General features: G+C 39.5%; 2 protein-coding genes across 2 annotated transcripts; one reads left to right on the top strand and one right to left on the bottom strand.

Annotated features, from left to right (window-relative positions):
* Positions 1–13,458: 13,458 nt before the first annotated feature.
* mdka (midkine a) lies at positions 13,459–31,147 on the top strand. The gene is made up of 6 exons (XM_071916754.2): positions 13,459–13,611; positions 13,726–13,808; positions 28,395–28,474; positions 28,671–28,838; positions 29,212–29,373; positions 30,677–31,147. The coding sequence occupies exons 3-6, from the start codon at positions 28,396–28,398 to the stop codon at positions 30,703–30,705; spliced, it is 438 nt and encodes a 145-aa protein (XP_071772855.1). The 5' UTR covers positions 13,459–13,611; positions 13,726–13,808; position 28,395; the 3' UTR covers positions 30,706–31,147.
* Positions 31,148–53,576: 22,429 nt separating this feature from the next.
* Positions 53,577–71,405, bottom strand: chrm4a (cholinergic receptor, muscarinic 4a). Its single transcript, XM_071916749.2, has 6 exons — positions 70,920–71,405; positions 63,630–63,784; positions 61,109–61,310; positions 59,207–59,296; positions 58,109–58,378; positions 53,577–53,822 (listed from the first exon to the last, which is right to left on the bottom strand). Exons 1-6 carry the CDS (start codon positions 71,388–71,390, stop codon positions 53,577–53,579), a joined length of 1,434 nt encoding a protein of 477 aa, XP_071772850.1. The 5' UTR covers positions 71,391–71,405.
* Between the last annotated feature and the right edge of the window lie 684 nt (positions 71,406–72,089).

Below are 72,089 nucleotides of genomic sequence, written 5' to 3'. Positions count from 1 at the left end.
AGCGTCCATCTCCAACACACTCGCCATTTCATCAAATTTTCCTCTTTTTGCAGTTGACCTACTGAACATGGAATAGACTGTTTTCAGCAGCGTTTCCACCCCTTTCAGCGGCACCTTTCCCCAGGTGTCATTGATCCCCAAATCTTCTCTGTGGGCGACACAATGTTGTCCTCTTAGGTGAGGGATTTGTCATTTCAGTATTGCGGCCACTCCGTTGTGTTTCCCCAGCATCACGGATGCTCCATCTGAGGTTAGCATAACCATCTTCTGCAGATCAAGTAAGTAAACTGGCAAGTAAAACTGGCTTATTGCCTTCACAATATCTTCAGCACTGCACGCCGATAGTTGAGTAATACCTCCAAACTCTGTCTTATAGGCAGTGGAGTTAACCTCCCTAAACTTAATGTACAGAATGAGCATCTTATGTACGGTTATGTCTGTGCTTTCGTCCACAATGAGGGTATGATAGGTGGCCCTTCTTATTTGAAAATAACAATAATAATAATAATAATAATACATTTATTTTATAGAGCGCTTTTCAGGGTACTCAAAGACTTTACATAAGTTAAAATGATCATAGAAAGCAACACAATAAAAACATGTAACACACAACATTAATCACACATTAAAAGCAGTTCTGAAAAGGTGAGTTTTGATTAGTGATTTGAACATGAACAGATCGGTGCAGTCTCGGATGCGATTGGGGAGAGAGTTCCAGAGGGAGGGGGCAGCTATGGAGAAGGCTCTGTCGCCCCAAGTCCGGTGCTTGGTCCTGAGTGGTGGAGACAGGAGGTTGGCATCAGGGGAGCGGAGGCTGCGGGAAGGAGTGTGGTGGTGGAGCAGGTCGGTGAGGTAGGAGGGGGCCTGGTTATGGAGGGCTTTGTGAGTGAGAAGGACTTTGAATTGGATCCGTTGTGGGACAGGGAGCCAGTGGAGGTTCTGGAGGACAGGGGTGATGTGGTCACGGGAACGGGAGTGGGTGAGCAGGCGAGCAGCAGAGTTCTGGATGTACTGGAGTTTATTTAGGACTTTGGATGATGTGCCATAAAGAATGCTGTTGCAGTAGTCAATTCTGGATGTGATGAAAGCATGGATCAGAGTTTCGGCCGCAGAGAAGGAGAGTGATGGGCAGAGACGAGCTATGTTTTTTAGGTGGAAAAAGGCAGTTCTGGTGATTTGTTTGACGTGGTGTTCGAAGGAGAGGTTTCTGTCGAAAAAGACTCTGAGGTTGCGGATGTGTGGGGAGGGAGACAGAGTGGAGTTATCAATGGTGAGGCAGAAGTTGTGAGTGGCTTTGGTGAGGGATTTGGGACCAATGATTAACATGTCAGATTTATCACAGTTTAGTTTGAGGAAGTTGGCTTGCATCCATGATTTCATTTCAGTGAGGCAGTTAGTCAGAGTGGAGTGAGTAGCAGTGGTGATGGATTTAGTGGAGATGTAGAGCTGGACGTCATCAGCGTAGCAGTGGAAGTGGAGACCATGACGACGTATGATGTTACCAAGGGGGAGCAGGTAGAGGATGAAGAGGAGAGGACCAAACACCGAAGCCTGGGGGACGCCTTGGGACAGAGGAGCGGTGGAGGAGGTGCAGTTGTTGATGTTGATGAACTGTTGTCTGTTTGTGAGATATGACCTTAGCCAGGAGAGGGCAGTACCGGTGATGTTGAGGGAGGATTCAAGGCGGGAGAGAAGAATGGTGGTTGATGGTGTCAAAAGCTGCAGTGAGGTCGAGGAGGATGAGAATGCTGAGGTGACCAGAGTCTGAGGAGAGGAGGAGGTCGTTGGTGACTTTGAGGAGGGCTGTTTCAGTGCTGTGCTGTGGTGGAAACCGGATTGAAATGGTTCGAACAGGTCGTTGGAGATGAGGTGGGCTTTGAGTTGGGAGGCGACAACACGTTCCAGTATTTTTGACAGAAAGGGGAGATTGGAGATGGGCCGGAAATTGCTCATGATATCAGGGTTGAGTCCAGGTTTTTTGAGGATGGGGGTGACAGCAGCCAGTTTGAGTGTTTGGGGGACTGAACCAGAGCTGAAGGAGTGAATGATGTTAATGATTTCTGTTTTCTGATTTCTGAGTGAGGAGATAGCTGGGAGACAGTCCTTAACAAGGTTGGATGGGATGGGATCCAGAGCACAAGTGGAGCTTCTCATTCCTGCCGTGAAGTTGGACAGCTCCATTGGGGACACAGGGGAGAACTGAGACAGGGGCTGAGTGATAAAGGGGGGGGAGACAGGTGGGGAGGTGGAAAGGGTGGGGGAGGTGGTCAGGTTGCTGTAGATGGTGTCAATTTTTGTTTGGAAAAATGAAAGGAAAGAGTTGCACTTGTTAACTGTGAAGGATTTGGAGGTGTTGTCACTGGGTTTGAGAAGTTTGTTTATAGTGGAAAAGAGAGCCTTGGGGTTGGTGGAGCCGGAGTGTAGGAGGTGTGAGTAGTAGGTGGACCGGGCTGTGTTGAGAGCGTCTTTGTATTGTTGAAGGTAGTCTGTGTAGGCTTGGAGATGCACTGTTTAGCCAGTTTTCTTGTAGAGTCTTTCAAGCTGGCGAGTTCAGGAGTATACCAGGGAGCTGAGTGTGTGAATGAGACTGTTTTGGTTTTAATGGGAGCCAGCTGATCAAGACAGCCCCGTCATTATAATAGTTGACGAGATCAGAGGGATTATCAGACAGCGGGGGAGGGGAGGCAGACATTTTACTGGCAAGAGAGGCTGAGAGAGCTGAGGGGGAGATAGATTTGAGATTTCCACTGCATTTATTGACTCGATGAATTCAAATTAGTTTTTGCTACGCCAGCAGGTAGGCTGATATATTTGGCAAGGTGATTATGAATATCTTGCACTGAAAGCATAGAGGCATTCATCTTAATGGCTAGCAGTACATTGTCTAACAGAATCTTTATTTGCTCAGGGTCTGCTTTTTTCTTCTCTAGTTCGGCATGGTTAGCTCGAGTTTCTTTGTCTTTGAATAAATACTGGATTCCATTCTTTCATAGCTGCAAAGTGTTCACAGCATCTGCATGTATTTTCTGTTGTAGATGCTGTTTAAGGTAATCTCATTTCCATTCTTCCCACATTTTTTCTGTTTTTCTGTCATGCCCCCCTTTGTGTTAGCATCCATGCATATTTTGCACACTCTGCACACAACACCCGTTTCTGGCTTGTAGCTGTAAATGTCTCTCAGCTTTGTTACCGTAAGATGTCCGTCTGCACCTGATGTTTCCACCATTCCGGTGAGCCATTGTTCTTTAAATGACAAGCAACCTTTGATGGAACAGCGATGGAACAGTCTTAGCTTGTGTTTTTTCTTTTCGTTTTGCCATGTTTGATAGCGTTCCAGATGCAAGCAAGTGCCAAAAAACCACAGGTCTCCTGTGACACTCATTGGGCACAGCAATCAGGTGATCACCTAGAACAAGGTATCTGCACTCACCGTTGCTGACCAATAACGATGCGCAGCAGCGCGATCGCGCAGCTTAGAGGGAACATTGGTGTGGGTGTATACGTTTGCCTTCAACTCCAGCAACCTGGGTTTAATTCCCAACTCATACCAAGAAGGTTTCCACTGTGATGTTTATGTGTATTTGTGTTTCTTATTTAACCATGACCAAACCTGTAACCTAACCTTAACCAAAGTTGTTTTAGTTTCCTAAACCATTAGCTAACCTTTTCATGTGATGAACAAGAGAAAATGGTGTGTCCAATTTATGCTATTGTAACACAATTCAATTTGCAGTGGAGGAACATGCTCCTGGTCCTAGAAAATGGCCTCATATTCCTTGGCCGGTATACAACCATGCAGATCAATCATCAGACCTAACTCCCTGTAGATGGTACCATACCATTACAGATCCACCACCATATTTACCAGTTGGCAACAGACATTGTGGGTTTAAGGTGTCCTTTGGCTTTCTCTACACACAAAGCTGTCTGCATTTTATTATGTTGTCTACCTCCTGTGCAGTTCAATGGTGTTTCATAAATTTTCATACACAGGCTCCACCAGTGGGTGATTTGTTGAAATTTAACAAGAGGCATGGTGGACAGGAACATTTTGGTTTACCCTCTGATTGTCCCTGAAGTTGTTTTAGTTGCCTAAACTTAACCATTGGCAGGTGAAAATGGTGTGTCCAATTTGTGCTGTTGTCACAGAATTCAATTTGTTTCATTATCACAGAATCCAATCCATGTTATTGTCACAGAATACAATTTGTGACTGCCGTCTACAATATCTGTACCATATCAGACAAAAAGCAGCACGTTCTAAAGCAGAACGTGATGGAAGAGCAGACAACATGGATGCAGAAAAGACAGTCACATGCTATAGGGGTGTCAAAGCCTGTACTGCAGTGTTATATAGCAGTGCCCGGTTGCTTAAAGCATCTTAATTTGAAGGACTTGCAGTTTTTGCATACTGATGTTAGTAGAAGTCAGGATTGCTTAAATATGGATTACTAAATTAGAAATATGTAAACAGTAACAGTAAAGTGCAATTCACCTGAAAATAATGCAATATGTATTAAAATGAAAATAAGAAAAATTAAAATGAAAAAAAAAAATCTAAATGAAATACACAAAGCCACATACCTATAATAGTAGAGAAGATATAAAAAACATAAACATATAAACATATAAACAGGCTCTCTTACACAATGATCTCTATGCCTGTTGCACATACATGCTCCAGCAGACTCTACTCATATTAAACAGGTTTGCGTGTGAAGATAAACAAAAATGTGTGACTGAATTGCAACTTTACATTAAGAAGTAATTATAGAAATTGCTCAATGATGGTAAGTAACAATACTATGTGTGCAGTAAATACAACAAAAATGAATTGAGCAGAGGACTGCATACCTTCCCAATGGAGTAAAATGGACAGGAGTAGAGTGTATGCCCTGGTGGGTGTGGCTACCACAACCTTTTCTCTCCAACATGAAATAGTCACTTTTTGAAAAAAAAATGCACGACTTCTACATAAAAGAGAATAGATACAGAATACTCATCTTGATGATAAAAGTAATAAAGCATGGTAAAAATGTAAAAACGAAAAAACAGGAAGTGTTGTCAATTCTGCATTTCAAAATAAAAGACCTCTGCATACTCACTACTATATTTCACAGTAAAGGTCCCTGTTCATAATCTAGTGCAACAACATCACTCTGCTATGTAAGTATAAAACGAAAACAGGAAGGCGTTGTCAATTCTGCTTTTCAAAATAAAAGACCTCTGCATACCTGCTACTATATTTCACAGTAAAGGTCCCTGTTCATAATCTAGTGCAACAACTTCACTCTGCTACGTAAGTATGTATAAAACGAAAACAGGAAGTGTTGTCAATTCTGCTTTTCAAAATAAAAGACCTCTGCATACCTGCTACTATATTTCACAGTAAAGGTCCCTGTTCATAATCTAGTGCAACAACATCACTCTGCTATGTAACTATGTATAAACAAAACATGTAATAAAATGGAGCGAGGCTTGCAAAGCTAGTTCAGGCAGACAACTCTCTGGATCAGCTGATGTGTCAGCTGAGCTTGCGTATTGCCATCACCAGCTGGGCGGTCTATTTAAGCTGTCAAACTCACTTGCTCATTCTCTGCTGCTGCTGCTGCCTGTGCATCTCACATCTGTTTCTTAATGGTTCCCTATGGGGTTTACATTTTTTCTCTCTCTGTTCTTGCTTTTGGCTGGCTTTAAATTACGCTTAGCAGGGTGCGATATAAAATAAAGCCTTGACGGCAAAATAAAATCTATATTTACATTCACATAAAACATTCAATATAAAAATAAATGTAGATATAAAAATATCAGTATGTATACAGTATGAAATAGTGGAACCATTAAAGTCGGTTGTGTGAAAACTGGAGAAACAAGTGTGTGAATTTACAGCAATGTGCATGATGTGCAAATGTAAATCATATTCACATTATCTAGTCTACAGATGGCAATATATATGTTTACAAAGTGTCGTGACTGAAAAATAACTTGAAATGAAAGAACTGTCACAGTCATTGAATTATGTGTATCCTCTGTCATCTGTCTTCCTCTGGTCTTATAAGAGACTATTTGTTGTATCTGTAATATCTACCTGCCACTGTCACTCTTACAACAGTTTAAATTTTAATGGGGGCTTCTTCCCTTGTGTATGTTTATGTATGAAACCCACAAATGGGGACGTGGGTAATTTGCATGCATGCGTATGTACACATGTACAGGTACACCCCTCTTAGGAGGTATACGTATACGTATGTAATTCCCAGTACTGTACATGGATTACATATTGCCTCTATCAAATGGTGCATTTGTCAAGTTGTCTTACTTGTAATCTTTTTCTTCTTTTTTTCACTACCAAACCTTGCGAGGCCACCGTGGCCACGCAAGCGTCCGTGACAGTGTGCGACCTCCATCTGTGAGGCTTGGTAATGCAGAAACTAAATACAATGGAGTAAGACTTGATTTGCTTGAAATAATGGATCAAATTTTCCACTCACAGAGTGTTCATATTGCGTCAGAAGACTTGGATTATGCTTCACGAGCTGTATGGAGTAATTTCATGGTTATTTTTTGTTATTTTTGGAACTGTTGGAGAAGGCTGCTACAGAGTCATGCTGGGAATGGGAAGCTCCGCAACTGTTATATGGACTAACATACTTCACCCGTGTCTCAACTGGCATGGGGGTGAATAGATAATGACTGAATTTTCATTTTTGGGTGAACTGTTCCTTTAAACGGTTCCTGGCATGTCTGAGTCGGGTTTGATATCCAGCTACATTTTGGGTGCAGAGGTAATGAGGGGAACCTACAACTTAAGCCCAGCTCCTTTGTCATTCAAACGGACAAGAATGGCTAAAGATATGCGACTATGGCTTTCAACGAAGACACCAAAAATCACAAAAACCTACTTCGCTAACTTAACTTACATCATTGGTTAACTTGTCTAAGAAATGCAACAATGTAACAAGACTTGTCTCTTTCCTCCTGCAGTACACCAAAGAGCCTATGGGAGTAAACTACTTGGCAACGATGCTCCCCAAAATCTCCAAGCAAGCGGGGACACAACACATCTACACTAAACAATACAAAAGTTATCAGACGTGGGACGAGGCCAGACAGATCATGTCTGTCAGTGGACATTGGTAGGAAAGCTCCCTTAGTAGCTACAGGCGACCAAAGCTCTATTTTCGTGACACACCCAAAAGCTTACCTACCCATTTTGTGGATGATATGTTGACCAATTTGACTTTGATTTAAATTCCTCAAGCAGGAAAAAACAAGATACATTTTTCATTCATTCCACACATGTGGCAGTGGTTGACTGATTGTCATCCAACATAGAACATAGTCACTATGCGCTTCCTCCTCATCCTCTATAGATATCAGGGACTGGCTGGTGGATCCCCCCTCCTGTGGCCAAACTGTCATTGTGATTCAACCCCAACTTCTGTTTGCTTCTTCGTCTAATATCATTGACCCGTTTCCTACATTGGGCAACAGTTCTCCTAGGACCAGAGCAACACAGTAACCAAATGTGTTATCTCCTTTCAATCGAATTTAATTTAAGGTGCCATGTATTCGCTCGTGGTGATTCTGCACCTCCCACACAAAGACATCAGTGTCCTCTTGGGAGAAGCTTTTGTGGCAGATCCGCTCCGGACTATTCTGTCCATCACAAAATGATCAGAGCACCGTGGCACAGAGCACAATGCTTTTAAAGGGAAGGAAAAGAGGTGATTTGATTACTCATGACTGACGCCAGCCCCTACCACACCTACAGATAATGTATTTCTCCTAATCCCACCCGATTCCAACTGCACTGCAGGTGCACCGCGCAACATTGGCTATGAAATGATCAGTCGCCATGCCCTGTGTGCCCATGCCGTGCACTATTGACTGTGCTTTGCGCCATGCACCATTGATTCACAAAAATAGAGCCCCAAATGTAGGAGACCGTGGGAAATGGAGCAGCTTCCTGGCTTCAATCACACCAGCGCCTCCTAATAAAGTGATGGCTGTAGGCCCAGATAGCAAGTCTAGTTCACATGATGTTGGTCAATAGTTCTGCTGCAGACCGTTAAGACATTAGACTAAATTAATTTTTGTGTTTGTGTCAGTTAGGGAGAGAAAGGCAGTTTTATTTGATGGGAGCAGCAGAGGGGTAGGATTGTTAATAAAATCTTTTATTGGTTGGAATCTTTTATGTATCCCTCCTGGTACACAATGAAGTCACCACTAAACATTTTCATTTTTCAGGAACTAAAAGTAATGAGATTTTGATATAAAAATACAATAAAATATATATATATATATTTTTTTTTTGTGTGTTTTTTTTTGCCATAAATTGTCAATTAGGTGTATGGTTGGAATGAGATAAAAATGCATTTTTAATTTCATTGTGACTTTAAACAATTTTTAGCCTACTTTTTTGAGTTTAAGAAATATTCTGTGCCTTTGGCTATCATCACCTTCCATCTTGGGGACTTAAGTCGTTGCTGTAAGTTAATGGTCGCTAAGCAAATATTTTGTTGCTATGGTCAGAATTTGCCAGGTTTAGGGATTATTTTGTTGCAATTTTTTTTTTTCATTTATAGATACATTGAAATGACCTCATGAGGATGATGAGGAACTCTTATATTATGTAGAAATAATGTAGTAACGCTGCTCGTCGGGCAGACAACGTACCTTAGCTGTGATATAATTTCCATATAACACGGCCTGTCATGGATTGTTGCTTAATCATGCATTTGACAGTTTTAGCACATGGACTTGAAAATGAACAGATAGGTTTTGCATGATCTCATATTGGTTTGTCTCCGTTTTTCAAGTCACTCGCTCAGTCACTGAGTCACTCACTCATGGACAGTTTGCACAGAGCCTGCGCTTCATCAGATGGCCTCTAGAGGGCACGCCGTCCGCCTGCACCATAGACTGTAAAAAAAGGACGTAGTGAGTGTGACGTCAGCCATAGGTTTCTGAAGGGCCGTTTTGAAGCCAGAAGTTGGGGTCTACGAGCGGAGCCATGATGATATTTTTTGGAGCCGGAGCAACCAGAGCGAAGCCGGGGGTTTCCCACAGCTGCCTGCTATTGGTCCGTAATCGGCGACCTGTCGATCACTGGACAGGCGACCTGTCAATCACTCTGAAAACAACCCCGTTTTATAACCGTTATATCCCGTTAATGATGCAATTATTTTGAAAATCGCCATACGGACACATATTAGAAGAAGTAAAATTGGCTACTGAGACCATAATCTCTTGTTGAAAAAATGTATTTGACTTTATATTTTCATATAAATATAATATATCAGTTATGGTGTGGGTTACATTTTCAAGGCATATTTTAGGTCCACTGATCCCAGGCGTGCAAGGTAAATGTCAATAAATTCAAAGCCATTCTGAGTGATCAACTTGAGTGGAGTGGCGTGGAGTATTCCAGGATGACCATGCCTCCATAGGGCACCAGTTGTCACTGAATTGATAAGCATGAAAACAATGTAAACCATATACAATGCCCATCCCAGTTTCCAGATCCCAACCTGACTGAGTACTTATGGGAAATTTGGGGGCAGCGCCTGAGAGCATTTTCTATCACCATCATCAAAACACCAAATGATGGAATTTCTTGTGTAGCTTGTGGTTGCCCAACTGCCAATTAAGATACCTTATGTTGGTGTTTCCTTTATTTTAGTAGGTGCCTGTATACTACATGTACTACAAGCAGGCATGCTTTCGCCAAGGCGGTATGTGACCAGCCAGTTTTTGATCATGCCCCATTATGTTTTTCATTATGCCTCTGCAACATTAAAATAAGTTAAAAATGTACCCCTTGAAAAATAAACCATGAGATTGTGAATTATTTTGTCTCCGCACTGAAAAATGAACCATGGCACTTATTTTGAGTGAGAAGTTGGGCTGTGGTCCCATTGACTTGCACGAAGTTGGGCGGGATTTGGGGTCCTTTTGGAGCCAGCATCTAGCGGACGTTAGAGGAATTGCAACTTTCAGCCACTTCCTTATTGGCTTCAAAATTCACCCATGGTTTTGGCCGCTTGGTCTAAACCTGCACTTCCTTGTGCCGCCGCCCCTCCCTCTACAGTCTCCACTACCACTACACTGATCATTGGCAGATCAATAATGAGGGAAATCTCCTTGCCCTGGTCTACTGGTACATCTAAAACTCTCTTTTTCCCGGGTGCTCGGGTCTTGGTGAAACACCCCAACCTTTTCCACATTGGCAAAAACGACATCAGGTGTCATCAGTCAGAGGTTTTAAAAATGGGCTTGCCCAATTTGATCTCACTTCTTCTGGACACTGGACACAGGATATTTGTCTCTGGCTTTTATTTTGTCTAGAATCAAATTGATGGAGTTCTGTGGCCCAAAGAGTCTGTAAGCACTCAGAAGAGTTCTGAATGACAGTAAAGTTGATATTTTTCGAACCCACAAAGTTGATATTTTCTTAACCCACAAAGTATTGTGCACACTCCCTCTCTCTCACATGTATATTGCAGAGAGACTTTTATTTTGAAGGGCTGCATGAACTGTGCATGCAGCAGTGTTGAAACGTCATCAGCAAGCTAGCATTAGCTTTAGCTCCCAGCTCCCGAAAGCTGTTTTGGGAAAGCAAAAGACTTTATTGTAAGTTTGATGGAAGGGTGAAAGTTTGCCGCCATTTGGAAACCACACACAAAAATGGCTTGGAATGTTGTTTTGTATAGAAGTAATGGCATGGACAAATTGATGCCATCTACTGTTGCTTTGTGGCCACTACAAGTGTAGTATATGTACTACAACTTTTGAAAGAATGATCCAATGCTACTCTGGTGGCTCATGGTGACCCAACACCCTACTAAACACATAATGTTGAGTTTTTTCATTTTGGCATTTACATCTAGGACTTTGTTCAGATATGAAGATACTCATGAAAGAGCAATCAGTGAGTTAGACAAAATGGGACACAGGTACAAAATGTTAGTCTGGTACATGACATTGAAAACAGACCCACTGCACTTTGTTGTTTTCAGTACCTTTTAATTTTCAATCCTTTCAATCTTGGTGACCCTGAAGAATTTCTATTTGGTCAATACAATGGTCATACTTAATATTTTTCCATGCAGACACTCAAATAAAGGCTTCATTATCTTTTTTTTTCTGCAGACCAAGTACCTTTGATTTTGGAGTCCATATAATTTCTTTGTTGTTCATTCACCAGCCAAGGAGTTTCTCCAAAGCTCTTTGCAACAAGTGGAAGTGGAAGAAGTCAAACCTCTGGTAGAAATACTGTCATATGATTCAAGCGTGTTCTTACCTTTTCATCTTTTCATGCTTTATCGTAATTTTCATGTCTGATCATTTGCCAGCCAGATATTTCGAGAGAAGAAACCTGTTGAGTAATGAAGTGAATTCTTAGATTAGGACCAACTTAAAGTTAGTACATTATGGATATAGACTGATACAGCATGTTAGTGAATATTGGGGGCGGAACAATTCACAGTTTGTAACCTTGGTATTGAGGTTATGGTTCATACAGTGGGGGGAGAGGCAATGCCCACTGGTTGCATTACTTCCTGAGAAAATCTCCATTAATTTTCCCATTGACAAATGCAAACTAATTTCTCATGAATAATTAAAGCGATAGCTCCGGGGTTATTCTGGTATCTTTGATCATGAGTATGACACATTGCCAACTTCTCTTATCCTCTCTTTGACAAAAGCTTCATCAAACCATATGCTCTCCTTTGCATTGTCAGAGATCTGTATCAACAACAACTTTGGGAAAATATATATATATATTGATGGTTCAAGGGTTATTTAGCATCTTTCATCTTTTTTGCAGCATATTGCCAAACTCTGACAAAAAGCTGAATCATGTCATGTCTCTATTTGATCTTCTAGAGAGAGAGTTTATGACCACAATAACACCACCAAAAATAGTTGGATATAAGGAACAAAATGTCGCCTCTCCTTCTCGCTTTCTTTGTTGTTTCAGAAAGAGTCAGAGAGTTTACCATGCCTTTTGGCCTGTTAAAATAGCATGAAAGCCTGTTACAATACAGTTCAACATCACATCTCACTGTTCTTCATGCTGTTTGCTCTCTCTCCTGATACAGATCCAAGTCTAAACAATGGATATGAGATGAAAGCAGGGATATGAATATGAATTGATTCAGCACTGTCAGACAAGATAAGAGTCCTTGGCAATATACCATATGCAAACATCAAAGAAACAACAAAACCTGAACGACCCCTTGGAAAGGATTCTTCCTGCAACAGTTGTGGTACAAGTGATGCTTTTATCATTTGCTGTTGTGGATCCATATGAACTGAAAGTAGGGTTATAAATATGATTTGATTCAGCATTTCATCAAAGCATTTCATCAAAGACAAGTACATAGCACTAGATAAAGTCAACAGATGAAAGAAAAGACTTGGCTGCAAAGGATTGCGACTCATATGTCTCATGGCGTCATATCTGAATATGGAAGTGCGTTTGATTTAATTTACTGAATGCTTCGAAGGCCCCAAGAGCGGATCGCTTGTGTGCTTGTGTTTTTAGATGCGAAGCAACTCACTCACTCACTAGAGTACCAAAATATCCTCCTCAAGTAGAAGTATGCAACATAATGTCCCATGTAAAATGAGGACAGAGAGTTCAATATGTGGTGATATACATTATAGACTGTGTAGAGCGTGTAAAGATTCTAGAAACTCAATATGTCGATCCTCATTATGCAATAATGTTACTACATTGATGTTTTTTTGCTAGTAGGTGGCTAGCTAGCTAGCAAGGCTAGCGAACTAGCTAGACAACAACCAGGCAATCACAAACCCATAAAACTGCAGCTGGATAGATGTTAAACTATTATCATGGATACATTTGAGCATTTCATGTTACAGTTAGCAAACTTAATGTTTCCTCTATATGCTTACAGGTTTGATCCAGATTTACCATTAAACAGTGTCTGATGCAACACTTGCGGACTGACTACAAAATGTGTAGTCTGTCATGGCTGTGATTAAAAATATAGCGAAGCATAATACTTACGTCAAAATATCCTTAAGTAAAAGTAAAATTACTGACTTAAAAACTATTAAAATAAAGTACTAAATAAAGTCATAAATGTACACAAAAAAATACATTTGTCTTCCACCCTTGGAATTATGATAGCCTTTTTCCCTAAGAACGTAATCTTCGTACAACATGACTAAGAGAGCCTTTTTATAAGAATACGATGTATTAAAGAAGTATGAAGTAGCCTAGCCTATTAAAAATGTTTTTAACTGCTACAGACCAGTTGACAGAGGATAAACTTGGCAGTGTCATTCCTTGCTGGGACAGGATTCATGGTGTGTGTGTGTGCGTGTGTGTGTGAAAAAGAGAATGGGGGGGTAGTTTATGTGTGTGTTTGTGTGAGGAAGAGTGAATGGGGGCTAATGCAACCAGAATGAACTGGTTTGGGAGACAAAGGCAGGGGGCTTAAGGAGGGGTGTGAGCGAGAGACATACAGCCAGAGAGAGAGAGAGAACTTCAGTCAAATTCCTTCAACCAAAAACTTGAATTCCCCAGAGAGTTTCTACTACTCCAACTTTGAAGAACTACAGCCTGGGAAACAAGTAAGTTCTCTAGACATTTCAGTTCATCCTTTACATGCAGTTGACTTCATTGTTACTACTTTCATTGTGCTATTCTCACTCTAACAGTCAATATTGGGGATTGTTGTGTTACAGCAAAAACAACTTAACTCTCAAGGGTGTCACATTTGCAACTTAATCTCCGTCCACAAATTTAGAGAAGCTCCACCAACAAACAAGTGAGTTCCTTTGGTTTGTTCTGTTTTAATGAGGTTTATTGAGACTTTCTGGAAACCTAACCTTTAGAAAAGCATTCAGTTTGTTACAGAGAAGAAGTTTTATTAAAAGTTTTCTAAGTTGTTACTTTATATAACCTGTGATTTTGGCTGGCATTTTCCACTGTCGGAATTAGATGATCACTTGCTTGTGGTTTGTGTGTTAGTAGATGCTGAGGACGTTTTTTTTTTTTTTTTTTTTTTTTTTTTCCAATTATTGTGATCTAATGGAAAGGTGTTCTCAAAGTTTTTTTTTCTTTTAGCACTTACGCTTTTTGCTAAAAAAAAACAACACACATTTTCCATTCATATCTAACTCTACTATTCCTACTTTCCTGCCTTTTTACCCTTTATTTTCATTTTTTTTGTTGTTTTGTTTTATGCTGATCATCTGCCTGCTGGGTTTTATTGTGCATTTCAGTCTTTATGTAAATGTCCCATTTTCTGTGCCAGATTCCAGCACTTTTCAGACACATCAACTCTAAAAGAGTGCAAGTAAAGCTCTTCCATACAGAGTCATTTATATGGTGTATGTGTTGTATTTTTTAGTGAGGGAGACATGGAAAATGGGGCAGTGTGTGTGTGTGTGTGTGTGTGTGTGTGTGTGTATACACGCGCATGCGCAGCAGTTAAGCTATTTTCAGATATCTTTCTGGGATATTTTTAGGTTTTGATGAAAAAATATTAGAATTGCATGTTTTTGCTTTCTGCTGATACAACTTGCTTTGTTGTGTTATTTTGGAAGTTTTAGGCTTTGATAGCACATTTCCAATATATGTGTGTGTGTGTATGTGTGTGTGTGTGTGAGAGAGAGAGCGAGAGAGAGAGAGAGAGAGAGAGAGAGAGACAGAGAGAGAGAGAGGGAGATGAGAGGTTGAGAGAAAATTGCATGTTATTAGTTTCCCTTTCTGCTGACAAATTGTGGGTAATGGCACAAACAGCCAGGTAGATAGACAGGCAGACAGACAGATGCAGTCCAATAAAATTTAATTGAATGAACCTTTATTGCCCCCAAATGAATTTTCCCTGCATAAAACAGCATACAGTATAAAAACACGAGACACCACATGGATATAAAACAAACAAACACAATGGCATGCAGTTTAAAGTGCAGCATTCCATATTCACTGTTATTCTACTTGAGTTGCATATAGTGTCTTGGTGTGTAAAAAGTGGGCCAGACACATACTACATACTAACATGTTAATCACTCCCTCAGAGAAACAGATATCAAAAGCAGAAAGGTTTAAGATTTCATGAAGCTAGTAAGACCCAGCCTCACAAGACAGATGATCTCATGGGTGGATGGCAACGTGAGACCCATATAATGCTGCAGCCTTGCATTATGCTATATTACCAAGCAAATCAGTGCACACATTCGTTGCTATGAAACAGAGTTGGACGGTAAATTCCAAATCAATTGCATTGGAACTGGAATTGGAACCCAGCCCTGAGGAAACAGAATTGGAATGACAGGAATTGAATTCCATGAAATTCCACTTCTAAGAGAAGTTGTCTTGACTTGCTAAACATTATAAATCAAACATTGTGAATCAAATAAAAGACAGTTAAACAAATCAAATACATTCAGTCATAATGTATTACATGTTATGCATCAAATACCACCTTGTGTAAGAAAACTCAGGAGGAGAGAGTGGCAGGTTGACAGGTTTATTCAATCTGCAGGTAGGGAGCCAAGGAACTCAAAATGTGGATGATAACAGAGTTTTATAGTGTTGAATATTCATGATTATGTTCATACAGATAGAATATAATAAAGCTATTGGTGAAAAAGTATAAGGTCATATGAAAAAGACACAACCAATGATAATTATAGTTCTAACACTTAAAGGTTAGAACTTAAAGCATTTGCACATTCCAGGCTCACAGTTCAATGAGAAACATACAAGATGTTACTTTTAGAGTTTCATCTTATAATGGTGAAGCAGATTCAGTATTCTTTTAGGCACTTGTGTAAATATGGGTCAAAGATTACATATTAAGTGAGCATATAGGAATGTTGCTTAGTATAGGTACTTTTCCATTTCTTCCTCAACAACCTGAAAGGTACAGTAAACCAAAAAATCAATATTCCAGCCCATACCAGGATACTAGGATTTTTTAGGACTTTTTTATTAACAGATTACAATCCTAGTATCCTGGTGTGTGCTGGAATATTGATTTTTTGGTTTACTGTGGTTTACCCTGCACCAGTTGGCACCCAGGAGAGAAGCACTGCTGTGCACGGGGTATCTTCAGTTTTTTTAACCTGAAAGGTACCTTTAACATTTTTAACATATCTCAGATATGTGGTAAGAAAAAAAAGTAAATATAGAATAAATTGTAAGAATAAAAAACTCAAATAACTAAAATAAACTTTGTGTGCCTGCTAAAGTCATTAGCCAGAAGTGACCAGCTTCTAGCTCTTGCCTAGCTCTTGCCTAGCTCGTGCCTAGTGTTAGCTATTTCATTAGCTTCTCGGTCAAAATTCTGCAGAATCTCCGCCCATCCATTTTCAAGGCACTTATTCAGAGTCAATGGTGGCAACGGGGCAGCAGAGCAGCCCAGATGTCTTCTTCCCCAGCAACTTCCTCCAGGTCCTCCTGAGGGATTCCCAGGCGCTCCCAGGCACGCTGGGAGATGTAATCCCTTGAGTGTGTTCTGGGTCCACCCCTGGAGCTGGTAGGGATTCAGTGTGTTGCTCAAGAACACTTAAGCAGGGTGGGGGTTTGAATCCTCTGGTTGAAGGACAGTCTCTCTGCTCACTCAGCCACCTTGCTGCTCCAACAGTTTGCTGTCGGCCAGATTCCAATCTGCCCGGGCTTTGAGCCAACTAACTAATGCGTTGATACCAAACCATACCACCACTAACTTTAGTTAGAAATCTGCAAATAGTATACCCGTTAACTCTGGTAGCTAGACATTTCATTGTCCTTAAAACAGTGTCAACAATAGACAGAGAGACTGTAGGCTGTCATCTTCTGCCAGAAATAGCTACAAGTGGCATCATTTCATGTGTGTGCAATGCGAACAAAGACAGCTTCCAGGTAACTGTTAACTGTCACTGTTGCTAACATGGCTTGTCGTAAATTCACAATGGACCAGAACAAACAGCACACAACTATTAAGCTACATTGTAATATGTTCAGCTGCAAGTGCTGCAATACACTGCAGCAAAAATAACATTACCAAGGAACCCTAACCCTAAACCTAAAGCAATGGTGGAATAATTGATTACAATTACACTACTTTATTACTTATTATTACTTTATTTCCAATACTTAGGCTATTGACTGGATAGAGCACCAATCTCTATCACCAAACTCTGACTACTTGGTGAAATCTGTTCATGTAATCCCCTGGCATTCAAATCTGTCTATGTATGGCTGTGATACTGAACTCTGTCTATGCATGGTTCTGATACAAATCTGTCTATGCAGTCCCGTTACATGCCAATCTCTCTTTCAGCACTTCCAACTCTATTACTAAATTTGTAGCTTTTTGTTGCCTTGCTTATCAACAAACATACATATGTTCCTTGCAGAAAATAATGTAAGAATTTTCAACTTTTCTAACTGCCTCAGCTGTTTATTTGTTTATTTATTTGTCTTCTTCTTCTCTGGTACCAAACTTACTCTGTATGGCTCTGGGGCTGGATTACTACATAAACAAAATAACATTTCAAACTATTTATGGCTCAGATCTTTCCATGGCTTTCTAAAGAGGAAGAAACTGGATAATGAATTGAGATTGGAATTATGAAGATCCTTCATGTATCTTGTTCCTCTAATTTTTTTTTTACAAATAGTATTGGGTTGAAATTAGTTTCTTTGAATGTGTCCGGACAAAAAGAGAGAGACACAGAGAGATAGATGAGGAGAAAGAAGAGAGAAAATGTATCCAACAATCAGAGAAAAAAGTTTGCAGTGAGGGTCCGTTTTGTGTGTGTGTGTGTGTGTGTGTGTGTGTTGAGGACAATCCTCTAAAGTGAGGGCTTTTGTCAGTCCTCACTTCTTCGTGTGGCTAGTTTAGAATTAGGATTTGGGTTTAGGATTAAAATTAGAATTAGTTTTAGGTTAAATTCAGGGTTAATGTTAGTAAATGTAGTGGCGAGGATCAATGTTTGGGTAAGTGGTTAGGGAATGTCAATGGAAGGTCCTCAGTAATATAGAAATGCAAACGCATGTGTGCGTGTGTGTTAATCTTTTTGGGTGACAGTGATGTGTATTGAGATGCACTACTTCTCACTGTCTCTCTCTCTCTCTATCTGTATCTATTCTCTCCTCTGTCTCTCTCTCTTGTCTGTCTGCCTCTCCAGCATAGTTAGTAGGTCATATAGGGACAGATAGAAAGTCATTTCTGCTCGGCTGCTTTTCAAAATCCCTAATTATACAGTCAACAGCAACACACACATGCACACACACACACACCAGCTCTCAAGTCTTTATCCCCCCCCCTCCACTCCCCCCCCCCCCCCCCCCCCCCCCAATTCCTAATAATATGGTCAGAATCCAAACTTGGGCGGCTGGGGGGCAAAATTGGTCTTTTTCACTGCACACTTCCTTCATTTGCTTCTCAGATTAAAACATGAATACGTGGCAGAAATGCAGACTGTCAGCTTTTCATTATGAGACTGTGGGTGAGAGTGTGCGAGTGTGTGCGTGTTGCTTCAATGATAAACCATGACTATTGCTCCTGTCAGATAAGAACATTGTGTCTCCAAAATGCCAGCTCTACAGGACTTATTTTTAGATTCACGGCTAAGACTTTTTCAAACGATACAGTGTGTTTTGAATGGGTTCCAGGGGCGCCGGGGTCTTGAAACATTTTCAACACAAAGGACTGTAAGTTTTCAGTTCAAGGAAAAACATATCAAAATTAGTTGAGTTGTGATGATTTTATGCATGCATTGAGGTACATTTTAAGTACTTTTTTATTTTATGAAATTTTACGGAATTTCATACTTTGACTACATTTCAAAGAAGATAATCCCACATTTTATTCCAATACATTTGCATTGCCATTGGTTTACAAGAAGGGCTTCCAAAGGTAGAAGTAAGCAGCCATATCTCCGTGAATCAAGACAGTTACTGGTGCAAGTTCACAGTGTTAGCTCACTTGGGCATGACAGAAAAATGACAGTTCGTAACCAAAGGTGCTAGTGCACAGGTGGCACACATGTGGGTTCGGGGGAGTAAATTATCAGTAGGTGTGGTATGGCCTGGTGTCAGTCATGGCCAATCAAATCAGCTCAGCAGTGCACTCCCTGCCATGGCGCACTGACATTTTCATAATGCAGAGGAGAGTCCAGACTGGCTGCGCCATGAAAGCTTCTCCCAAGAGGAAACAATGTTCTTGTCCGGGAGATACAGAGTTGCAAAGCGTGAATAAACGACACCCCAAATATGCTTTTCTGTGTGTAATGATGCGATTTTTGTCGGTTTTATGTCGGACAATGATTCACACAATAACCACACGTGCAGTTACAACTATCTTTGTAGTACAGTAAAATGTGTTTCTATTATTTTGTCAGTTGCTTGTAGTTTGTTTTACTCAAGTGATTAAAATGGTTGCATTCAGTTAGTCATCAGCTACATTTACATGTGCACAATAATGCCATAATAGTCCTATTAAGCCATTTACATGACTGCATAAACTGACAACGCCCCATAATAATATTTACATACGCAAAGTACTTATTTTGATTATTCAGACAGAATTGTAAAAATCAGAGGGTTTTTTTGCCCCGCCACTATCAAATTTTACCAAAACAATTACAGCCATGATTCTGCACCAGATCATGTTGTTCGTCACAGCCATAGGCCTACCTTCATTGCAATTCCAAAATGGCATACCTGCCACCTGTACAGACTCTGTCTTACTCGTATTATTGACTCTACTGTGTCTACTGGTGTCTACTAGTATTGTGTCTACTGATTGACCAATTTATATCAAAGTGAAAAAGGAAAGCAAAACCTACATAAAAGTAGTTAAAGGATAACGCACGCAGATATATTATGGTCATATTTGTGCTATGTACCGGTAAAAATATACATTTTTTTATTACATATATTTAAACAACAAGGAGGCCAGAAGGCCCAAAAGGTGTATCTCTAAGTCCTGTCTAAATACTCTGCCATTCCTCCTAACACAAGATGCTACCTTCATTGTGCATTACTCTATCTAGCTGACCTCAGAGGTGTACCTGACTTTACTACCTGAATGATCTTGGGGAGTATGCTCTCCCCACTATAGACAGGCTATCAGGCTGTAAAATTGAGCTCCAACTCTACACTCTCTGGTTCAACATCTTGAACTTGAAGAGATCTAAGAGGGCTATAAACTACAGTCCAGTTTGTTTTTGATGTGAACCCTCAGGTACTTCTAAGACTGAACCCTCTCCACCTCCTCACCCTGGATGCTGACAAAAGTCTGTTGGAAATCCAAGCTCCTTTATCTTACTAATGGTCAGCTGCAGATGGTTCTCCTTGTACAACCTAATGAACTCTCACTCTCCTTCTCATTGCCCTCACTCATGCATCTCACAATAGAAGAGTCATCAGAGAACCTCTGGAGGTGGCATGACAAACAAACGGTGGCCTGTCAACTAGATAGTCCATAATCCAGGACACCGTGACATTGTCCACCTGCATTGCTGTAAGCTTCTCCCGGTACAGGATGGACTAGAATGTGTTGAAAACCCTAGAGAAATGAAAGAATATGATTCTTAGAGAGTCTGGCCTCTCCAGGTGGGAATAAGCCCTGTGGACCATTGAGTCCAGGGAGTCTACCACCAAAAGTCAGAGGTGCTTCAGGACCAGCCTCCCAAAGATCTTCATTAAGTAAGATGTCAGTGCCACCAGTCTGTCCTCATTGAGGACACTGTGGCATCCTTTCAGGAGGTTTTCCACAGTGGAGCCACCCTCTCCAGCCTCAGGGATAGGTTGAGAGGAGGTGCTGGAAAATTCTGCTAGCTCACTGGCACATACCCTGGTGCTGATGCCATCAGGTCCAGCTGCCTTAATGTGCTGCCCAATCTCACTCACTAACTGGGCTAGCTAAACATTTAGTCAGTTGAACATTTTTTGCTATCTGGACTGCCCACAGCTCTCATGAGCAGCCAGGGAATCCAATTAAGCTTGCCCTTGCCCAAAATCACTTGCTTCAGGCAAGATTTTAGTTAACTAAATGTTTAGCTAACTCGACCAAAGGATTTTCCTCCTCAGCTATGGGTTCAGTCTCAGCAGTGCAAGACTTCGTGCAGTTGCCATACATGCAATGAAAACCTCAGTGTACTTACTCTCTAATGCTGTGGTCTGGTGCAATGGGTGCCACGTGGACTGATCCTGCTAGATCATTAGCATAACTAATGTAAGATTTACCCATTTGACTGGAAAGGATGCAACAATTCCTACTGTTACCAGCACATTCACCACATTGGATTTGAATAGAACCCAATGTAGAAGAACAGGAACAAACTGGTGTTCTAGTCCCTCCACCAAGACTCAGTAACAAAGATGTTAAAAGCAAAGGGCATAGCTGTTAGTGCTGGGCGAAAAGGAATGGACAAACAATTTTGAACTAATCATTCTCGAGCTTGAAGCATACCGAGTCTGCAATAGTACGTACTGGTTCAAGTGAAAAATTGTGGAAACTGCTTACTTGCAAAAAGATGAATTACTTGTTAAGCCAAAAAGTCACATATACAACAGATCTCTGTGGATATTTTGTATGACTATAGAGCTGGTGTGTGTATAGAGCTGGAGCTTGTTTATTTTAGCTAAACCCAGAATTTTAAAATGATGACATGTTGTCATATCAGTCCAGTCTTCTCTCTCAGAGTCTCATATTTAAGGAAATGCCGCCCTTGGCCGTCACAGTAGGGGATGGAAAAATGGCCTTTGTTCCTTTCCTCTCTCAGTCACTCATTCCAACTGGAAAATAACTTCTCATACTAAGGTTATGGCTGACCCTTAAGTAATATTTTCTTTGTTTGCTTTCATGCTCATAAGAAAGTAAGGAAATGGTTTCAGGACAGTTTTTGCTCTGTGTGTGTGTGTGTTGTGTGTTGGCAGATGGACCTCTAGGCACTGACAGAGATAATCAGAGCAGAGAGAAGAAATGTCAGTTGGGGGAGTTTATAGTTTTTCTGTCTGTGGACCAGGGTTTTTCTCTCTGGTAGACAGCAGTGTTTCGAAGTCACATATTTCACATTCTTACAGTAACTACCCCATAGATAATTGTAAAATCTCACACTGCATTTGGACTAGTGTTTTTAACTCTTTAAGTATGTAGCCTTTTCATTTTAATTTCTCCTGGCATCATCTCATCACAGCTGTAAACATCCACAATATTCTTTTGGCAAATTTACTTGTGACTTGTTGGCTTTCCAATGCAATGTGTTGTTACAGACACAAAATACATATAAAACTAATGTTTAGCCGTCAGTCTTTGTAAGCTCTGTGAATCAATTCGAGACCAAAAAGAGTCCTCAATCTAGGGACCAAGCATATAAACAAAGCCAGTAGTGAGATGAGAGTCTTTGAACAGGTTGTCATTGGTCAACTTCCCCATTAAGTGATGAGAACATAGACACCAAAATCATCCACGTTGCTCCATGCTAACACTTTAGCATACACTATGTTGAGTGATAGCAGGCTCCATGCGAACACTCACCTACTGTCCTACTATTTCTCAACATAGCATAAGTGTTACCATGGTACACCGGAACCAACAATCTATCAAGGACCAATGGATGGTTTTGGTGTCTATATGTTCTCATCACTTAGGAAGTTGACCAATGAGACAATCTCTCAGAAATGTCACTGTATTCCTTTAACACCCAAACCAGGGTTGTAGTATTGCAACTTGGGCTCAAGCACATCCTCGGTCCCCAGACTGAGGACTCTTTTTGGTCTTGAATTGATTCACAAAGCTTTTAATACAAAGACTGACAACAAGTGATGGCTAACTTGGTGTATTCCTTTAATGGGAGCTACTGGATGAGCTTGAAATGTTTTTATTTCTTGTCTCCAGTGAGGATGAAACTTTACCACTTGAAAAGAAACATAAATTGAAATATTGTTTGCAGTATTGATATTTTGATCATTAAAACATAAGTCGAAGCAACATGTCATTAATTAGGCACACCGTGGCTTTCAGAGGCATTTGTCATGTTTCTGCTCAAAACACAATATAGCTGCTGAAAAGTGAATTTTGTACTTTTTTAGGAGATAAAATACATCACAAATTCACAATGATAAATTAAAAAAATGTTTATTATTAATTGTGAAATTTGGTGGATACCTCGGGGGAAAGATGAACAAGCATTAGTGTTCATAAAGATATCCTGACAAGGAGGTGAAGTCCGAGAGAGAGAGAGAGAGAGAGAGAGAGAGAGCGGGAGAGAGAGAGAGAATGAATAGAAAGAGAGTGAGAGTGCATTTCTGCGCAGTCCAGTTGAAAAAATGAAGCCGATTCAAAGTTGAGCTCAAGGAAAAAAAAGGAAAAAAAAACATGGCACCTTCCCTATATAGGCCAACACACTCTTGGCTTTTGTTATCTGGCTCAAACACAAACGCGTGTGCACTCACACACACACACACACACACACACACACGCACACACACACACACACACACACACACACACACACTCCCTGCATTGTGGTCACAGTGTGTTTCTCGGTCACTGGCTTTGCTAAGAATGAGATGGTGTATTATGGGTAAAGGGCTTGTCACAGACTGTCCTCCCTCTTTTCATCTGTCTTTCACCCGTTTTCTGTCCATCTGTCGATCTCTTAGTCGCTGTCTCTCTGCTGCTCTCTTTGTTTTTCTTTCTTCTCCTGTCTTTCTGTGTCTGTCGGACCTCTCTGCTTTTCTGTCTCGTGCGTCAGCTGCATTATCTTCACATTTGTCCATACATCTGGTTTTATAATGTGCACACACACACATACATGTTTGTGTGTAAATCACTAAAAGATTGTGATGACATAATTAAATGAGCAGATAAAGAAGGTGCAATAGTGATTTTGAGCAAAGATTATTATGCTGTGGTGTTTGAATTGAAAGACACACAGTGCTGTGATAGATTGAATTCTGACCCCACTTTGGAATTCAAAACTGAAATAGACAGAATCATTAAAGTGGGGACTAGATATCCATTGGATAACTAAAGAGTCCCTAAGAGACCAGTGTTTCATACACTGCCTACAATTAATAAATCAGTAAATGATCCAAAGGGGCAGCCAGTCATCTCAAGAATTGGGTCTTTATCTCAACCAATTTATGGATTTCAATATTTGCCCTTCAGTGGACTTTTTAAATTGTGTTAGTTTGAAAACACATCTGAAGTAACATTTATGGTGAGCCTTGATATTTTAAGTCTTTATACCAACATTCCACACAATGGCCCAATCCCAATGTCCTCCCTATGCCCTAAGCACTGAACCCTGACAGACTTTGATTGACGTCACCTGCTGCTCAGTGTAAATGCATGAGTGCAAGAGGGTGCAAGGGCACGAAATGGTACATGAGGAATGGGACAGCACTTTGTGGCATCACGTGTTGCCTTGACGACGTCAGACTTTGCTATCTCCCATCAGTTGATCAGTTTGTAATGTACTCTCTGTGTTTTTGTGTAAACAGCATTATTAAAGAGTAACTGAAGCCAAAATCCAAATCTGTGGTGAAGCCTGACATCTAATGGTGAAAATTAGGGTACTGCACTGGCAATCTGCTATTGGCTGGTCTTTGGTGCCATGTGATGTCACCTTCTATAGAGTACAACAGGTGGTGACATCACCTGGCACCAAAGATCAGCCAATAGCAGATGGCCAGTTCAGTACCCTACTTTTCACCAGTCTTTAAGCTAAAATGAAAAAAAAAAAGATGATGAATAATATTAAATAGTCCTAGTTTTGCAACATTGCAAAGTTTATATACGATGCTAATGGATATAGAAAATAGTCTTCATTCTCCTAGTGGTTAGCCTGCACTACTACTAAAAAAAAGCGAAAAAATAACAGTGGGATGCACTTGGTAAGCAAAATGTACTTTTAATAAAGCTTAATGAGCACAAATAAAAACGCATAAGAAAGTGAAAGAGCACAAGCATAGGCTGTATTACATGATGCCACTAATATTAGTGGTGTCTAATATAACTTTCTTAAATCTTTAGGAAAACTTTTAACATGAGCTTTCTTTTTTCTCAAATGTTCTGATTTGGGTTGGATTCACTGATGATAGCTTTTTCTTTTGGACAGGCTCTGAAGATGTTTTTCTTGAGTTTATTGATGAACTAAACACACTACATCCAACTATTAAATTTAGTACCAAAAGGAATAATGCAGAGATAGATTTCTGTTCAAATAAAATTATCTCAAGGACAAGTGACCATGCACAAGCCTATTCTGAAAACTGCCATATAGGAATAGTATTTTGAATGCAAACAGATTTCATCCTGCATTGAAAAGGTGTTTACCCTACGCCCAATTTGTAAGAATGTATAAGACAGTATCAGACCCTACTGAATGTACAAAGCAGATGCAAATACAAATGGATCACTTATGACAGAGTAATCACATAAAAAGCAACACATAGAATAAACCCATTTTCACCGTGATGATCTCATGTTTCTACAGCCATTATGCTCTGCTACCATAATGAATTTGAGATAATTGTGGGGGCTTTAAATAATCATAGACGATTAGCACTACCCAAAGTGTGAAGATAAACCTTTTAATTATCCAAAGTTGGTATTTGTTTTATTGCTGAATTCACCGCATTGCTGTGTTCATTTGCATACATTTCTGGAAGATTCTTGGAGGCTTGCACATGAAAATAAGTTTTTAGCAACTCTCATAACTCAAAATGCACATCTCTTTCTAGTTCTAGTAGTTAGGAGAAATATTTAAAATTTAAACAACCCTTTGCAAAGCTTCAAAGTATATGTAAAACTCCAGGATGTAGTGGAGGGCAAACCCACCTAGAACAGTTTTGTTTATTTATTTTTTTATGGTCCTATTTTTAGGACCAAAACCTCTTGGTATACATCACAGTATGTAGTATCAAATTGATGAAAGTTATATATGAATAGGGTCTTTGTAGTAATACTGCAAGATTCTTTTTTTTTTTTTTGACAACATCTTTGGTGATAAGCAATCTTTCCTGTGGTGTTTTGCATTGACAGTGATATCTACACTATATAAATATATCAAACATGTTTTTATAAAATTGTGATTTACATTACATTATTAATGCATGTCTATTACAGTCAATAGTCAACAGTGGCTAATAAATGACAGCGAAACCTACCAGTCCAAAAGAGTTCTATTTATTCCAAGCAAAGCTGAAATGTAAAACACACTATAAAATAGACAATGTAAAAGCTTTCATGAACTAACTATAGGTTGAATGACTATTGTGTTATGTCAGTTGGATAGAGAGTAGCAAAACAGACATTTATTTATACAATATCAAGGATTATTACTTGAAGGGAAAAAGCATAAATGAGTATTTTTCTTTAAGTAGCTGATTTTTGTTTCTATTTGTGGTTCATTCATTCATTCATTCATTCACTCCAATCCACCTGACTTGCATGTCTTTGGACTGTGGGACTAAAGTCTTAATTGACTGAATCATTTAAGTAATGCGGAAGCTAAATACAATGGAGGAAGACTCGATTTGCATTAAATAATAGATAAAATTTTGTGTTTTTTCCACTGACAGGGCGATTGTACGGTTTGGGTGAACTATTCCTTTAAGTTCAGCCTCCATTTTGAAACAAACCGTTATTAACCTCTAACCTGAAACAAGCCTCTGGTCATTCTACAACTCTTGACTGGACATAAAGATATTGACCCCTGACCCTTAACCCTGGGCACTGCTGGGAATCTCTGGTTTGAACCGGTTTGAACTTGTGTGGAATGAGAAACCAAAAGCTGAGGAGGTGAAAATGGATCATTATTGTTTTATTGCGTTATTTTGTCATTTATTAACCTATAAGTAAAATCCTGGCTAGATATATCGTAGGAATCTTAAACTATTAGGTTTGTGGTTGCCATATTATGATATCATGACTATTATTAGGCATTGCTGATTCTTCAGTGTTCTATTCATTTTACATCATTTTAAACCCTACCATCCCAGGGACCAATCAGTCAGAGGTCAGGTTTAAACTTTATTGCCATAAATAATCTTTCATTCCCCTGGCACCGCCTCAGTTGATCCTTCTTGTAAGCAGGGAGTCATTTTCTCATGGGACACTACTGGGCTGCTTTTCAACTCCAGTCCCTGGATGGGTTATTAGAGCACCGGTCCATAGTTGCAGCATGGTTGCAGTATGAAGCACTGTCGCTCCACTATGGCTTTGTTTATGTTGTGCCTTACTGCATTGAAAAAAAAAATCACTCTAAAATGTTTCGTCTTAGTCTTTGATACTAAGACTGACTGACATGAATTTTACATTTCTTTATGTTTTTTCTTTGTAGTCATGGAGCAATTAGAAATACATAGAGATACATTATTCCAACTATTCCAACCCCCATCCCAGCCCACACAATGCATTGAATAAAACTGTATTTTGTGCTTTTTATTGTTTTTTGTTGTATGTTAAGTCATTGTTATTTTGTCTTCCATTGAGGACCACGATGCAAATATGCAACACTCTCTTTCTAATACAAATGAATTGGGTTTATTTATTTTATTTCTTTTTCTTTTGGTTATTATCATGTATTTTTCAATTTCCCAAATCAAATTAGTTCATAATATAGTCAATATTACATGTGAAGGTCATCAGAAATAAGACAAGTGTTCACTTTATTAAAATGGGAAATCCCAGGGCTCCAGGTGGAGTGGTATGTACTAGTTGACCCTCTCTTTGTTTTTTTTGTTTTTTTTTACCTTTTCTACTTGAAAGAATGTCGTCAAATCAACTAACCATTGCAAGGCCTTCGGGTGATTTGGTACATTAGCAATCCAATAGGATTCTCCTGCAAGCTAGTAGGGAGGCAAAGGGAAAGCTACAGTATATATCTCAGTTTATTATTGGCTGATCACTATCGGTGGCCACACCAGCACTGTCTTGACACTGGAAGTAGGCCGACGTTGTCACACCAACCCAGGCGCCGCATTTATAAAAATGTGCTTACTGCTGATTTAAGCTGTTGAATGACAGTTGTGTGTTTATTGTAGCGGACTATATCTAGGATATCTTATCCTGTTTTTAATGTGAAACACCTAAGGCTAGATGAAGAATCTTGCATTGCTGACACCTCACTTTACAAGTTTCTGTCCAGTTGTGTCGCGAGGTTCTGTGTACACCAATGGGTAGACGTTTCTATAATTGTGGCCCAAGGACAATGTAAATGTTACCTTTGCTAGTGTTTGGAAGTCCCCTGTCGGGTTGTTATGAGCTGTTATAATGGCAGTAAGAGGGCCAGATAATGATTTCATATGAAATAACCCCGGGGTTAGGGTCACCACTTAATGGTTTACCAGGTTTGATGGAAGCTATTTTAATAATGATTTTCCCTCTGTTGTGTGTTTACAGGATGAGGGCTGTGCTGCTGTTGCTCTTGGTGACTCTGATGGCTGTTAATATTGCAGCAGCTGGTGGGAAAAACAGGAAAGGTAAGTCCCTTTCTCTCTCTCTCTCTCTCTCTCTCTCTCTCTCTCTCTCTCTCTCTCTCTCTCTCACTCACTCACTCACTCACTCACTCACTCACTCTCAAAGAGCATGGAGCCTTGTTGGCCCTCAGTAGAGAAATAAAGGTAAACAATGTATCAGAAAATGAAATCAGTCAATAAATCTTTCCTCTCTCCTCAGAAAAAGCCAAACCCTCCAAGTCCGGGTCAGAGTGCACTGACTGGCGCTATGGCAACTGTGTCCCTAGCAACGGCGACTGTGGAGTGGGGTTTAGAGAGGGGTCATGTGACCAACAAACCAGGAAGATGAAATGTAAAGTGCCCTGCAACTGGAAGAAAGACTTTGGAGGTGACACACACACACACACACACACACACACACACACACACACACTCGCACAGGGTGACAGTGCTCTAATGGAATTTGATATTACAATTTGGATGGATGGATGGATGGCTGGATGTGTAGGTGGAATGAGGGATGTTCAAGTGTGTGTAATGAAATGGAAAGTGCTCTGCAACTGGATGTAGTAGATTCAATTTGCTAGTTTTGCTGTATGAAATGGTTATTCATTTGAAAGACAATTTTCCATATTGGCTGAATTCCCATTTACAGTTTTTTTTTATTTTTATTATCCACAGAATGAGAATATAAGTGGTATTATAATTCAGCATCTCTCTCTCTCTCTCTCTCTCTCTCTGTCTCTCTCTCTCTCCTCTAGCTGACTGTAAGTATCGTTTTGGCAGTTGGGGAGAGTGTGATCCAAGCTCTGGCTCGCGGGCCAGAACAGGGACACTAAAGAAGGCTCTGTATAATGCTGAGTGTCAACAGACCATTTCTGTCTCCAAGCCCTGCTCTGGAAAAACCAAGACTAAGACCAAAGGTTAGAATGGCAGTTTACTTTTTGATTTTGGCCAGGTTCATTTGGATTAGGGTTAGACCTATATATGGTGCAAAAGCAGTGGCCTCTGCCCCATGGTGCTCTGACAACTTTGTGATGGAGAGAACAGTCCGGAGAGGATCTGCCACAAAAGCTTCTCCTTAGAGGAAACCGATGTCCTTGTGCTGGAGGTGCAGAATCCAGGTGCAGAAATATGGTACCTTAAATTAGATTGGAGATAACACATTTGGTTACCGTGTTGCTCTGGTCCTAGGAGAACTGTTGCCCAGTGTCAGAAACGGTTCAGTCTTATTAGCCAAAGAGACAAACAGAAGTTGGCGGCCAACTGCAGGAACAATTTGGCTGTGGGAGGGGGGGCATCCACCAGCCAGTTCCTGACATCCACAGAGGATGCAGCCGCCTCCACAATCCCCACTCCATGTGTCATGGCGCATAGTGACAGTTCTGTGTTGGATGACAATCATTCAACCACTGCCACATGTGTATATAGTTAGAACGAATGAGGGATTTATATCAAAGTGAAACATAACAGCTACAAAAAGCGTGGGTAAGCTTTTGAATAGGATCTGAATAGGAATAGGATTTGAATAGGATAGATCAACAATCTTTTTCAGATATCTCTTATTTCTAGGAAGTTACACATTTAACCATTATTTATGCACAACTAATTCTCCAATGGGCCTCCATGATGACACCAGACCTGGTTTATGGGTCATTTGTAATGCAACTACAAGTCTCTATTGACCTTTTATTAAAAATCGGATATCATCCAGTCAGTGTCGTCCACCTCTGATATGATGGATAATAATGCAGTTTGCTTGCTTACACAGTGTGTATTCTTATTCTTTGTCTAATTCATATAATTATTATTCTTGGTTTCAATAGAAGGTTTAAGTGTCCAATGGTCTAAATGCGATTTCAGAGGGTTTTCCACTGTGCCAGAAATGAAATTCTGGGGGGTCAAAAAGATGTTTGTACATTTCTATGCATTTGTACAAATGACCATTTAATATTTAGGCATTCAGCTGATGCCTTGCCTCGCCTACCAGCCTTGCCTAGGATTTGTGAATCCTAGCATCCCAGAGAAATTAATTAGAAAGTAGTCAGATCCATTAAGTAAATCTCTACCAATGGCTCTGGGCTTAGCATAAATGTATTCGTTACCCTGGAACAAACTCAAGAAAGTCGGTGGATGTCAAAAGTAACATTGTATTTCTTGTTCAAATTAAGTGAATGAATGCTGTGAGTAATCTTTGTACCTACGTACGTTATTGTCTTTTTCTAGGAAAAAAGGGAAGAGGGAAGGAGAACTAGACGGGGCACGAGGTGAAGTGGCTCTCCAGGGAGACGCAAGATAGTCTTCAGAGTCAAAGAAGAAAGAGGAGTAACAATAATTGTCTGGAACCACTGTTTTGTGGAGACTTTACAGTACATAGCCTGATTTTCCATAGGCACACAAGATTTTTCCATAGGCACACTCCAGGCTTTGTACAAACACAGAATAAAAAGTCAAGAGGAGATCAAATCTGCATCACAAAATAATAAATATCAGTTTTTCTGTTCCTGTGTAAATGCAGCCTTAGGGTTAGCCTCACAAGCCACGCCAGACCTCAGTAGTAATTCACGACAGGAGAAATGTCTGGAAACTAAATAGTCAAACCAATCAGTGTGCAGTATGTACTGTATATCAGGTATCAGTATGGAAATCATTCCCTGTTATAAGTGTAAAAAAATAAATAAAGTTATGTTTACTTACTGAGGTTGCAAACAGCATGTAGCTCTTGCCTATCTTCTGGTGTAGACATTTGCCATGTCAGTTGACAATTCTTGACATCTTTGTCGTCTCCTTCTTGCCCGCCTTATTCCTGTCCTCCTATCAGACAGGAAGGCAGTACACGTGGGACCCCGGGAGAAGTGGGGTATACTGCCGTATTGAGTGCGTTCATAATCCAGCAGCAGAATACCTAGGACAAGAATTCATGTCTAATTTACATGTTACGCACCCCAATGAAACACCAACATCAACATATCTAGAGAATATCTACATGGCTGTCTCATGAGCTCTATGGGGAAAAAACCCATCCTAAAAAGTGAAACATCTTTCAATCGGTCGTGAATTGAGTATTCACGACCAATTGAAAGATGTTTCATAGCCAACGGCACTTTAATGGGACAATGGTAGATAAAGCCCATTTTTTGCAGTAGCCACTCAGCATTGAAGCCATTGCCAAGGTAGGCAGGTAACAATTGTCTTTGTCCCGAGCGCTCGTTTAGTGTTTACAAGCATGTCGGCTCACTTAGAACTGGATGGAGTGCAGTCCAACCACACTAACCGGTTTGAAATTTGGAATCAGTTCTGTTGGCAAATTGATTTGACTCATTCATTTTACAGATGAAATCACTAGTCAATCTGTTTTCCTGTTGGCTGGTTTTCACCAGTGATTCAGATTGGGCAGGTCGGGCCGCTGGGAGTGTTCTCTGTACAACCAAGCACAAACTCAGCCAGAACATCATCATCCGGAACCCTGTAACAAGTGCACCCAGTGTCTCCCGTTATGAGCAACTTTAAAGATCTGGTCTGGCTTGTAAGGCTTGCCTTAGAGTCCTGTACACCAACATACAGCATAGGACCATCTCTGTTTGTCTGTTGGGCTGGATTAATGCAGAAACAGTAAATCCGAGTACATCAGAAAGACAGATTAGTAGATAGCTATCTTTTCAAAGCTGGTGTAACATGGAGAAATGGATGTGGGTCATAAGGGGTTATGAGTTTGAGTTTGTGTGCCTGAAACGACTTCAAGAAAAAATCCACCCTAAAACACTGTTAAAAAACAACTATTGGGGTTGTACCTTGCATTTCTGGGCCCATTTTGTTTGGTGGTGCATTTTTCTTATTCCCTTGTATAGCTTGCAAAACATAGACAACATGATGTCACATAGAGATATTTCCAGCTCAGCTACAATGGAGTTTGATAGCAGAACATTTCTTAGCTATCTAAAACATCAATGGTAAACATCAGGTTTTGGTGGCAGTCCCTCAGAATCAAAAAGCAAGGGCTTCTTTCTAGAGCCGCCATTTTGCACCAAGAGACGTTCAACAATCATACAGGGAGAAATCCATCGAAGAGGAGAGAGACCAATTTCTCTACCGACGGTAGCTTCAATAGACCAGAATGCAATGCAGCTACAAGACATGTTGTGTTTTGAGTAAAGGTCTCGGTCGCCATCATAGACACATCCCAGTGTTCACAGTTCACACAACTAGTTGGCTGAAAGCAACAAGTTCACACCTCTTCTCCCTGGGTTATCAAAAGGCATTCTGGGAAATGTAAGAAATCACTAACTGAAGTAAAAAATAAATTACAACACTTTATCACAAAATAACTCCTGGAATGCATTGATCACAGATTGATGATATCTAACAGTGGAAGAGGATCTCGGGGTGGATTTTTCCTTCAAGACAGTAAGTGAAGCCAAGAACTGTTCACATGACCACTTACATTTACAAATAGACTAGATGTGCTGTAACTCCCTTTATTATCCAATGTGTTTAAAGACCTAGTTGGCAGACAGTTGGTCTTATTTTGTTTTATATATGATTTGTTGTCATAATTAGCCACAAAGAGAGACTTGAGACAATTCCCTAACCAGTAGCCATTAAAATACATTTTTGTGATGTTTTATTAATGCAAATTTGATATATCTTTAATGAAACCTGACAGCGTTGCATTTGCTGTACTTGATGTAGTTTCTACCCTACATAACTCTTGTACTATTTACTATTTTTAGTGTTGATATGAGTCTTATGTCATTTTTGCCTTGATAGGAGCCGGTATCTCATGACCGCAAAAATCACCTGATTTAATGAAAATACAACATTACCCTCTGAAGTGTCACTTTCTTTTTGAAAAGATGTCTTAATACAGGCCTCCTTTTTCGCCTCTCGTGTTTTTTTTTTAGATTTTAAAGGTACATCCACAGTTACAATGGAAGCATATAGTTGTGATGAAACAGCACAAAAGGGAAGAATCTGCCATATTAAGAAATAAATGAATAAATGTATTAGGCTAATAATAAAATAAATATATAAAACAATATGCTGAGAAATCTGTCAATATATAAATGATAAAAGTAAACATCATTCAATAAATAAAGTAAAACAATGCATAATCAAGAAAGAATAAATAATACATTTCCTTATTAATTTATTTGCTTATTCATTTGTTGCCAGCCAAGTAAAGCAAATCAAGCAATGCACCATAACAAGGAACAACCAATAGTGTGTTAAACACCACCCACATGCATTTGATTGACACAGCCTCATTATCATAGTGGGGAGCAATGCAGAAATAAATAAATGCGGAAATAAATGACTAGATTATTTTTCTTGTTAATGCTTCAGCATGCTGCTTGGATTCATATTCAACACCCTAGAGCAGTGGTTCTCAACGTGGGGTCCGGGGACCACCAGGGGTCCTTGAGGGGGTTCCAGGGGATCCCCAGCAAATTGATAAATTGTTAAACTTCAGCATTATTTCATTTATAAGAAATTAACACAATTAGAGAATGTAGAAGAATGACTGTTTTGATCATAGTTTCACTGTTATCTCTCTACCTACAATACAGATAGTCATGGAATTCTGGACAAACTTGTATCTAACAATAAAAATATTCTCAGATTTGGGTTTGAGAGACAAAATCTCATCAAATGGGGGTCCATGGCTCTAATTTAGCATTTATTTATTTTTGTCTTTATTAACAGATTTATTTATTTCTTGATTTATTTCTAATTATGGCCCCCTAATTGAGACACGGTAGATTCACTGTATTTGTTTTTTAAATTCTGGTGTCGGTATGGTCACGACTTAAAACATAAGAGTGAAATCCAGAAGTGTCTCCTAAACAGCAGTGAGCAAGCACTCCGTACAGAGAAAGCTGGACTCACCAACGATGGCTGTTCACCACCTCCACCCCACCACACACTAAGAAGAAGACATTTAGTTTACTGATGCCACCTTACAGGATTTCTGGCTATTGTCAGAAGTCATCAAAATTCAACCAGTTACAGTACATCTTGCTGCCATTTAGGGCCACCCACGGGCAAAGTTGCTTAGTGCAGCTTTAACCTCAATGATGAAAAAGGTGCAAGTCAGCAGTTTGAGGTACAAACTCCTATGAAGGCACAAAGACAGTGGGGCCACATAGAAGATCTGGTTTTCTGTGGTTTTAGCTGAAGGTGGGTGGGTCAATGAGTGAGGAATGAAGTGCCATATTATCGCTACGGTTTGATTTTTAGGGTCAACTCATATTAGGAAAATGTTTTATATTGTTAAAAAGGAAACCTAGCATTACTAGGTTTCTGCAGGACACTGAATTGCATACATTCATTCAAAACAGAATGCTATTCCTTTTAGCTAGTTTACTGTGCTACTTTTGCTGATAAAATAGCTTAGAATGATATTATTGTGTGACAAGTTTATTACAAAAGCACAAATGAGCTGTTTTTTCGTTGAAGCGGACACATTTCAGAATAGTTCTCTGAAAATCAGTGTGTATGAGAGAGGTGTATGTGTTTGTTAAGATACTACTGTAGTGATGCTTTTTCTAACAGTAATTGTTTGCTGTGGTCTCATTGTAATTAACTTTGATCTCATCTTAATGACTTAATCTTGGGGCTGTCATAGTCTCACACCCTCTCTCTCTCTCTCTCTCTCTCTCTCTCACACACACACACACACACACACACACACACACACACTTAGTCTGTGTCATTCTGTCTTTGATGTGTGTTGGAGGAAAGAGCCTTTATCAATAAATAAAAAGCTCCCTGCAGCAGTGATTCATATCTGGCATCTTCATTTCATCCGCTGATTCACATTTGGTTGAAGTTCAACAAATGTATTTTATCCTGATGTCTTTGATATGTGTAGAACTTTGTATTGTGTTCTTTTCTTTTAAATTTTGTATGATGAGTAAACAGCCAAGTCGCTTAGTTCATTCCAGTGATAAAAGATAAAAGTTTCTTTTTTATTGATGTTTTTTTTATCCTCTTTCTACATGTTTTGTTGAAGGTTATTTTCTCCTTACATTTTTAGAGTTCACATTCATTTTTGGTGATATTTTTGACATTAACTCTTTTTGTTGTGTTTTATTGTGAGAATTGTATTATTTGCATATTTTCCCCTGCTCTCCATAGTTTCATCATCATTTTAATTTTATACTACTAAATAGAGATAAATATGTTACAGAAAAAAATGTCCTAGTCCATTGTGTTTGAAGTCAGTTTAGGCATAGAATACTCAGCATGTCACAGTGCTGTAATAAATGATAATAATACATTATTAATATAGAACTTTTCTAAAATAGAGTTTTCAAAGTGGTTCACAGTAAATAAAAGAATACAAGGTAAAATAATAAAATGAAAAAACACAATAAATAAATCATCATAAACTTTGATACAATAAGACACAATAGGGGAATAAAAGGAGAATAAATAAGTTAGAGGGCCTAGCACTGCAGCAATCACTAAAAATTAACAGAAAAATCAGTCTATAAAAATGGCTTTTAAAGTGATGTTGAACTTAATACCTTGGGTTGTGTAGCTTCCTGGCCATGATATAACCCCAAAATCTCTGTTATCTGTTCGGTAGTCCGTGAGAGGAGATTGGAGAATTGTGTTTTTTTCTCCCTCCATTCACTGCCATTGTATGGAGAAACAGGTCTCAAAATCACACTTCCAGCACATAAACAAACACGAACAAAGCAGATTCTACCAATTTATAAAAAACTAATCCTGTCACTGAATTGTGGTTAAGTGAATTGCTGTCGTTATGTTTATTAAACCTTTCAGTTTGAACAAGTGTCACCGAAATCCAGTCGGAGGAAACTTATGCCGATGGAATGAAGAAAATAGTTTACCAATAATCGTAAAAAGTCTAAAAAAGTAAGACTCGTCTTTGTTCGTAACTTTCAGCGACCTTTGTATTTAAAGAGTAACTGAACCCCAAACCCAAATCTGTGGTGAAGCCTGCTATTGGCTGGTCTTTGTGCCGGGTGATGTCACCTTCTATAGAGTACAACAGGTGGTGACATCACCTGGCACAAAGACCAGCCAATAGCAGAAGGCCAGTGCAGTACCCTACTTTTCACCATTAGATGTCAGGCTTCACCACAGATTTGGGGAGGTTTTAGCTAGTTTTTAAATTTGCTTGTCTTGCCTGACGGGAGGGGAGAGAGAGCGGGGGCGGGGCGTTCGCATCTGGCATGTGCTTGAGGAGGAGCCAAGCCATGTGGCTATTTTGACTTCTTGTTGTTATTCAATCGCAACAACAGATACAATAATAGAGGTCAGCATTGAGCCAGAAAATACACATGGTACCTTTTAAAGGGGTGGAAAACATAAAAAAAATTGCAAAATATTCAAATCTCGCTGGAATTAACACTCCATGGGTGGTTAAATATTTTTGTTTGAAGGTGAAGTTACATTGTTGAGTTTGGCATCTGTAGTTGCAGGGAGGCACTATGTTGAGGAAATATGTGGGAGCAGGTGGGGGTAAGTCTGCCCTCACCAACATGTCCCTCAGGTTGGAGTCTTTTATAGACCACTCTGGGTGGGTTGTCAGTTAATTTTTATGTTATTATTTTTAGGGCACTTCAGCTTTATTGGATAGTTTCACAGTGAAGACAGACAGGAAAGATATGAGAGAGAGAGATACAGGGGGATTACATGTGACAAAGGTCATGGACCGATTCAGCCCATGGCGTCGCAGTTACATGGTTTGTGCCATAGCCACCTGAGCCACAAAGACACACTGAGGTGCTTTTATAATGCTGCGTCATTTCAATGATGTGCCAGTGTCTTTTAATGATCATTTCCAGCTCTTCGCCCAGAGGGTGTGTATTGAATTGAAAAGTGACTCAGCTGGGGTTTGACTGAGGTATTGTGTCTGAGATCTATTGCTGAAACATTCTGCAGCTTTGGTAATCCATTCTTCTTTGTATCCTCTCTGTCAAAGTCTGTTTTTTCTGTTTACATCAGACGACTGTATGTTAACATCCCTATCTGAACTGCAAATCCGGTGAATGTGTTTGAATTGAGAAATAGGAAGGCAAGAGGGTTAAGGGATGAAATGATTATCCATTGATAATATCTGCTTTTGTGGTATAGGCTTGTGCTCAGCCCGTGTTTATATTTTATATTGTCTATAAAAGTGCATTTTGTGTTGATCATAGTCCATGGTGAGTTTCAGATGACTACTGTTGATGTTCATGAAGTTGTGGAATTCAAATTCCACAAAAAAAGTTTGGATTCTGTACTTTTACAGGGAAAAAATAATCCAGGTATCTTTTCCAGGGACTGCGAGGTACGAAGGGATTCTTAAGAGGGTTTAATATTATCTCCTCCCACAGTATAGAAAGGTGAAGCTAGGTGCCACCTTGGAGCCATACTTGTGCCTGACACCAGCACATAGAAATCCAAACCAGAAAGGAGGTAATGAGATGTGAGCACTATTTCAATGAGTTTCACAATGCACTTAGGGCCTCAATTTCCAAAGTAACAAAACCATTTGTTCTGTTCCTTGAACTGTCTGAAGGATGATGATAAAATGTATGTAGTCCCTGGTATAGGATGCTAGAGACATGACAAGAGGTTGGAAGATAGGTTTTGGTGATATTTACTATATTGTCTCCATATTTTACTGGTATATCTGATTTTATCACAGTATTGTGAAAAAATGCCTTGTCATTGTAGATACCAAATTCTTGCTACATTGTTCACCATGAGAACAAAAATATATTTAAAAAAAATAATGAAATAATGATCAAATAATTTTAGTGCATCTAGTCAGCCAAAACGAGCTGTGGCAATTGCAAGTGGACCCATAGAAAACCAGCAGCACTCTGGCTCCTGAGGACCAGGATTAAGAACCATTGCTCTAATGCATCCCCCTTCTGCCTTGGTAAGATTGTTGGCCACCTTGAACTTTTTCTTTTTGCCCAGGAGAGACACACCTCTTTCCAACAATAAATTATCAGTAGATGAGTTTTATTTAGTTGCACACCTCTCAGTGGTGTGCGGGAAGTCTGCAGAGGGGTGGGCATTGGTGTCAGGGGAATTGCTACACTGACAAGCTTGATTGTAGATTTCCTATGGAAATCAACAATTGCATTGAAATCTTGACAATAACTAATGGGGACAAAGTACTGTCTCTTGCTGAGAGCTGAAAAACAGGTTTCAGAAATGGGTTTACTGAATAAATTGATCATGTTTAGCATTTTCTGTTGGTTCATATTTTAACCCCCCATGAGATGGAGTGCAGCCTCAGATCCTCAGGCAGGAACTGGACAACCTGAAGTCCATGCTAAAGGTCAAAGATGACCGGACCATCAGGGACCATCAGAATGACCTGCTTGAGGAGGTTAGGTTGGCAAAATCAGTGCAAACTTTTAAATCACCTCTTAAAGCACATGGACTTTTTTGAAAAGTGCAATGCATAGTTCCATATGCATTTATGCATGTATGTGCATACAAAGTTAAAGCTACGATCTGCAACTTTTCACCATGAGGCAGGAACTGTATTGTTTGTCCCGCCCTCCTCCCCCTCAGTTGGTCAAGTTCCGGCCCCAAAACTTGTCACTCATCTTTATGAGTTTGTCTACCTTGAAACAGCATCTAACCTGAGGCTGAGGTAACCAGCATCCGTAAAGCAGACGGTGAATGCAGCCAATCTTCAGTCAAAAATCAACACTGATGTTCACCATGTTTTTGAATGTTTAGCTTCAACGTTCTTTCTTTTCTTACAGCTTCCCTCTATTGTTATTGCTGACTTCCAAGGTCTGTGGCTGCTAGCCTCACCTTGATAGCCACAACCAGCTCACTGCTGACCACGCCTCACAACACGCCCACCAGAAATTGTAATACACCAAAGGAAGTAGGGTCCAGGTTTAAACCAAGCCCCCAGGAAGAGCTCTGGGCTGTGCGGCGATTTTGGCGTAGTGGCCAAGCTCGGTATTGCAAGTCACGTGACGCCATGGGGCCCAAAAAGACTTTTTCCCATAGACATACATGAGGAAAGACACAGCTGTAAAACTCCGGGAAAATTTTTCTGGGTAACACTCAAAGTCAAAAACGACTCTTTGAATTATCAAGTTTTAAATCATTGGGTCCATTTTTCTTTGGAAGCCACCAAGAGCCGTATAAAGCTGTATTTTCTGGAGCTCCGTGAACGCGCCTCTAGGCCACGGGAACGCTCCGTGCGCATTCACCGCTTCTACTTCCACTGTTGACAAGCTATACAGCTAGCTGATTGTTAGTGGAGGCTTTTAGCTGTATGTGATCAACCTAGATCACATTAAACTCAACCCACACGTCCGCCGACACTTAGGTTTAACAGGCAAGACTTAAGAACAATAACGGATGGTTTCTATTTTGTTTTTGTTTCTCTCTTGATTAAATAGGTCACTTGCAAGCTAGCTAGCTAACGTTATAACATTGCTGTAGTTAACCAGCTACATGTAGCATAAGCAGTTCTATGCACCTACTTACTATTATATATTTATTTACATCTCGAAATTCTCAGTTTACACACTATGCCTATGTACTTTTCTTTATCCTATTAAAGTTATGAATGTATTTGGCCTTTGATGGTTCTAATTTCTTTTACTGTCTGTAAATTTATAGTTAGATGTCCAATTTGAGTTAACCTGCTTGAGTTACTGATAATGTCTATTATGTAAATGGAATTGAGTCTTCTTCCAACCAGGTGTGTTTCTGGGCACTGCATAGGGAGATCAAGCTTATAGAAATTTTGCTATGACAGAGTCTAGACAGTATAACACTTGCAAACTCAAGTAAACCTTGGTGTGACACCAAACAAACCTAGAATATTCCCAATGATAATAATTTAAGATTTTTTTTTTTCACTAGCAAACCTTGCATCTAAGTTGCAGAATGCAAACCTATCTTCATGCACTGTTTATATAGGACTGTGTTTGATCAGAGTACTAATATTTCTCATGACTAAATGTTGTGAGGTGACCCATCTTTGATCCAGTGTAGTTCAGTCCCATGGATTAAATCAATACATGCAGCAGAATAATAATGGCTACAAGTAATACTATCTCTACACTGAGGCAACAGCATGTTGGTTAACTTGGACTATGTGGTCTAGATGTGTGGCTTTAGTCAATATTGTCATAAATTACTCACAAGGAAGAGACATTCAAAAAATGTATCAGTGTATATTTTGTAAGACTTGTATAAATAAAAACACTGTTAGTAACATAATATTGATATTTGTGACTAGAAAAACATAATGCTGGTAAAATGTAATAACCAAGGTAAGATGGAGAAAAGTAATTTGAGGGCAATGGACTACAGAGTGATGACAAATAAGACTTATTTAAGAGATGATCCAAGACAAACTGTTATATGTAAAGTAAACATTTATTTCAAAATACGTTCCATTCTACATGTTCCATTTTATGTGGGTGAAACATTCTCAGGAATATCAAGCATTACAAGACAAAAAAAAACAAAAACACAATCATCTTTGAACTGGAACACTAGTTTATAACAGGTGGATATTTAGAGAGCCCCGGTCCACAGAGGGCAGCTGTAATATGTCAGTACAAGGTAAGATTCAGTAAAAGCAAAGGGTTAAGAAATCTAGTAAAGAAAGAAACTAGTGAAAAGGCCAGAACACATTATAAATAAGTTAATTTCTTTGGGAGCATTTTCCAGAGAAGTGTCAGTGGTTCTTGAAGAGCAGGACTTTTTGTAACAGAAGAAACTGCAGTTAGTAACTGCGGCTCAGTGTCTTACAGAAAACAGTTAGCATACATCATGATGATGATTACAGCACAGGGTGAAAAGTACTTAATTTGTGAAGCACTGGCTCCAGTAGAGGTGAAAAAGTCGCTACCAAGTCATTACTATCTGTGACCGATGTGAACCATCTCTCGTCGAAAATGCTCTAAATTAAGTTCAAAGTGAATCTCTTCACCTGGTTAAGCAAGTAAACCCTTGACATGGACCTGGCTAGCGATGTGTGGCATGAACTTGACTCCCTGTGAGAAACACAAGACAACGTTCAACACAACAAGTGGAGCAACACGAGTGGAGCATAAATCACAAATGCAAAGTTTAGTCTATGATCTACCGTTAGAGAATATTTCTATCTTTACGTTAACTAAGTTAACTTGTTTGATGTTAACCCATGAATATGTTAGCTGACTCTAGCCTCTAGATTCTTAGCCGTCTCGTTATGCTAACCGTTATTACCAACGTTAGCTTAGCTCAACTTTATCCAGACTGAATCACTTCACATCGGATGTAAGATTTATACAAATAAAGCAAATGTTCTGTGATTGAATAAATGATAGAGTCATACCTGGACGATGGTTTCCCCGAAGAGCCGAGTCTGCAGCAGCAACAGTCAATCAGAACCTAGAATCTAGAAAGCTGCACATGAACGCGCTGTCGTCACGGTCGCTACGAGAACGCCACTAGACTCGTTCATGTGGGATAGGCGGGGCCAAGAAAAACACTACTGCGCAGGTGCTGTGGACACGGAAGTAGGATTCGTAAAAACTTTTTCGGCGTATGCGCTGGGTGAGCAACTTTCATTGGAATGAATGGGCCGCCATCTTTGAATGCCTCATCCATAGTTTAATACATCCATGGTTTAAACCTGAAGCCAAATAAGCCACATGGGCTCTCTGCTGCCCTCTACAGGCTGGCTTCAGTACTATTCTAAGCCCCGCGTACACCAGTGTAACTGAACAGAGCGCAAGCGGCCAAACATCTGTGTCAAAATACAAAAAGCCAATACATTTTTCCTACTATATCTTTCAGTCACAATGGCTACCCACCAATGGCTCCCTTCATGTCAATGTCTCTTCTTATGTTTTTCCCTCAGATGATTGTGCTATGTAGAGGATACTGGATGATATTTAAATGGGCGTATCTCAGTTATGGTCTCAGGCAATGACTGGTCATTCTCAGTGAACTGTGACTGTCCGAAAAACACTCTTTTTCCGTAGATGTCTTAATTCACAGATAAGTCAAGGGCATGTGATTAGCTACATCATTCATATGAGAGGTTTTGAAGGGAAATCATGTCTTGTGAATGTCTAGTGAATTGTACTAATGTATACTTAGAGGATTCTTTCAGTAAGTATCTGGTTTCACATGTGACATAGTTTCAAGTCAATCACATTGTGACATTCGTCTTTTTTTAGTCTATGTATACACAAAAAAATGTCCCGACATCATTGAAAAATCTATTTCAGGCAAATGGGGAATTTAGGCATGAACACACAAGGTCACAGACAGACACAGACTGATAATGTAGAATATATCCTATTTATTTATTTATTATTTTAATTTTAAAAATAGTCCTATTTTTGTGCTGTGCAAAATGCAGCCTTCATTGTCTTTATACAATATAATTGTATCTTATCAGTACTATGTGTAAGGATATCCTCTGAAGTGAGATTGATTCCCAGTTCCTCACCCTAACTGTAACACACCAAGCCTACAATAAACCTTTTTCCCCCTATAAACACTGCCCCCCCCCCCCCCCCCCCCCCCCCCCCCCCCACACACACACACACACACACACACACACACACACACAGACCCAGAATGTCTGATTTATACACACATAGATTCGCATACAGATTTGTTGGTCCAAGATCTTTATTGAAGTTCAGTTAATTGTGTACACGCTCTGTGTGTGTGTGTGTGTGTGTGTGTGTGTCATGCCTACTGCACACAAATATCCTCAGAATTACCAGTTTATATCTGATGTTCCTGGCAAAGTGATTATTCATTCCCATAATGAGACTCAGAGAGCCGGAATCTCGACACCACTGGAATGATCAGCCGATAACGATGATGATGAAGCCTTCACCATGGCAACACATCTGCTCTCTGGGTCTCATGCACCAACTGATGCTCATTTCCATGACAACATGATCTTCCAGCCATATGACTGCCCCAGACTGCTTATAATTTCATTACCCATTCCAATTCTGCAAATAGGTTTTTCACATAATGGTGCTCTCAAACTTTTCTTCGCATTGTCGGTCAAGATTTGGTTTTACATTTCTGAGCATCGGTTAGGAAAGTGTTGAAACACACCATCAGTTTTCAGTCTTCACTGAAAACTTTAATACTTTATGAATACTCGAATCCTGATTTCCTAATATTACCTCATGGCCTTAGAATAGTATAATTTTCTTTGAGGTTTTTGACCAGTTGATCAGTTTTTCACATTATGTTTCCTAAAGAACTGCTCCTCCCAATCTAGGTCAGCTCTCATGTTCTGAACTCTGTGTTCTGTTTCACTGAAACCTTCACAGGAATAAATGATGTGTGTAGTTTTCTATCTGCATTACCATGGTTACGGTGTGACGTTGGCATGACAACGCCAGTAGGAGGGGTTATTTCTGGTTGCCAACATTGTTGCTTGGTTACCAAGATAAAAGACGAAAAAAATAATGAAACAAACAAAAAACACCATTGGCATTCCAAAAAGAGAAAAAAACACAACCAACTTTCCTCATTTAAAATTCTTTTTGTATGTCTCTCCCTGACCTCAGTGTTTAAAATTTGAAATACTCTCTTGAATTATACATGTACATATAGAGTATATTCATTGTACATATTGAATCTGTAAATTCATGAGCACACTTAATAAAAAAGATGTGCCATTTTCAATGCATCGTGAGTGCAATTTGAGACAATAGCAATGCAGTTTTGTATCAACAGGTTGCTTCTGATGCATCTTTAATACATTTCATTTAAAAGTAACACTCGATGCTTGTTGTCACAGGCTTTGCTCATGGATGCTTTGAAAATGACACATCCATTCAAACAGTGTTTTAAATCACAAAGTACAAGAGAAAAGTACAAACAGCCAGAAATAGGAAATGCATTATAGAGACAAAACTGTACAGAGCTAGGGGGCTTCCCAAAAGCCTCCACTGGCAACCAAAATAAAGGAAACACCTGACTTATAAGGGTTCTCTTTTAAAGTGTTTTTTATTTTGGTAGCTTCTCGTACGCCTTTGGGAACCCAGGCATGGTTAAGTAGTAGACTAAATTCCAAGCAAACAACATTGAACCCCTTTATGTACAGATGATTGCCAAAATTTAAGGAAACATGACTAAGACACTATATGTGGGTGTTCCATTATTTTGGCATTTATGATACAGTTTTTCAGTAAGAGACCCCAAATATAAAACATTTGTTATATTATTAAAGGGATGCCTTGACATTTTTTATGTCACTGTGGTATCTCTCTTCATCAGTCGCTTGTCACAGTGTGGTGAAAAAGTTTTTGTTTGTCGTGGAAATTCAGTCAGCATTGTTAGCTGAACTTTTTTTTTTTTTTACCCCATACTGTGAAAGAACCTGGTGACGAAAAGTAAGTAAAGACAGAACGTCAAGAGATCACTTTAAAGTACATGCTCTATACATTGGCAAAAGGAAGGTAAATATATCTCAAATATTTTGAAAAAACAAGGAATATGTCTCCTCTCTTGAGAATGATTCAGTATGTGTTAAGATAGATCAAGCTCAAATATTCAGAACTACGTGGAGTGTTGTGTATTTACAGCAGTGGGTTTAAAATTGACATTTGTGTATACAGTGGTGTATTTTAAACTAGTGATATTTTTACTACAATTGTATTGTACATTATATTGACTTTAACTGGAAGATCAACATAATAAAAATCACCTGGACACTGATATACAGGTAACTACCAAATTAAATGAAACACCAAGCTCAGGTGTTTGATTCAGTTTGGTAGTTGTACAGGGTTCTTCCCAAACTGTGAAACAGAAAATCTGATTTTTAAACATTTGTGGTTTTCTTATCCTTTCTTAACAGGGAAAAATACATTCTGTGTGGTTTCTTCCTGTTAGGACAGCCAGCAGATAAAACCTGCAATACAAGGAGTTCAAAATCTGATTTTCCATTCCTGTGTGAATGTATTTGTCATTGTCAGTCAGTTAAAAGTTCCAGTCAGACAATCTACAGCAACGATAGGATCATTTGACCATCAATGGCACCATCTGGTCATGAGACTTTTAATATGTACAGTGGTATAGACAGAGCCATACATGGATCATTTGGCCTTGCACTTTACAGTGGAAACCATGTTTTCTTCTCAACTATGGCCAAAAAATTCACGATTCTCTATCAGCTGATATTAAGACTGTTGATAATTCTATGTATTTACCTTCAGTTCTCAAGAAGTGGTGCTAAAATGTTGTCCATAGTACGAGCTGGACAAACTCTGCCTGTACATGTAAATAAATACAGATCGTCACTTTCGTTTTCCTGGTGTCGGTTGTTTCCATGGTGTTCTGACAAGACTAAGATGGTGCTGTCAGTCTGAATGATTGTATAGACATATAAGAGAAGCCCTGACCTGATGTGGTGAAAGGAAATGTGTCCTAGGTGGGGCGTTGGTGGTGGAGCCTATGATAATGTTCGGAGGGATCGGTATGGAAGGGGCAAAGACAGATACAGAGAGATGGAAGAGATGGAGACATTCATTCATTAAAGCTACTCTAGGTAGCTTTGTTGGCGGCTCCAAATGCCATTGAGAGGTAACTGTTTGGAAAATTTGAACTTCAATACACAGAAATCATGTAAGGTGACGTCAGTGAACTGCCACAGCCCCAGCCGGTCTGTGATGCTTTATACCAAAGGATACCAAAGTGACGAGAGGATCTAACGTAAAAGATCTAACATCGGAGAGTCAAGCTGTCTCTGGACAGAGCGCTCATTCATTGCTGTTTAGGAGACAATTTTGGATGTCACTCTTAAAGAAAAAATCCACCCTAAGACAAAAAAATAACTATGAAAAATAACTATTGGCCATCCACCTTGCATTTCTGCGTCCATTTTGTTGTTTGGTGTTGTATTTTTTTTTATTCCCGTTGATAACTGGTCAAACGTAGACTAAAACATCAACAGTCATCGTCAGGTTTTGGTTTCAGTCCTTCAGAATCAAAGAGCGAGGGCTTCTTTCTAGAGTTGCATTTTGCACCGTTCAACAATCATACAGGGAGAAATCCATCATAGAAGAAGCAGAGAGACCAATTTCCTCACTGACAGTAGCCTCAATAGACCAGAATGCAATACAACCACAAGACATGTTGTGTTTTGAGTAAGAGGCGGATCATAGTCACGCCCTAATGTTCACAAACTAGCCGGCTAGGTAGCTTTATTTATATGACCATATGCCCACCTTTGATTGAAAGCACCAAGTTCATGCCCCTTTTCTGGGAGTTGTTCAAAGGCATTCTAGGAAATCTATGTGTAAATAATGTAATGTGAAGTAGAAATAGACAAGGCAGGTTGAGGTAAAGTGGGCACATCAAAAAAGTCAATTACAACACTTAATAAAATAACTCTTAGAATGCACTGAACATCACAGATTGATGAGATCTAACAATGTAAGAGTATCTGAGGGTGGAATTTTCCTTAGTTTCCTTCCTAAATTGTGTCCATACCCAAAACCAGAATTTCATTTAGAGCAAACTGGGCGTATCTACGGAATCTCAATCAGTAGGGATAGGACACATTTTGTCTGTTGCTGCCCCAATTTGTGATTAGGCTGATAAGACAGATGGATTTTTACATAAAAATCTTGCCTGCCGGAGCTTTAATGAATTCAATCAGTCTATGAACCAGTCAACTAGTCAGTCTACTTTTTCCCCAACTATACTAGTATTCCATTTAATCAGCAAGTCTGTCAACTTATCAACTAATGAGTCCGCAAATTAATCAACCATTAAGTCAGCCAGCTAACCAGCCAATGATCCAGTCTGTCAATCAATTCCTCTGGTCTGTCGGTAAAATAGAATTTGTCCTTATAGTGTCATATAGATGTTCCTGGCTAATAATAAAAAAGTACAGTCAATTAAGTCTGGCTTCATCTCTCGCTGCCTCTCCATTCCTCACTCTTTCATCTGCTTCTGTCTTTTCCCCCCAATTCATTCATCCACATTGTGTCTCTGTCATTCTCTCTCTCTCTCTCCCATTAGTCTTTGTTCTGCTCTCCTATCACACTGAACAGCCGGTCTCAAGACATTAGCTGTTGCTCTAATCTTATTACTGGACACACTGGGATAAGAATAAAATAATGAAGGATTAGATTTACAACGTGTATTCTGAGAAGCCAATGCACTGATAGAGGTAGCACAAAAATACTGTCTGAAAGTCTGTCTGTCTGTGATAATTGATAAAAGGGAGAATAGTCATAGTAGTGGTACAAAAATCAGTAAAAGAAGTAGTAGCAGTGGAAATACAAGAAAAATAAGGGTGAGGAAATAGTGTAAAAAAAAATAAAAAATTGAGAAGTGGATTGAGTGAGTGGATTGAGAAGTCAAAAAGAAGAGTAAAAAGCAGTCACCAAATATTTGTGAGAAGCAGAAAATAGAGAGAGAGATAAAGACACTAGCTAGTTTCCATCCAGCTGTCCATCCAAAAATAAAATATGAATTAGGTGTTTCCATCAGCTGGGTTGAAGTTAAGAAATAGGCTTCCTGAATGTCAGAAAATCACATCCACCAGAAAAGTTCTAAAATTCTAATAGTTCGAATGTTGTCATATTTCATGCTTTCATCCGCAGACAAAAACAAAGACATGGCAATATTCTAATATACCAACTAATGGTCATTCAACCACTATGGTGACTTATACATGTTAGGAAACAACACGTATGATATTCTAATGTGCCAACTAATGTTCATACAACCATGACAGAGACTTGTTCATGTTAGAAACAACATGTGTGATATTTCTGGAGGTCGTGATGGACAGATATTTTATAGACACTGAACAGTCCAAAACCACATTTACGCTTCAAGGAAACGGGGGAAAAAACTACTTTTTCTGCAATATTGAGGAAATTGTTATCCATTTTTTTCTGGTTCCATTCAGCTTTTCTAATTCAATACACCATAATTTGCCCAAAAAAAAATACCTGGATGGAAACCCAGTTAGAAAGAGGAAAACAGAGACTTTAACTGAAGATGAGAAGAGGAGGAAGAGAAAGAAGAATAAAGACAAAATGGGGAGATACTGTAAGGCAGAGAGTAGGGAAGGAGGAAGAGAAGCTTTTGAAGTTTTCCCGCTGAGTCTCCAGTGTCTCTCATTGAGAACGACAACTGACTATAAAGGGAAATGTTTCCACTTTCATTTTCAATAATGTCTCTTTGGAATTCACTTCATCCCCAGTTTATAAAACTCCTAAAAGAGATGAGAAATATTCAAATGATCAGTGTTTAGGAACAACACACAACTTGTGTTAATGTCAACACAACAATTCGTGTTCGCAATATTACGCATTCAAAACCCTCCTCTACAGATTCCACTATGAGAGCCTAGTCTAATCCGGCTTTGTGTGGCATGGCTTTCTTATTTTCTTAGAATAGTGTAGTACAGTCCAGATTAATAAAATTGTATAGTTTTGGTCTTGTTTAGTTTGTCCTGGTATAAAATGCTAGAGTCTGATTTCAGTCAGTTTGTATACAGTAGCCCAAATGAGTTCTTGCTTGCAACATCATGGCTGTAATCCATTTATCCCAATGAGGTCTGGCCTACTCTGCTGGTTTAGGATGCTTTATCCTGTAATGGCTTAATGCAAACCATGTTAGTCTGTTTGTTGGTTTACTGTAATGAACTACTGGGCTACTGTATACAGACTATATACAATGATGTATCCCATACAGCAGGGATAGGCAACCATCTGCCATGGAGGACCAAGACGATGCAAGTTTTCAAAGACTACACCAGGGAATTTCACTTAAAGCAATATTCCACTTAGTTTTAACATGGGGGTTATTTGGCACTTGAACACCATGAAAACCATAATATAAATGAATCACCAAGGTCGGATGAAGCTGGAGGAGTTTGTAGCGTTCAGATTTTTACTTCCCATTCATTTGAATGAGGCCATGAAAACTGACATTTAACGCGTTTGTGAACATATTCATGTTATACATGTTAGAACTAAGTGGAATATTGCTTTAGTTCCACCCTAATTCTGCATTCACGTCATGTCAGATTTACCGTAAATACGAACTGCAAACCATTCACGTCAGCCTCCTAATGGTAATTACAAGTAGGACATGTAACATTTTGCTGGGGGCTCCGATATCTCCCACTTGATGGCACAAATTGCAGCAGTGTGTCAAACAACAATCCTTTTGAATGTGGGCATTCCAACAAGTTAAATGTGAACGCTTCCAAGTTGTAGCAATGAGATGTCTTTCCGTTCTGCTTCTTCCGATATGACGTGAATGCAGCATAAACCAGAGAGAGGACTGTCTACAGGTCAGTACCGTCAGTAGGCTGGGTAAAATGGAATTGTTGTACCTGAACACTGTAATTCTATGTGGTGTGTGTGTGTGTGTGTATTAGGGTTCGACTGATATGGGTTTTTGAATACTGATACCAATTTTTTGATTGAAGCTGCCATTTGACAATTATTTGTGCTGATATTCAACATATAAATTTGACCATTTTCATGCAAAAAAAAGTGCCAAAAAATGCCAAGGTAGGGAAACTCTGGCATACATTACTGCCTTTAAATGAAGAATTAATTGACACAAAACATTATTGAAAAATGTTATTAAAAAAAATGTGCAAAGAAAATGCATTTCTTTGCAGGTTTTCCATACTGTTTTTCTGCAGCTGTGGTCAGGGAGGAACCTCCCCATATTTAATAAAAGGCCAATATCAACCCCATAGATCAGCAAACCGATATATATCGGTCTAACCCTAGTGTGTGTGTGTGTGTGTGTGTGTGTATACATATATACACACATATATATGGAGTATAGTGCATGGAATTGGGGTGGGGGAGAAGAAATCGTTTTTTTTGTCTGTTGTCCATAGTGTCTCTACAACTCCTTCAAAAAAAGATGATTTTGATGATGAAGTTGATTTACCTGCTGAAGTTGGTTTCAAGGCAGAATTACAATGCTGATTTGGCTTTTTGAAGAAGTCACCAAGTCAATAGTGTGATGTTGGACCAGCGCTTGTCAGCGCTAGTTCAACTCACGTTGGTATCTAAACCAATTCAGCAAAAATAATCCCAGTCCCAGCCTTGGTCCCATAGTTGGATCTTTTACATTGTTGTTGTCAAAGAAACTATCATTTTGTCATGGTGACCTTCACCTAGTAAGCTCATTTTCAACTTTGAACTAATATCCCAGGCTGTGGCTCTGTAATGGGCTTGATTTAGTTTGGTCCAGTTTCATTTTTATTTCAGTTTTGAGCAGTTTTCAGACCAGGACTTGTGCTTTGTTAAATATAGGTAACTGTCAAAAATGGGAAACACCACAGTATTAAGACACAAGATGTTGGCGTTGCCCTTGTTTTGGTAGTTACCTCTGGATTGTCACTATGGCAGTGTTGGTGATGATGCTGTTGAGTAGAGCAGAATATCCTTCAGTTTTTGGTTGATCAGTGTCCTTGACTGCCTTTGCTCTATTAAAGCAGACATTCTCTGTCCACAGAGAATATTTGTTCTTTTTCAGTTCTCAGAGACTTCCAGCTATTCAAAATTTTGTTTGGGGATCCTGTATGATTTTTTACTATATGTGTAACATTGTTAAATCAAATTTCCCTTTGCAACACAGATTACCCAATGCACTAAAGGAATATTCATGCCAAGATCAACAGACATGTTTGGTCAGTTCACACCTGGTTGTCCTTCATAAGCATTCCACCTTCATCTGGACTAGTCCACTGTATGTTATAGCATCATTCAATATCATTTTGTGAGGAATGGAAACATCACTTGTTCACTTGACCATAGCAAGTAGCTTTCAAGATTTTCTGACCTGGAGCAACAATGTCTACACGACGCTGAATTTGAATGGGGGCTAATGGAGAGAAGGGGCAATCAACAAGACCCATTCAAAATCCTTAAGTCCCATGCTTGGCAATATGCTCTCGACACCGAGGGAATTGTAAAATTTGATATGAGAAGAAAGGGCGCCCGGGTCCTCTGGGGTCCCCACTCCTCCTCAGTCCCAAAGTGGATGAAGGCGGTGTCATGGTTTTCTTTCAACAACTTTTTCCATCCTTTCTTCTCTTCAATCTGAGGGATTGGTGCTTGACTTGGGTTTGACGAGCTCCTGAGCCATGCTAAGCTGACACAGCCATATTGTAAGCCGACAGAAGCCCGGCCCAAGTCCTGCTGAGCCTAAATATCTCCCCTGGGCCATGGAGGATTTTTGTCCCACTTTGGCTGACTGGTAGACGTTTCATTTCTCATATGGGAGAGCTGGGTTTGAAATGGGCCGGTTACAAATCCATGAAGTTGGCCATATATCATGTCTGTGTCCTTGACAAACACTTGACCCCTGCACAAAACTTTGACCTGAATTTTTTTCCAGATTTTGTACAGATTTTGTATAACTGAGAGCTAACATTATTAGAAACTGTTTCAGTAATTTGGGACCAAGCCAAAACATTGATCGGTCATTGTAAAATATCAGAAATACATGGGTACCATTGAGCAAATCAAACAGTTAGTTAATAATTAATACCTGAAGAATTGATTTTTTGCAGATATGAGAGTTCTGCAGGACACTGATGATATGTTTGTCCAACATATATATTTATCCTGATATCCTTATTGTATACTGATTGTCCTGTTTGCAGCCTTTGCCTGTCTGTCTAATTGTCTGTCTCTGTCTTTATATCATCTAGGATAAGAGGGAGGGATGAGTGTTAAATCAGATATTCCATCAGTCCTTTTCCTAAACTCCCTCCTCCCCATTCTCTCTTCCCTCACCCTCTCTTTAATTCCCTCATTAATATTAAGATGTGACTTCTAGCCACTATTAACACTAGATTCTGCTAAATACGTCAGCTAGTGCTCAAACCAGATTGAGGACAAGACAGTGAAGGTTTGCTAATCAGATACTATGATTAGCTAACTAACAAGCTGACATTATCTAAACACAAAATTGATCAGATGTAGCATGGAAATTAGCCATGTCTATTCAATAGTGTTGAGATGGCCAAGTTCAACGTTTGAAGACACAATCAGTTCTTCACAGCCATTGTTGCCCAAGAGCTGAGGACCTCCAACATGGCCTCCTCTATGCCATATTCTATCTCTCCCTCTCTACCTTTTCCTTCTCTCTCATCTAAGTAGACATGTACAAGTCATCTCTCCTCCTCTCATCTATCCATTTACCTTTTTGTTTATTGACCCATCCATGCCTGTTTCCTCAGTCAAGCAGATCTCACAGTGTCACCCTCCATCAATCCATTTGAGGCAGACCAAATAATTGATTTGGCAAATTAATCAGGACCAATCAAGCTTGTATAGATAATCTGTAATCAATTAATATCAGCACCAGTTATGGCTGATTATTTGCCAAGATCACAAATGTCCTAGACTTATATGAAAATGGCAAAGCTGTCCGCCTAGATTTACAAAAAAACTGTCTAATGAATTATCTTTTTTTTTGTTCCCGCCCCTAAAAATTGACAGTGGCCTTCACAAAATCATAAATCGGTCAGCCTCTAAAAGCCATCCCTTCATTTCTCTGTCCCTTGTGCCACTTCTGTCCATTCTTTCCCCCTTACTTCTTTCATCATCTTGAGCATTCAAAATGCAAGCTTCCATCAATTCACCCCTCCATACCTCTGCCCCGCCCTTCCTCTCTTCCTCTCTCCATCCATCCATCCAGCCCACTTCCTCAGCCATGCATGCCTCGCCATTATCCTTCAATGTTCTACAGTTTTATTGCCGTTGTCATTCCTCACCACTCTAAATTTATCCCTCCATCAATCCATACCCCCATTCCTCCCTTGTTTTTACTCCATTCCTTCCTCCCTCTATTTTTACTGCCAAGCCATTATTCCCTCTCCATATCAATCCCTATCCCCACCAATGTACATTTCTTTATCCTTCCCTCCCTTCTGTCTCTCCAACCAGTGTGTCCTTCTAAATCTCTTCAAATCCCTCCAGCCATCCCTCTTGTCCAGCTCATCTCCCTCCTTCCTCTCTTCCACTCACCTTCCATCAATATAGTTCATATCCATCCCTCCCTACATCCCCCCTTCTTGCCCCATACTTCCATTGCTCTGCCCATTCCCCGTCCATCCCTCCCTCTGTCCTCTCTTCCCATCTCATCTTGTGCCTATGTTTTTGTACTGGCACAACAGCAGATTCTTGAATGTCTTTTTGAACGTGGCATTGCACAGGGCATAACATGCTGGATTGATAGTGGAGTTGACGTAGCACAGCCAGTAGCCAATAGCCCAGACAGTGTCAGGGACGCAGGACTGGCAGAAGGTTGAGATCAACACCATGACGTTGTAGGGCGTCCATGTGATGATAAACGCCAGCAGGATGGCAAAGATGGTTTTAGTCACCTACAGGGAGAGGAGAGAGAAGAGAGAGGAGAAGTGAGATGAGGAAAATAGCACGGTGCACAGAAAGGCAGTAGTGTCATACCATGCAATGACTACAAGTTTGTGGCGCTGTATGAGGGAAAGAAGTGCGCCTCAATAGTGGAATTCTTATATGAGGAGTGCTGAGACAAAAGATATTGGATCCGACACAACTACTCAAAAGAGTGAGGTAGGTAGGGCATCCAAAATTGGGGCACACACCACAAAATATGAATGCAGTTCAACATACACAGCAACATAAGCTAGTTCACATGGACATGTAAGCTGTGGGGCTGTAGTACTTGAGTCCAGTCTCAGTCTTGAGTCTGGTCTCAAGACCTTTCTAAAGGTCTCGTGCCCATTTTGACTCAGACTCGTCTTGGTCTCAGCTCCTATTGGATGTTGACTCAATTTTTCCTGCCTAAAATTTTTCCTATCTACAAATTTTCAAAGATCAATTTTTCTCCACCTGGCACAACTTTATTTTCACCCCAGCACTACAAATTTAAGGGATTACACCTGTATATAGTATGTAATGGTCCTCAAACTTCAATGCATTGATTAGTCAAAATTGATTAGTTGGATGTTGAAGGGTATTGCACAGAGCAGATCTCTGTTGGTCCTTTTATGAAACTCTTTAGGTATTATTTTTACATTTGGACAGACATGTACACTGTTTATTGCCTATTTTGATCTTGGTCTTGAATAGGACTTGATTTGCTCTGGTCTCTTGACTTGGTCTCGGCCCCTTTGGACCTGGTCTTGGAATTGAGTTGGACCCAACTACGGTAGTCATGACTATAGCCCTGGAAAGCAGATAAATGAAGTGAGTCGACTTACTCTTATAGGAACCTTTCTTTTGGTGTGAGGATGATTAAATGACTTAATGCTCTGATGAAGTTTTTTTTTTGGCCAACACGTGTTTCATGGTTTGTGCCCCAGTAAATTAGCGAAATGTCATTTTTACCCAATTAGGTTGCTCTTTTCCACCTCTGTCCTCTATCTGAATTTAATCCCTGTTTATTATTGTTGCATTGCTTTTTAAATTCAAATTTTTAGTATTCTGCTTTTATTCTGTCAAAACACTTTGTAAACTCTGTTTTTAAAGGTGCTATATAAATAAAGTTATCATTATTATTATATTGCACCAATGTGTTGACAATGTCAGCAGGATGGCAAAGATGGTTTTTGGTGACAAGAGGAGAGCAAAGAGAAGAAGAGAAAGAGGAGAGGAGAAAATAAAAGAAGAAATGAAGACCAGGGAATATTCTTTCATTCTGTGTTAGGGTCCATCTGCTTAAAATTTTGTCTGTTACCAGTTATAGGTACTGAGAGCAAGCCTAGATGCTGGTGGTGACAGCAGACTTTCAAGGCATCTTATGTTGGAGGGTGGCTGCCCCTGAAGTGCTGTGGACGTCACTTTAATAAACAGCTGCAAAAGAAGCGACCCTCTGCTGATAAATACCCACTGTACTAGTAAACAGCTATTAAACTGCACAACACCTGAATATTAATGGTAAAAATCTGTTGCATTTGTTGCATTTACACAGTAACACCTCTCTGACAGCAAACATACATCATAGTCATATGAGTGATACAGCTTGTTTTTAATAAAACACCATATTGGGATTTATTACTGTTCCGTTTATGGAGGGCTTGATAGAATTAAAGGAAACACTCAACGTCTTTCATATCGCATCGTGTTCATAATAAATGATTCATTTAATGATAGATGGCTGAAAATGAAGTGTGTGTATGTGTGTGTGTGTGTGTGTGTGTGTGTGGAGATGAAACAGTGATCTGTCATCTATGTTAATTGATTTTACTTGAGTGTTTGAAGCAAAATTGTGCCCCTCTGCACTGTGATGCAACTGAACAACAGTTTCTTTCTCTCCATGCCTCCATCCATTATTCCACCCTTCCATCTGCTAGGATCCTCTTGATCATCACAGCAAACATTATTATATCGTTTACAAGTGAAATTGACTATATTTGTAAGACATTAAAGTCAAAGTAAAATGAATTACTTTTTCACCTTGCTAGCTAATATCCAGCTATTTAACAATAAATGTCCAAAAATGTACAAAATTTGCATTTCTCATAGTTTTTTTATACCAAAATCCCATTACTTCCTGGAAAACATGATTTGTGGTGGTTACTTCATGGCGTACCAGCAGGCATACATAAACATTCCAACCAATAATACCATCACAGATTTTTGGACGACATTTTGTGTCCCAGTGGCTGAATTTATTCATTTGGAGGAATCAGAATTTGTGAAGCTCAAGATTATGAGCCAAGCATTTCACAGTGGATCGTTTCACCAACTACACACAGTATGCAGCGGGCTTCACTGGCTTTCTCTTTCAATGTTTGTCATGGTCAAACCCACACACCGTTGAACAGTCTCCCTGCGTTATGTCCAACCCCAACATCCTGAAGTAAGACACCATCAAAATTCTGTTTCATTGTGACTTTAAGTTAAACCAACTGTAAGCAAAAGGATCAACCGATGTCATTTCATCAAGCCCTGGAAAAAACTATATGGGTTTTCAACCAAATGCTCGTGGACTCCTTCAATAAAAGACTAGATGAAATAATAACAAGATTTCATCTCCTCAAATCAAATCTCCATTTCAACCAAATGGCCGTGGATCATTCAAGATCCAATTCAAACAAGTAGCAGAGTAGTGTAATATTATCACCTTGCAAACAAGCCTTCTCGCCTTAAACTATACAACTATAATATTTAGAGAATAGTCTAAAGAAATCCCCAAGACAGTGCATGAGAAACAGAATGAATCCAATGAGAAGAATCAAAAATATTCAGAAAATTCTGAAAAATGCAAATTGGACCACAGGCAGGTTGACATGCCCATCTCAGGAATTGGACCTCTATTGGTCACTGGTCAAAATCTTAACAACAATCTTTCAGCAAAACAGACATCTTCAATAACAACTAATTAATTCACCAGAAGGAATTCTTCATCTCCAACTCAAATAGGCAATATTTCTACTGATGAGTTATGTATTTAAGACTGGCATACAGCATACTGACAGCATGACAGCTACTTTGAATTTTTCCATCTGAAACACAAACAACCCAGCAGTGGGAGAAGCTGGAGGGAGAGAGGACATTGTCTGTCTGACATGCGATAAGCGAATCATTCACCCACCCAAGCAGAAGTCTAAGGGGAATGCCGGTGGTTGTCAGTGGGCCTAGGCTAACCATGGACCTAATTATACCCAACACACCAAATAGTAACTGATATAACTTCAGTGCTAACATTTTCCTTTAGGTGAAGCTCAAGCTGCATTTCCACGGAAAGACAAATCTCTCAAACCAATTGGACTACAATCCTTTTGCCTCTTGAGCTCCTTCACCTCTGAATCAGCCACTTGTGACTGCTTGGAAATGAAACGACGCAATCATTTATTTCTTAAGATGTATGGCCATTCAGAAATCATCCTCTGAATCTTTCATCTTAAAGTAATTATCTGTAACATTTTCATATGAATAAATGTCCGTTTTGCAACTCTATTGCTGAGATGTGAATTTTCAATTATGTATACTCTCACAATAATTGGAAAATAGGGTCTCCTGCTTTTCAATGATCCTAGAAAAGACGGTGTACAATGAGTATCTGAATGCTCTTTCCATTATGAATGATCATCAGGATTTACAAAGGACTATTCCACAGATGATGGCTGTCCTACAACTTATTGATAAACCAACAACACAAGTCCCTGTTTACTCACATCCCATAGTTCATTCATTTCCCTTTCTGTGGCAATTAATGTAGTTTACCATTATATCTTATTTTTATGTCTTTGTGTTGATAATCATGCATTGCATTTATATGTTAATTTGCTAGCAAACTGTCCTCTTTGAAATACACACTGTATGCATGTATAATGTAAATTGTATATATTATAGGTAATCACTATGGTAAATGAGTGGGAGACGTTAATTGATTTCATTGTATTTCACTTTTCCCAGAAATCCCCCCCCCCCCCCCTCCCACACACACACACACACGCACACACACACATCCTATACTGTCTACAATCAACTGAATAAACTTGGATGCATCTGATTTGCTCTTTTGGACATTCAACTTCTTATGTAATTTTCTTGCTGTGTCTAAACTAAACTATCTCATATATCCCTCTGTATGTCCACTAATTTCATGTAATATACAACCATCCCTCAACTCAATTGCTCTGTCCATTCATTCCCCCATCACTCCCATTTTACATGATCATACTTTCTTTTCTCTGGCAGCCATCTGTCTTTTCCTCTTCACTTGGCTTCTAGCAATGCTTGCAAACTTCCTCGCTACTGTCCTTGGACGGTTGATTGGGATTGAATGCTTCTCGCCACCCTCTACAGGAGGGACAATCTCTATAGCCGTGATGCATTCATCCCCTGCCTGCTTCGTTACGATCTTTATCTTGGACCACTTGGAGCTGGCGCTGATCTTGGCCAGGGCGGGATTGGTTGTCGTCGTGGCAACAGGGGTGGCATTTGTTGCAGCCTGGGACAGAACCAATAGAGTTTTGTTAGGTTTGAACAGTGGTTAAAGAAATTCACTGTTCTGTATCACGGGTTTGAATTCCACAATTGCTAATGCCTACAATGTAAATGCCTACAATGTAAACATTCATATACATTTTGGTGATCGGGATAATTCAGGTTTTTTTTCTCCATTTTTGCATCAACTTATATGTTACTTATACTGACTCTGATTTCTTCTTTTTCTTTTTAATTTTGGAAGACTCATGTTCATTAATATTTTGTATGAAGTCTTTTTCTTTAAACCAAATAGGAAAATAAATGTATGTGATGATTGATGAGTAAACATGACATCCCCTAAAAGGGAAATACTTATGTTAAGTCCAAATCAAAAAAGTACTTAAGTATTTGAGTTTTAGTAGTAGTTAGTAGGGTTAGCAGTTTCTTTGTTCTTTACCAGGCACTTGTTACATGGGGGTAAATGTTTCTACATTTGTCCACTACTTTCCTTAAAAAACAGTTTGTTATTGTATGCATTCCTTGTTGAAATCAAGACACATGGCTAGCAGGTGAGTCTGAACGCTCCACCCAGTTGTATGAGCAAAAAACAAGGAAAATAATCCAATCCATAATACATTAATATCAATACATTTATACATTTGTATACACTATAATAAAATACTATTAACAGTAATGCTTATGTTTACAAGTCATGTAATACCTGATGAATAGAAGTGATAGCTTTTGTAATTGTTAAAATAGCAGTTAATTGTTAGCTAGTGAATATATGAAAAAGGCTTTTAATTTGAAATTCTCTTCAAATTTTGAAGTGATCATGACAGAAGCCAACCTCAGCTGTCGCCTCGCTGTTGGTATTCTCCTTTGTTTCCTTGGGGGGAATAAAAGCCGTGGATGAATCATTAGAGCTCTCTTTCTCCTCCTAGATAGATAGATAGATAGATAGATAGATAGATTTATTTCAAAAACATTTATTCTTTAAAGACATCATTATTAGCATGTTGCCAAAAATTCTTAATGTACAAGGACTTCAAGAAGACTGCAACACATAATCAGACTTTTGATATCTTTTTTACAGATTTTCTTCCCAGTCTTTAAGCATTTCAGTATACAGTATCTGAAGATTCAGTTCAGCTTCAGTCCAACTAAACAAAAGTCTGAGGTCAGAGCAAACCATCTTCAAATCATCATGTTACCACAACAAAGCTTCATGAAAGACACAAATCACTTCAGCAGTTGTTCTTCCGTACTATTTTCCCCATAGAGTTCAACACAAATACTGTTAGAGAGAAACAAGTCCTTCTTGCCTGTCTTTAAAAGTGCATTCATGCCAAGCATGTTCTGAGCGGTTTATTTGAACTCTGGAGCGTTTACTTAGTTTGGTTCATTTGGCCAGGTGAGAACAATGCCATATGAACTTGGGTGGCACCAAATTACCGCATGAGACTCTTGAAAATGTGAGCCTCAGTCCTCTTCCAAGAGAACTGTGGTGCTGTTCGTTAGGAGTGAGAGCATAATCCGAACCAACTACAGGAAACCTAGCATAACAAAATGACGTCTGGACTGATGCTCACATTCAGCTGTTTCTTCATGTGTTCTTAACTGGCATGCACACCAGAGAGGGTCAATTACAGCAAAGAGCACAGACAAGTCCATCATGCTTAGCTAACGTTACAGGGACTGGAATCAGATTTGTTTTGACTCCCCTGCTGCTAAAATCTCTAACCTGGCAGGATGACAAGTTACCAAAACTCTATCCAATAAACAAGCTACTTATGAGTCTGTGACTCATAAGTAGTGACTTTTGTTTTCAAGCCCTGGCTCACTTGTAATTAGACAGTGTGGACCTAAACAAACCAAATACAAGAATACAACAAGGTTAACTTTTCTACTGTGGTTTGGACCAAAGAAAATGAACTGTAGCTGTGATCGGTGTGACCCTAAAAAATAAACAGGACTTGTATACAAAGTATGAAACATGCATGCTTTGTTATACTGAAATACTCTGAAAAACTGAAATTGCTGAACATTTTAGATTAATTTATCTACGAGGAAATTCACTTTGGCGCATGCTTGCTCATTGTGGCTGCTAGGTAGATCACTTGGTTTGGAAGTCTGGGGTTTATAAGGTGTGTGGGGTTTTTCCTCTGTACCTGTGTTGGTAAAAAAAAATCAACAAATCAATATCAATTTCATGTCAGATTAGTAAGACTGTACACTCTGCAAATGTGCACTTGATGTTCTAGAGCTGCATTGTTGTCAGTGACTCGTGGGGGTGGGGTGGGGATCCACAAGTTTTCCTGTATTTTTAAAAGGTGCTGCATGTAGCATTTTCTGTTTCTTAAAATTAAGACCACATTTTCCATAATCCCTGTTGCTTGTCCCCCCTCTCCCTCGCTGGCATTGCCCCATTTGTTTTGAAGGATACGAGTCCTTGATAAGAGATAACAGTCCTTGATAACAGCCAATCTGCATTCAGACCAGGTAAGCTAGTGTCAAGTTGAAACAATGCAGTTAGAATACTGGAACTGGAATAAAGAGTCCTGTTTTATACCGTAAAGCGATCCATCAGCCAAATCCGACCCAATGGCTCACAATGTAAAATGCAGTGTAGAGGCTAATTATCTTACTGTAATTATACTAATCTCTCAAAATTCATATGGTAATGATTTATTGATGTTAAAATGATACATGTGGCACCTTTTAAAATGTAAAATCCCTGAATATCCAGTACCTGTGTGAGTCCAGGGCTGGGCTGGGCTGGAGGCTGTGGCTGAACTGGTTTAGGTTCCTCTACTCTGCCATTCTTCACAGCCTCCAGGACAGTGGTGCTGGAGTCCAGACTGGGTTTGGGAGTAGACCGCGGACTTGCCTGAGGACTGGTCTCATTGTTGTTGTTCTGTTTTAACAGGTGACTCTTCAACAGGCTGGGAGTCCTGGAAGATGACAGAATAAACATTAGAATTAGAGTGAGGATGACAGTGCAAAAGAAGAAAACATGTACACACTTTATTAAATTGTTTGCATGCTATCAGAAGATGTGCACATTTTATAAAAAATGCGGGAACCAACTAATGAAACTGCACATGAATAATTAATTGTGCGCACAAATTATGCAAATTAATTGTGCAACAAATTGTGTACATTAACTATTCATGTTGATAGCTTGGATCAACACCCACCTAATGCCAATTTACATTTTTAGGCAGATGATACAGTTGTTTACTGTTGTGGTTGAACACACTGTTGAGAAATTGCAATCTGCTTTTGACTTTGTGAAGTTTATGCTGAATGCAGATAATACAAATGCAATGATTTACAAATTGTAGGAAGGCTACAGAAGAGGATTAGGGCCACATAAGAAATATTTATTTGAGTTCTGAGGTTAAAGTCAGAATTGTGAGATTCTGAGATAAAGTTAAGTTTTTATATGTTTTTATATTGTAAGTTTTTTAGAAGACTGGTCTGCATTACTAGCACCTGTAAGTATACCTTCCATTGCTTTAGCACATTTTCAAACAAAGAAGATATTGAAAAAGAAAATTAAACTTTAACAGCTGATCAGTATAAACAAATTCTTGTATGTGTCTGACATTGTACGCTGTATCCAGCATTAGCTGACCATCTCTGTCAACTGGTACATCTTTATTAGTCTCGCTCTGGTAGCAATGAATCCAGATCCTGTGTGGAGGGGGCATTGACATTGAAAACCACAAATCATGGTTGAGACCTCAGTGTCATCTCAGCGTGTACAGTATTGCAGCTTGCAAATAGAAACGTAGGAAGCATGCCTTGGGAACTTTGCATTAGTTGGCATGGCTCCAACAAAAAAAAATTTACACAAACACCATCACAAAATAAAAAGATGGTCAATGTATAGGCAATGATCTAAATCGATCTCTAATGCGTCTGTGCGCATCATGTCGATGGCGATGCACAGACCAGCAGCATTGTACTGAATCCAACAGAGCCTCACATTGTGAAAACGAAAGTGAAACTTCAAATTCCACAATTTGCTCCAAACTCGCATATGTAAGTAACGGGATTTGTAAACAGTAACTTGATAACACGTCTTCTGCTGCCCTACGAACTTTAATGGTAGGTAATGTTATTACCTTGTGGTATTTAAGTAGCCTAACATTAGTGTAATTAGGTGGTTTAACTGATAATCATAACTGAATTGAATTCAACACAATAAATAATAAAGATGTAATAAATCAATCTAAAATAAATAAATCTAAAAAATTTACCAGAATTTATTAACAAGTAAAAAATGAATAAAATGTATCTTGCCACATAACAGCAATTTGTGTGCTCAAGGTAGCAAATTGTGGTGTAGATAGACATGCAAAAAAAAAATATATATAGCGAGAAATCAAAAAAATTTCATTCATTCATTCATTCATTCATTGCCTTTACCTGCTTATTCATAGTCACAGGGGGCTGGAGCCTATCCCAGCATGCATTGGGTGGATGGTAGGGAGACACCCTGGACAGGTCTCCAGTCCATCATAGGGTTAACACAGATAGACAGACACTCCCATTCATACCTATGGACAATTTACACTCTCCAATCCACCTGGCTATGGGAGGAAACCCAGGAGAACACGGCAAAGAACATGCAAACATGCACACAGAAAGGACTGGGGATCAAACCCACAACCATCTGACTGAACACACAGTGTTAGACACTGTGACACATATAAACCAATTTCAACAAACAATTTGATCCTAGTGATACTATTTTATTATTACTTACTTTCTACTTGGAAATTATTTATTTTAACACATAAAACAGAACTATTGTCATTAATTTCTTTCCAATCATTGCTTAAACCATTATATCTTGGAAAAAGTTATTTCCTCCAGTAAAGGTCAACAGAAAGAAGCCTATTTCTAAATCTGTATCGGCTACTCATTTTATATCAGTAAAAATTAAATGATAATAGAGGAAGTGCAATGATACATCTTTATCAGTACTATTATTATTATATGGGAAATCAAACAAAATATATGCTATAGGCTTACTTATATGAATTAGTTATTTGTGGGGGTTTTTTGTGTTACTTTACATATTGACTTTGACTAGTATCGATATTGATATTAACTCTTTTTTTTTTTTTTACAGTTGCCCTAACAAAGACAAGGTCAGTGACTGCAAGATTGCTATTGTTTTGTTGCTACTGTTATGATGTGTATTTTTTTTATTGTTGTCCAAATAAGAGAAAGCTATTTGATTCTAATGAGACACTTACTTTATTCCTCTCTTTTCTTTCTTCTCCGGTTTGTGTTTGGAGACCCTGCTTCTGGAGGCCAGGGAGATGTGGATGTACAGGACTGTCATAATAATGACAGGAAGATAAAACGCTGCTATAGCTGTACCAAACGTCACCGCAGGGTTAGACAGGAACTGTAGAAAGAAAAAAAGAAAGACAAAAGTTAGGATAGAAAGTACAATTGAACAGACAGAGACAAATAGACTCCTTCCCTTATCTACACAGAATGTGGTGGGTCAAGCACACAGGGTTCAAACCCTTTTGTTTTTGCTTTGGTTTACTATTATTACTTTCCTTGTTTTCTCACGTTTTTGCAATTTCCCATGAGATGGTATATGAGGGTATATGACAGAGACATGAAATTTGGCAGAGTGATAGATATTGGTAGTGGCTTACTACATAAAAAATATGACCCCAATCCACCAGATGGTGGTGTTGTAGAAGTGGCAGGAATGCAGAGACGGACAACTTCTCTCGTTGACTACACCAACTCGTGTGTCATTTATTTTAACCACAGAGCAAGACAATTTACTTCGCGCTCAAAAACACAACATTACGTCGAGCTGACGTCAGACTCAGAAAACCAGACTTTCTTAAAGGGACCGTGTCTCCTTAACCCTGAGAAGCACACAATATAACTGTGTGTGTTAAACATACCCAAACCACAGATTATGGTGAATAATGTCTATAGAGTCCGCCACAGTGTTATAATTAAAGATCTAAAAATGTCATCTTTGAGAGGTCGTAACTCCCACATCTGAACTTCACAAAGGGCATAGTCTAATACTTAGATGACCATTAACAATTTATCCAAACAAGACAAAATGTGGTTCCTTTGTTGGATAGGGTCTATTAAGCATGCCTCCAATGGCATTCCAAACTCTACCCATAAGGGCCGCTATAAATTCAAAAACTTTGTATCTCCTAATGCAGTCAATGAAATTTTATTAAATTTGTATACATGCATATAGAGACACAAGTTACAAGTTTCTTTTCCATGACAACAAAACAACATCAAAATGACCCTAGAGACGACACCTGCACAAACACTTCCTCCATCTGATTGGACGCATGCACCATGGTTTTCAAACTGGAAAAACATGGCGGCTTGTTCGGAAACTTTTTCTTATTTTAGCTAAACAGTCCACCAAAATGGGGGATCCGGAGGCGCCAATGATGTAACGCGTTTCCCCGTTGCTCCTGAGAATGTGATTTAATTTAATAATTTCCTGCACAATTCTGGTCATTTATAGTTAGAAAACATAGAACATATACTTAGAATTCGTTGTATGTGACTTTTATAAACCAAAACGACCAAAATGTCTTCTGCTCGTCTAAAATCCGAACCACCGAGAGGAGGCCGCAACAAAGCCTCGTCTTTTCCTGAACCGGCTACTCAACAGGTGGTTGAGGCTAATGCTCATAACACACTCAATGCCGAACTTTTGCAAACTATGATGGACTCCCTGAAAGCTGACATCTTTGGGAAAATTGACTCTTTGTCCTCCAGTCTCCGCTCCGAGATTTCCTCTGTCCGAAAAGAACTAAAAGAGTCGATAGAACCATTGCAAGAAAAGGTCGAACAACACGTGCAAACTATGCTAGAGCTTGAGCTAGCAGCTACAGATCATAGTGGCCGGATAACAGAGTTGGAGGCTACAGTTAGCAAGCTGACAGCTCAAGTTAAACACCTGGATGGCTGATGCAAGGACCTGGAGGGGAGATCCAGAAGAAATAATATTTGGTTGGTGGGTATACCGGAGGGGTTGGAGGGACCCCATCCTACTGAGTTTATTGCCCAACTACTAGAGGAAATACTTCGCCTGGACGAAAAGCCCCTGCTAGATCGAGCCCATCTTACGCTGCGGGACAAGCCCAAAGAGGGAGATGCACTACTTTCACATTCGCAATGAGATTCTACGTCGGGACTCTCTCCTCTCCTCTACCGGGGTAAGAAGATTTCCATCTTTGCTGACTACACGTCCACTGTCGCTTGCCAAAAGCGGGCTGCTTTTGGCAATGTTAAGTGTCAGCTCCACTCATGTCCGGGCATCAAGTTTGGGCTGCTGTATCCGGCAGTACTCAGAATCACCTTGCCGAGCGGAGACATACACCGGTTCGAAGATCCTGCCACTGCAAGTGACTTTATCAACAAACGCTTCAAGAAAGCAGTCACTCCAAGTAATGTGTGAAGAGACATAGGTGAGCTAGCAGAGCTGGCTTGGACTAGATTTCCCAGTAAGCCATTGTTACTTTCCATACTAATGGTCGACTTCCCTAACGTGGAAACTTATTGGTATCCTGTCACTAAGGTTCTGTTAATTTCGTACGTGTTTACAATTGTTTGATACTGTCACGATTCTCTCTTAGGTAGCGATAGGTTATAGTAGTTGACTATGATGGTGATGGCTACGATGGAGCGTTTAGTACGTTCTATAAGGTTTGATCGGCGTGTCTCGTTTGGGGAGACACTTCTGCCAAGGTGGGAGGGTGTAACGTGGTTTGTTTACCACAAAGGGTTGTTCTATTTTGTGTTTTTTGTTTGTTTTTTAGTGTGTCTGCTTGGTCTATCAACATTGAATACATTCATTGGATACTGTTATTCACTAGTATGTCTATCATTATGCTTCATCCCTTGCCTCTTAAGATGTTGCTATGGCTTCACCTAATTTAACACAGCAAGATGGAAGTGGGGTAAAATTTTGTAGCTGGAATTGTAGAGGCCTTAATAATCCTGTTAAGCGCAGCAAAGTACTGCACCATCTCCAACACTTGGGTGCCCAGATAATTTATTTACAGGAAACTCATCTTAGAGTTTCTGATCAGACCAGATTAAAAGGTAGTTGGGTTGGCCATTCTTACCATTCTTCATTTCAGGGTAAATCTAGAGGAGCAGCTATTATATTGCACAAGTCAATTCCCTTTGTGTGTTCAAATGTGATTGCAGATCCAAACGGGAGGTACTTAATTGTTAGTGGTACAATGTATAACACTCCAGTGCTTCTTGTTAATATATATGGCCCAAACTGGGATGATGATGGCTTTTTTAAAACGTTGTTTTCCACTCTACCAGATATATCCTCACATTTCCTTATTTTAGGAGGGGATTTCAACTGTTGGCTGGATCCTAAACTGGACCGCTCCTCTACCCGAAACTGTATGTCTTCGAGATCTGCTAAGGTGATCCAGACAATTTGCCGTATCTGACCCCTGGCGTTTTTTCAATCCCTCTGGTAAGGAATATTCATTTTTTTCAAATATCCATCACACTTTTACTCGTGTAGATTATTTTCTTGTAGATAATAGAATTCTTCCATCCGTAAAGTCAATTTCATATAATGCAATAGTTATATCTGACCATGACCCAGTTACTATGAATATACATTTTAAAGGATCTGACAATAACCGTGCTCCATGGCGTTTCAATAACCGTTTACTTTCAAATGAGGACTTTGTGGAATTTATTTCAAACCAAATATATTTTTTTCTTAGTGTAAATAAGACCCCCATGTGTTATGGGAGACCCTGAAGGCGTATATCAGAGGTGAAATAATTTCTTACAGTGGTTATGAGAGGAAAATGAAGAGGGAAAAACGTATTGAATTAACAGAACGCATTGCATAGCTGGGCACAATTTATGCCACCTCTCCTTCTCCAGATCTATATAAGGAGCGCCTCTCCTTACAGGCCGAGTTTGAGGTTTTAGCTACGGATCATACAATGGAAATGCTACTGAAATCCAGATATACTTATTACGAGCATGGGGACAAGGCCAGCAGATTGCTAGCCTATCAACTGCAACAGACATCATCATCTCACCAAATTCCTCAAATTCAGACATCTTCAGGCTTAACAATTGATCCTAAGAAAATTAATGATGAGTTTAAGGATTTTTACACATCACTGTATACTTCTGAAAACACAGCTGATTCCTCACATTTGGATAGTTTCTTTAATTCACTTGATATCCCTACTGTTCACCCTGACTTTGTCGAGGATTTGGAAAGAAACATTACTGTTGAAGAACTCACTACAGCAGCTAAATCCATCCAATGTGGTAAATGTCCAGGACCAGATGGCTATCCTGCTGAGTTTTATAAGAAGTTTTTACATAAATTAGCCCCCATCTTAATTGACATGTTTAATGAATCATTTGAATCTCTTAAATTGCCCCAGACCCTCACCCGGGTCTCAATCTCCCTTATTTTAAAAAAGAATAAGGACCCTCTGTCCTGTACCTCGTTTCGTCCCATCAGCCTGCTGAATGTAGACTTTAAATTACTGTCCAAACTCTTAGATTTGCGCCTTGAGTCTACACTTCCATCTATCATCTCCCCTGATCAAACAGTTTTCATTAGGAATAAACATTCCTTTTTTAATTTAAGACGGTTATTCAATACAATTTATAATCCATCCACCTTCACTGCTCCAGAAGCATTATTATCATTGGACGCCGAGAAAGCTTTTGATCGCGTGGAGTGGGGCTATCTCTTTCATACTCTAGATAAATTCGGCTTTGGCAAAAAGTTTATTACCTGGGTTAAACTACTATATTCCTCTCCTCAAGCCTCAGTTAGAACAAATAATACTCAGTCAGAATACTTTCCTCTCCAGGTCCACCAGACAAGGTTGCCCTTTGAGCCCCCTGCTGTTCGCCGTCGCTATTGAGCCCCTCGCCATCGCGCTTCGCTCTAACCTCCGCATCACTGGGATAACCAGGAATGGCACAGAACAGAGGGTCTCTCTTTATGCGGACGACCTTCTTCTGTACATTTCAAACTTATCTGTATCTGTTCCTGCTGCACTTGCCACGCTGAAATCATTCAGTTTTATATCGGGATATCAACTTAATCTAGGTAAAAGTGAACAATTTCCTCTAAACGCAACCGCACGTAAATACCCCTTAGATAATTTCCCATTTAAAATATCTCGGCATAGTTTTACATATCTTGGAATTCAAGTTACAAGCAAATTTAAAAATCTCTTTAAGGTCAATTTTACACCTTGTTTAGCGCGTATGCAACAAGACTTTGAACGCTGGTCACTGCTCCCACTAAATTTGGCTGCGAGGATCAACTCTGTAAAAATGAATACTCTCCCAAAGTTCTCCTATCTATTTCAATGTATACCTATTTTCCTCCCTCAAGCGTTTTTTCGGAAAATTGATTGACTAATTTTGGAGTTTATTTGGAACAAAAAATCCCCGAGAATACGTAAGGACTTTTTACAGAGACCAAAGCCTCTTGGAAGAATGGCCTTGCCCAACTTTAGGTTTTATTACTGGGCTGCTAACCTTAGAATTTTACAGTATTGGCTCAGATCTGATACATTCCACCCCCCTCCTGCTTGGTTGGCTATGGAGTCTTTTTCCTCTAAACCTGTGTCGCTGACAGCTCTTGTACACTCCCCCATCAACTGCCCCTTCTCCCTCTATGTTAAAAATATAATTGTTAAAACCTCCTTAAGGATTTGGAACCAGTTTAAACGTCACTTTGGTTTACAAACTCTTTCTACCTCTGCTCCACTAGTTGCAAATCATGCTTTTGCTCCCTCTATATCGGATGGCGCATTTTGCATATGGTCCAACCTTGGAATTAAACAATTCAAGGATTTATATGTTGATAATATATTTGCATCTTTTCAACAGCTCTTGGAATTGTTCTCTGTTCCTAAACATCATTTTTTTAGATACCTGCAAATTCGTAGTTTTGTTTGCAGTAAATATGCCCAGTTCCCTAACCTGCCTGAGAACACGCCTTTAGATGCTTTTCTCACTCAGGTCCCTGTGATGAAAGGTATGATTTCATATATTTACAGTCAAATCCAAACCTTATCTTCAACCTCTCTGAATTCTGTGAAAGCTCTTTGGGAGGAGGATTTGGGGGAGGGGATCTCTGAGGAACTTTGGGGGGATATTCTTAAACGTGTGCATACCTCATCTGTCTGCGCCAGACATGGGTTGATTCAATGTAAAGTTGTTCACCGCACTCATTGGACCAAAGTTAGGCTTTTCAAAATTTATGACAATATTGACCCCTCTTGTGAAAAATGTCATCAAACACCTGCAAACCATGTGCATATGTTTTGGTCGTGTACATCTCTGCGTAACTACTGGACTGCGATTTTCAATACTCTGATGGAGGTAAGTGGGACACTTCTTGAACCTAATGCCATTACTGCTCTGTTCGGCATCCCTCAGTTGCCTTTGCCTAGGCTCCAAGCGGATCTGATAGCTTTTGTAACATTATTGGCTAGACGTCTAATTCTAATGAGATGGAAATCACCAACACCGCCTTCTCACACTCTGTGGTTAAAATAAATTTTCAATAATTTACAGCTTGAAAAAATCCGATATACATTGAAAGGCTCTTCCAAGGAATTTAAAAAGATGTGGGGGCCTTTCTTTGCCTATGCAGAGAAAATTACCTTCCCAGTTATCCCCGAATAGCATCCCATTTTTTCTTATTTACTTATTATTTTTATTTATTTATTCTTATTCTGACCTGATGGGTGAGGTTATTGTGTTTACTGTAATATGTGAAATATGACCAAGCTGACTGTTTGTGTTGTGTTTTCCTTGTAGTTGCAATGTATTGTATGTTGTTGTTGTTTTTTTTTTTTTTCTACTGTACTACTATAATATGACACTGTCACTCACAAGTGCTTTAACATTATTGTCAATTTGTGTATAAAAAATCAATAAACAAAGTTCATAAAAAAAAAAAACAGTCCACCAAAATCTGTTTCTGAAAATATTTGAGGTGAGAAATTGGCCATGCAGTTGCAGAATCTTGATTCATTTTAGATCTACAATCGCTAGTTTAAAAGTTTGTTCACAAGGTTCGTGAGCAAACTTTCTAAATATATTCGTTGGCCTTGCATTTATTGGACAGGTAAGCAACCTATGATGTAAGTAACGGTAGCCACACAAGCTAGCTAGCTAACGTTTCTTGTTGATGCATCATAGCAAACAGCTTGCCACAGCTTTGCTGTGCATAAATAAATATCTTGCTCACAAACAACCTGTTGCTAGTAAGCAGCTAAATGGTATTTGGTAAAGTTGATTAGTGTTAGCTACAGCTTGAGCTGCTACACCTCTGGGTTAGCCGATAGCAGGGGTGAGAGAGGTTGGGGCAGACCTGGGGGCTTTGGCTGAGACTTGTAGAGGACACATTTTTGCAGATGTTGTAGTTCCTATGGCTGCTATTAGATGTTACTAGAGTCCATATTACGGATTTTTCCTTTGAGAAATAAATATGAAACCTGTACCTGTATATAGCACTCTCCAGGCGGCACTGTTCTCTCTCCAACGATGAACTGCCAGAATAAGATAGCAGGAGCCCACAGGATGAATGACAAGATCCAAGCTGCCGCGATCATCAACCCCGCCATCTTAGTCGTCCTTCTTGTCGGATACGTAAGGGGCTTCGTCACGCAGAAATACCGATCAAAACTGATGATCAATAAATTCATCACTGATGCGTTTGAAACAACATAATCCAAGGCTAACCATAAATCACAGACAACAGGCCCAAGTGGCCAGTAGCCAACGATGATGTAGACTGTGTACAAATTCATGCTGAAGACGCCAATTATCAAGTCAGCGCATGCTAATGAAAATAAGAAATAGTTATTGACAGTTTGTAGGTGGCGGTTTACTTTGATGGACAGCATCACTAAGATGTTCCCTGTGACTGTTACAAAGCTTAGCGATCCTGTAACCAAGGCGATAAAAAACATCTCTAGAGCCTTATATGGACTTCCTGGCCCCACTCCATCTTCGTCCACAGCAGAGCAGGGTATTGATTCATTGGCGGAGGCATCGCATGAAGTATTGGAGAACAGGTCAGTTGATTGATTGACAGAGGAGCCTGAGGAGGAGAAAGAGAGAGAACATTAGGGTGTGATCACACCTACAGTTGTTTTTCTTTGTTTAGGTTAACACTGCCCAATTACAAGTGAACCAGGGCTTGTAAACACATGAACTCACAAGGAGCTTGTTTACTGGACAGAGGTTTCATCCTGCCAGGTTAGAGATTTTGCTGGTGGCAGGGAATCCGATTAATTCCAATTCCAGTCCCTGTAACAATTTAGCTAAGCATGATGAACTTGTCTGTGGTCAAGTATGAGTAACTGCTGGCTGTCAGATGTCAACATCCGTCTCCTTATACCCATAAACCCTTGTGGTTTGAGGTTGTTTCCTGTAGTTGTTCAACAAACTGCACCAAAGTTCTCTTGTTAGAGATCTGTAGTACTCACATTTTCTCACGTCTCGCATTTTCAGGCATCTTGATGCTGTTATTTGGTGCCACCTAAGTTCAAATGGCATTGATCTCACTTGGCCAGATGAACCAAACTAAAGGAGTAAATGCTCCAGATTTCAAGTAGACCAGACAAGGACCTTGGCTAGGACTAAAGTGCTTATCTTTTAGAACATGT

Source organism: Centroberyx gerrardi, chromosome 21 (assembly GCF_048128805.1).
Source record: "Centroberyx gerrardi isolate f3 chromosome 21, fCenGer3.hap1.cur.20231027, whole genome shotgun sequence".
Classification (NCBI taxonomy): Eukaryota; Metazoa; Chordata; class Actinopteri; order Beryciformes; family Berycidae; genus Centroberyx; species Centroberyx gerrardi.
Note: the sequence above shows the minus strand (reverse complement) of the source record. Positions and strands in the feature narration are given on the sequence as shown.

Coding starts and splice junctions, on each gene's coding strand:
- mdka (XM_071916754.2), top strand. CDS start 28,396: ATGAGGGCTGTGCTGCTGTTGCTCTTGGTGACTCTGATGGCTGTTAAT. Junction 28,475..28,670: donor TGGTGGGAAAAACAGGAAAG/GTAAGTCCCTTT, acceptor CTCTCTCCTCAG/AAAAAGCCAAACCCTCCAAG. Junction 29,374..30,676: donor AACCAAGACTAAGACCAAAG/GTTAGAATGGCA, acceptor GTCTTTTTCTAG/GAAAAAAGGGAAGAGGGAAG.
- chrm4a (XM_071916749.2), bottom strand. CDS start 71,390: ATGTTTTTTATCGCCTTGGTTACAGGATCGCTAAGCTTTGTAACAGTC. Junction 63,785..70,919: donor CTGGAGAGTGCTATATACAG/GTACAGGTTTCA, acceptor TTCTTTCTACAG/TTCCTGTCTAACCCTGCGGT. Junction 58,379..59,206: donor ACAGCGAGGCGACAGCTGAG/GTTGGCTTCTGT, acceptor GTTCTGTCCCAG/GCTGCAACAAATGCCACCCC.